Source organism: Bos taurus, chromosome 12 (assembly GCF_002263795.3).
Source record: "Bos taurus isolate L1 Dominette 01449 registration number 42190680 breed Hereford chromosome 12, ARS-UCD2.0, whole genome shotgun sequence".
NCBI lineage: Eukaryota > Metazoa > Chordata > Mammalia > Artiodactyla > Bovidae > Bos > Bos taurus.
Window position 1 is genome coordinate 17,895,584 of NC_037339.1, and position 72,089 is coordinate 17,967,672.

General features: G+C 42.7%; 1 protein-coding gene and 1 long non-coding RNA gene across 6 annotated transcripts; one reads left to right on the top strand and one right to left on the bottom strand.

The window, feature by feature from the left end:
- Nucleotides 1-1,168: 1,168 nt before the first annotated feature.
- On the bottom strand, nt 1,169-46,798 carry MED4 (mediator complex subunit 4). 5 transcript variants are annotated; one of them, XM_024999861.2, is made up of 10 exons: nt 46,626-46,798; nt 45,319-45,431; nt 44,721-44,777; nt 43,050-44,093; nt 10,083-10,149; nt 8,071-8,241; nt 6,628-6,685; nt 5,398-5,484; nt 4,213-4,344; nt 1,169-1,850 (listed from the first exon to the last, which is right to left on the bottom strand). In XM_024999861.2, exons 5-10 carry the CDS (start codon nt 10,134-10,136, stop codon nt 1,678-1,680), a joined length of 675 nt encoding a protein of 224 aa, XP_024855629.1. In that variant the 5' UTR covers nt 10,137-10,149; nt 43,050-44,093; nt 44,721-44,777; nt 45,319-45,431; nt 46,626-46,798; the 3' UTR covers nt 1,169-1,677.
- On the top strand, nt 15,690-33,785 carry LOC132346741 (uncharacterized). The gene is made up of 3 exons (XR_009496662.1): nt 15,690-15,799; nt 27,053-27,156; nt 28,847-33,785. It is a non-coding gene; the product is annotated as an uncharacterized lncRNA (long non-coding RNA).
- Nucleotides 46,799-72,089: the final 25,291 nt, after the last annotated feature.

A 72,089-nucleotide genomic window follows, 5' to 3' on the forward strand; every position in this document is an offset into this window, starting at 1 on the left:
GAATAATCCTGTGTTGGGGAAATTGCTAAATAACGTGTGTGTGTGTATGTGTAATGTGCCTAAAATGAAGGTTTAATATGCATAATTTATAAGATGCCTCTTCAGTTCTTGCTGGGGGTTTATTCTATAATATTCAATATTTAAGTCCTGCTAACTTTCTAGAATTTTTTTAAAAATCCAAGTTCTGAGATAAGGGTTTTGGGTGAGAGGTTGTAGAGCTGTACAGATAAACACCAAATGAGCATGTACACAGCAGTTTCATTTGAGGTACACGTGGAACGCCATTTTCCAATCCACTGGTCCACCAACACTCAAAGAATCTAGGTATTCCTTGAGTCCTATTTTTCCATTTTGGTTTATTTTTTGTTGTGTTGTTTGTGTTGGTTTGTAAGTGAAAACCCCTCAAGGGAAGAGGTGCTAAGATTCTTGGGTTGTGAATGGCAGGGACCTTAAGGGCTTTAGGGCTCCAGTACTTAGATTTGGATGTGAAGGCTTCACACAGATGCCGCTTCAGCAGGTTAAGAAGCAGATTCCTCAGTCTGCCTTCTAACAGCACCCGAGTGATTTTCATACGCTTGGCTTGTGGCCACACTTGAGAAATACCACTTTCGAGATAAAGTGTAACTAGTTGTTGTCCTCTGCACAAATCTAACATCCGTAATATGGGCTGCTGTTTTTTTTGTAAACAAAATATATATAGTGTGCCCTTTTTTTTTAAAAAAGATAAGAGTCTATACCAGGAAAAAGAGTAAACGATGCAGTACTGTCTAAAACTGAAAAATCAAAATGTAGTTAACCACCAGAAAAAAAAGTGATTCTAGGAGCTGCAGTAAGAGGGAAGGTGAAGCCTGAGAGTGTTTTCCATTCTAAAACACTTCTTATAATTTATGTTTGTTATGACATTTCTAAGTTGTCAGAAAAAAAACCTACTTCATTTTATTTCTTCTAAGAACGGCAGTCTATGCCTTTGAGAAACCTACCAAAGTTGGGATTACCAGTTCAGATTGGGTACATCATCATATTTGATATCATATATGAACATATATGATACTGCATCATATTTGTTCATCTTCCAGATTCTAAAGTATGTACAAAATGCAACTGGATTTACAGAAATATCTCACCTACACTGAAAGTACATTTAAAAATTTTTTAAAACATACAAGAATACAAACAAAAATAAGTTTATTTACAAAAAAATACAATAATTACAAACAGTATAAATTGAGATGATTTCTCCTCTTCCTGTGACAGAAAGTTAAATAGCCTTTACTTTCAAATGAAGGTTTCTGTTATATAATGCAGTGATCTGCTGCTCTTACTTATGCTTTTCTAAATAATTCCAGCCCTGTTAGTGATATGTACATGGGTCGTTTCCCTCAAATCTTACTTCCAGTACTGTGCACAAGTCCAACACAACTGGAACAGAATAAGGTAAGACAGCATTGAACTGAAAAAGCTTCACCCCAACAGTACAGTGTGATTCTTCTTTAAGTATTAACCTAGTGGTTTAGAACTGAAACATAATTTTTGGCTTAAAAAGAAAGTCCACTATGATTTTTAATGGGCAGAACAATTCTACTACAGCCAACATCACCTGGCTAGCTTTCCACTTTTGCCATTTAAGAAACAGATTTCTATAGTATTCAATTCTGTATGCTCTTTGTCTTACGGTCTCTAATCAGAGTCACTGCTGCTGCTTGAGGAGTCCGTTGACATAACCTCTACATCATCCTCGTTTTCTTTGTTGTGCCCTGGAGGTTCCAACAGAAAGTCATGACTGTGGTTTGGTGGTAACATGTTCATCGCCATGTCATTTGACTGCCATGGATACTGTGGAGCAAGGACATCTGGACAAAAAGACGCACACATGAGAACATTTCTACTAACGATTCATTCACTTCTTCTTCTTTCCTTCATGCAAATACTTTGAAAATTTTTTTAAAGGTTAGAAATCAAAATATACATTTGGCCAAATTAATGATCAAACTTATCAAGGAAAAATGTGATGTTTTAAAAAGTAACTAGAATCTATGATTTATTTTTTTAAATCATACTTTCCTACACTCACTATTCAAGACAGTCACAATTTCAAATCAAATGTCTCCTCTCTATATATATATAATGCACGTATATTAACAATATGTAACAGGTCATGTATAGTACTTTCTATACATTCTCTCTATATACACATTATAAATAGCTAATGTGTACTATACTAAGTATTGCAGTTTAGGCTGCCTCTAAGCCTCCACTCTTGTCCCTGAACCCTAAACACGGTTCTCCGCCAGCAGCTACAGTGTTCGGCTCTGCCCGTAGAGGGCGCTGCAGGGACTCCACAGGTGGTGGTGGTGGTGGTGTCACCAAGTCGTGTGCCCAACTCTTGAGACCCCATGGACTGTAGGCTACCATGCTCCTCCGTCCATGGGATTCTCCAGGCAAGAATACTGGAGCAGGTTGCCACTTCCTTCTCCAGAGCACTTCCCAACCCAGGGATCAAACCCAGGTCTCCTGCATTGCAGGCAGACTCTACTGACTAAGCTAGGAGGGAAGCCCACAAGAGGAAAAGGCTTCTTCCCCTACTGGGCCTGCACTCCCTCCTGTGGTGCCTGGTTGATGTGCAGGATGTCAGCGGCATCCCAGCTGGATGGGCTGGTGTAGTTTCAGTCTTCTGCTGGGACTGTACTGACACATGGTACAATCACAATGAGAAAAATGAGGTGATACTAAGGGAATCTAAGGCACAGTGAACTCCCAGTTTGTCTTAGTTAACAGTGTTCACAAAAGCATTTTTAGTAACACAGGGACAGCCTGACAACAAAACATTAAACACTGAAAAAGCATTATCTAGAGTACATTTTTAGCAATGTAAAAAATACAGGGTGGGGCTTCCCAGTGGCTAGGACTCTGCCTGCCAATGCCAGTAACGAGGGTTCAATCCCCGGTCCAGGAACTGGGATTCCACAGCGGGGCAGCTGGGCCCGTGCAGCCCAACTACTGAGGCTGCTCTGTGCTCTGCAACGAGAGAAGCCACCTCAATGAGAAGCCAGCTTGCCGTTAACTAAAGACAGCCCACGAACCACGACAAAGACCCAGTGGAGCTGAATAAATTTAGAATAGGTATTTTAAAAAATACACGGAAAATCATGAGATATGTAAAATATTAAGTGACTGCCCAAAAAATTTTTTCCTTTCTTATGCCTTTTAGAAAACTTTTAAAAAGTTCTACCAGATGAAAACAAGTAGACTTCTACGTGAAACCAGAGGGGGTCTGAAGCTCAGAATGAGCTCTCATAAAAAACATACTCTATTTAGTTAGTAAAAAGTCCATTAGAAGCTTTGTTATTCACTTAGTTAATTTGGGGGTTTTTAACAAGTATGTTCATGTGGTATCCTTTAAACTGAATACTTCTTACTCTGTTTATAAAGTATGGTTCATTAAAAAAAAAAAAACCATGTCTGGAGCTTAAGTTAATGAGAGGCCTAATGCCTGAGGAAAATGGCACAATATCACCTTATTCTAATTTCTTGGGGCTTCCCTTGTGGCTCAGCTGGTAAAGAATCCACCTGCAATGCGGGAGACCTGGGTTCAATCCCTGAGTTGGGAAGATCCCCTGGAGAAGGGCAAGACTACCCACTCCAGTATTCTCACCTGGAGAATTCCATGGACTCTCTAGTCCATGGGTCGCAAAGAGTCAGACATGACTGAGTGACTTTCACATCACATTCTAATTTCATAGCCTCCATCTAGAACGGTCTTAAAGGACAGGAAGCAGAGAGCAGCATAAACTGGTAGTTAACTAACTCTAGCAACTAAAATCGGAGAAGGCAATGGCACCCCACTCCAGTACTCTTGCCTGGAAAATCCCATGGATGGAAAAGCCTGGTAGGCTGCAGTCCATGGGGTCCCTAAGAGTCGGACACGACTGAGCGACTTCACTTTCACTTCTCACTTTCATGCATTGGAGAAGGCAATGGCAACCCACTCCAGTGTTCTTGCCTAGAGAATCCCAGGGACGGGGGAGCCTCTTGGGCTGCCGTCTATGGGGTCGCACAGAGTCGGACACGACTGAAGTGACTTAGCAGCAGAAGCAGCAACTAAAATAAGATGGGTCCAGACCCTCAAACTTGTTCAACAGCCAGGTCTTTGTCTTCATCATCATCTCTGAAAAAAAGCCTTCATCTCAAAGTACTGTTCTGATTAACACATACCTGGCAGTCTGCCTGCTGCAAGTGCGTCCCCTGGGAGATGACCGTTTACTCCATTAGTGGAAGGATTGTTCATCTGACCCAGTAATCCACTTCTCATCTCCAAATCAGTTGGGTATGGTCTCCGTGGGTCCCCTAAAAAATACAGCCTGCTTTTAATTCAATCACATATGGAAATATGCTTAAATACCTTCTTTGAAATATTGATTTTCCTTGGTTCACTTTGAAAAACTCAAGCCACATTTTAAATTTTGGAATATTAAAGTCATCGTATCAATTGCTATTAAGAACATGTTAAAATTTTAATTACATGTATTTTTATATCTTTAGATCTTCACAATAACACTATATGAAAATTGTCATTTCAGCAACCATTCCAAATGACAAAATTATAATCCTGATTCCTCTAAATTAAAACCTTTTCCTAATAACCTTTTTGTCATGTCATTTAAAGACTAATTCCTGGGGACTTCCCTGGTAGTGCACTGATTAAGACTCAGCTTTCACTGCAGGGGCCTCAGGTTCCATCCCTGGTCAGGGAAGTAAGAGCCCACATGCCACACAGTACGGCAAAAAAGACCAATTCCTATAACTTTCGGGCAGAGAATCAGAAGCCAATGATGTTCATTTCCAAACATGAAAGCACACTGTTTAGTTCTGGGCTGATGAAAAGTTGGCCAGATGTGAACCAATACTGGGGTATTTTCTCACCAACTCTAAATTATTTACCCTCCAAAACTGCAGCCACCCTTAATGTTTCAAGCTGTGGCAAAACACCACTGTCAGGAGTGACTAAAAATAACTACTCCCATCCTCCCAAAAGGCTGGAGCTCTACGCGAGGTCCCTGGCTGTCAATACACGTTGCAGTTTCTCTCTCCTGTTCCTTAGTTACTCCAGCTTTCTGCAGCCTGTGCACCTGCTGCCTGGTGTCCAGTGCTTCATCTTTATACCCTAAGAGGTGGGATTGTCTCTCAGGCTGGAGCCCTTGTGGAAATCCCTCGAAAAAGTTGGCTTCTGGCCAGCCAGGGTTTTCCAGGTATACAAATACAGCTTTAGAATCATCACATATTACCTTGTATTTTAAAATATATACATTCTATATTTAAATCTTTTTTCCTATTTTATGTATAGCTACCTAAGAATTTTCACAACCACCATGTATCTAGTAAAAAGAAAATCATTTTTACCTGGGACCCAGGTCAGTGGGGCGCACACAGCATTACTTGCACTAATCCTATGTGCATACTTAATTATTTCTTCAGAGGAAATAGCACCTAAGAGAGTCAAGAGGAGTTTTAACACTTCAGCCTACTAACATACAAGTTTGTCAGTGCATATGTCACAGTTACACTTCATATTTATTTAATACACTTAATTACACTTAATACATACACTTCATTTTTTATATTCATAAAAAAAGTGCACGTAAGTAGTAATATGTATAGCATGGCCTAGTTTTACTATTATTATTGTCACATATGTATTACACATCTAAGAAAAATCTCGAACACACATCAAACATTAACAGCAGTTAATCTAAAATAGGAAAAGAGGGAATTTAGATGTAAATCATACCTACAAATCATGAAAAGCAAATAGCCAAGGTTTTCATTACAATTCTGACTTTTAGTATCCAAACTAAAAGATCCAAAATGGAAGCCTTTTAAAGAGAAAAGCAAGACAGGACGAGAAGGCAGGCTGAGCGTCTCCCAGCACCACCAAATGGGCACACCTCAAAGCCTTACTCAGTTCTGACTTCATGGTGCTCTAGTCCTATTCGAATTGTCCACTGCATGCTCTCTCATCCTCCATCCCATCTTTCAAGGTCCACCTCAAATCACATTGTTTCCAGCCCATATTCTGTTCTCCCAACAATGTAAAAAACCCACTGTCTTTATTACACATTTAAGTAATAGCCATACTTCTTTATCTCATTTTGTAACCTGAAAAAGGACGTGACACCTCCCTAACAACGTCCAGCACAGGGCTGTAACATAGCAGACACTTCACAATGGAAATTCATTGGAAACTTTTTAACAGCATGACATGACTACCATTAATACTCTCATCAGTTTCTTGAATGGAGAAGGCAATGGGACCCCACTCCAGTACTCTTGCCTGGAAAATCCCATGGACAGAGGGGCCTGGTGGGCTGCAGTCCATGGGGTCGCTAGGAGTCGGACACAATTGAGCTTTTGACTTCACTTTCACTTTTCACTTTCATGCATCGGAGAAGGAAATGGCAACCCACTCCAGTGTTCTTGCCTGGAGAATCCCAGGGATGGGGGAGCCTGGTGGGCTGCCGTCTATGGGGTCGCACAGAGTTGGACACAACTGAAGTGACTTAGCAGCAGCAGTTTCTTGAAACCAAAACTTGAGTCTTTCAGAAAGTCATTTAATGTCCCCACATTACTAACCTTTCCTTGCTTTTTCTATTGACTTGAGTTTTTCTTTTGCTTGGTAAACAGCTGTTGCCTAATTTAAACAACATTTTAAAAAGAAATACAGATTATTCAGAACTATACCAAGTCCAGTTTTTGGCCTAATTCACAAAATCATTTATCCCATAGAAACAATATATAAAACTTGGAAATCCCCACAATTTATTTGTAATATTCTGAAATACCACTTGGGTATCATTTACATCAGCTATAATCAATGAGAAAAATACCATATTTATGTATTTATGAATTAGCCTCCATTCACAAATTAATTGTTGGAAACAAAACATATATTGGATTGTTCGCTACCATTTTTGCTTTATGTCTTCTATCATAAGAATGCAGAAAACAGACCAGGTACTACTCCCAAAACAATCCTTACATCTGGTTCAAGGATAAAACACCAAAACTATTTTTTTTCTAGTTTACAAGGTAAGTTTGTAGGTTGAGAGTGTCACTCATTTATACATTATCAATGCACAATGACTCTTATAATGAGCTCTTCCACATACCCCCCTGGGCACAGACAAACTCAGGGTAAAACGAGGCTGACCCTAGCGTGTGCATCCTTAGCCAGAACACAGCGGGTAAAAGCAGGCAGGCAGAGAGATCTAGGTTTAAGTTCCGTCTCTCTACTTTTACTCTCTTGGGCAAGATAGGTATTCATTTAAAATCATGGTTTCATCTGTAAAAATAGAAAAATGGTACTGACCTCATAAAACTGTTAAGATTAAGCTAATACACTAGTGTACCAGGGGGCACTAGTAAAACTGTCAGTTGCCATTGTCTAACTCACAAGATTTATTCTTTTTCTAGCCCTCATGTTCACTGTCTTTAGAGAAGAGCCTGCAAAGTCTGGTCCGAATGAGAATCAAACTCAGCTCTTCCTGCAATACCACCACATAACAATTACGTAGGTCAGCACTGAGAGAAATAACTGAACAAATAAATTGTCTCTTTGAAATAGTAGAACAAGAAAAACTAAGAGTCCTCGACATATCCAAATCCCACCTCATTTAAGATGGAAGATGACATAAATTAATGTAAATTTTAATCAATTTATAAAATTGGTATATATTTTTACTGATTGCAAAATTTCTAAAACTGAAGATTTAGACTATTAATAAATGAAACTTATATGAGGATAGGATAAAAGTAAAATGTCATACTTCGGTGAATTCAATCACGTGAAATCTTTAAATAATGAAAATATGGTTCTAAAGAAATGCAGAGTATCTGAAAATAATTAAAAAGTGAATGACATGGTCTTTCATCTAATGAAAGTGACAAGTTTGGTTAGATTTTAGACTGGAGATTCAAGTTTTCTGCCACTTCAAAATTCTGAAAATAGGTTTATTTTTTGTAAATAGAGTAAATAATAGCCCTTTTTACATTAAGAACCAGCCTCTATCAGCTTACCAGTATCTGTTCTGCTTCCTTTAGCTGTTTTTGTAGTTGCTGAATATCACTGTCTCTCTTTTCTACTTCTTTTTCTAAAACTTGCATTTCATGATGGATTTTTCCCTGATTAAGTGCCAATTTCATTAGTTCCTGAAATTCCCCATCTCTGTGAATTAACAACTCCAGGACCTGTGAGATAATAGTTGGTTAAAACAGACAAGAGAATACTGAAGAACTACATTTCCAATGAAACCAGCCACACGTGAACTGGCAAGTCCTCAAAATCTTAACACCTTCAAAGTATTATTTTCTAATCATTATTAGAAATAAAAATAGCGTATCTATGATTATTTTAGAAAGATTAATCAAGATTTTCTACTTTTTCTAATTATATGCTATTCTTTCATACAAAAGAAATCTTTCAGAACTAGCAATATGCCAAAATGAGCAGGCTTATTCATTTCTCAGGGAAGGCAAAATTTGAGATGATTTTAGTTGACAGCCCTGGCAACCCACTCCAGTAATCTTGCCTGGAAAATCCCATGGACAGAGGAGCCTGGCAGGTTGTCCATGGGGTTGCAAGAGTCAGACACGACTGAGCAACTAAGCATGTATGTATGTTAGCTGACACCGGGAACTGAACAGACATTTCTCCAAAGATACACAAATGAACAAAACCAGAAGCAAAGGCACCCAATATCACTAATCATCAGGGAAATGCAAATCAAAATCACAACTGGATATTGCCTTGCACCAGCTAGGTGGTATCGTCAGAAAGACAAACGATAACAAGAGTTGGCAAGAATGTGGAGAAAGAGGAACCCTTAGTACACTGTTGGCAGCGATCTAAATTAGTGCAACTACTGCGGAAAACATTCCACTAAGTGTGGAGGACACTTAAAAAGTTAAAAAAAAAAAAAGAACCACCATATGATCCAGCAATTGTTTCCGGGTATTTATCCAAAAGCAATGAAATCACTACTTGCAAAAAGATATTTGCACTCGTATGTTCACTGCAGCATTATTCACAATAGCCAATACATGGAAGTAATCTAAGTGTCCATGAATGGATGAATGGAAAAAGAAAATGTGATGTAGATCTATACACATGCACATACACACAAAGGAGTATCATTCATCCACAAAAAGGAAATCCTGGCATTTGGAATAACATGCATGGACCTTATAGAACATCACATTAAAGGAAGTAAAGTCAGACAGAAAGACATTGTATGATCTCAGTTACCCGAGGAATGTAAAAAAGCCAACACACAAGAAAAGAGCTCAGGTTGGTGGCTGCCAGAGGGAAGGGAGTCAAATGGGTGAAGGTGGTCAAAAGGTACAAACTTCCAGCTGTCAGACAAGTGAATTCTGGAACTGTAACGTACAGCATGGTGACTGTAAGTAAGAACACAGTACTGAAATCTGAAAGTTGCAAAGAGTACATCTCAGCAACATGAAGTTCTTAAAAATGTGCAGAATGCAACAGACATTTTTCCAAACACATACAAATTGCCAACAGGTACATGAAAAGGTGCCACCTCCACCTTCCTTGCAATTTTCTTAAATGGTCTTATCATAAAAAAGACTTCCTTGGAAATCCAGTGATTAAGACTCTGTACTTCCACTGTAGAAGGTGCAGGCTGGATCCCTGGTCAGGGAACTAAGATCTCACATGTTAACTAAACTTATAATGGTAACTTTGCAATGTGCACATATATCAAATCATAATGATATACATATTAAGCTAATCCAGTTTAATGTATTAAATATATTTGTATCAAATATATTATTTAACATATTAAATATATATAATTAAATATATTAAATAATGTATTAAATATCACATAATTATATGTCAACTATATCTCAATTACATCTCACCTAAATGATGCAAAAAAATCCATTTAAAAACTGCAATTAATAATTTAATAGTCTGATCTTCCTGTTCTCACACAAAGTAAACATAAACAGGAAACTGAGGAAATGACGCAGGTTTTTTGTTTTTAATTCAAAAAGAAACCACTTACCTGGTTCTCCTCTCCAGACTGTAGCAACTTTTGGTTTCTTGAAATTGCCAGCATTTCTATAAGTTCTCTATAAAACAAAAACAAAGTCTGCAAAGTAAACACAACAGAGGCTCTCTTATCTGACCTCCACCCAGCCGATGTGCGGGACTGATGGTCCTCACAGCAAGCAGACTCAGAGCTCCTGCCCCACAGGCCCTCTGACTGGACTTCAGCTCTCACCAGCACAGCGCATTCTCACCAAGACTCAGCTGTGCTCATTACCAGCCCCATTTATTCAAGTTTTACTATTACTATAATTATATAAATCAATATGGAGTAGATAAACACAAATCAAGTATGACTGTGAACAGGCAGAACTGTTTCCATAAAAACCTAAGCTGGGAAATACTCAACAGAGGTGTTACAAAGGAAAACTGTATCGAACCAAGAGAAGTCAAGTCATAAAAACTCAGCAAGAGCCTGCCCTAAGACTGCCTGATGAGTGGCCAAGGGCTCATTTCACTTTAAAGAAACTGAAGGAGAAAACGCAGATGATGAATTGCGGGTGGTTTATGCAAGAAAAACTCCTGCTCCATCAGGGGTCTACAAAACCAGCGCATCTGTGGTTTAGGTAAGTAGCTATTTTAGGAAGACAGCCACGCCTCTTCATTTATATATTGCCAAAAGTTGCTTCCCATGACAAAGGCAGAACAGAGTAGTTGTGACGGAGAACTTCTGGCCTGCACATTTTTTAATTAACCAAACAGGTATCAGCTAAGAGGGATTCTTACACATAATAAATCATACATTTCTAGAATGCTTCTCTGTTAAATATGTTAACTTTCCTATATGAAAAATAGTAGAATGATTGGGAGGAAATGTGCAGCAGGCATTTTCTATTTATACATTAATTTCAAAATCGATGACAGATGGGACAATTCAGGAAAGGACAGCTTCACAATTAGCCGCCTGACACTACTGGTCAGTCCGGTTTGCACCTTTTCATCTTCATTTTCCATTTTACCTTCATATTCCCACCATCCACCTTCCTCTCACTAGCCTCAGGCTATTTAGTGGATGGTACCGACTGGACTCAGTATTTCCCACTACTACCTCCCTCCCATACACTACTACGTATGAATTAATTAAAGCTAATTAATGAGAAAAGTGGATAAAGGGGTGAAAAGTTCATACATTCAAATATTTCCTGAGTGCCTATTATGGGTCAGGCACTTTCTAGATGATCTGAGTTATAAAAATGAATTAAAGTCTAATGCAGAAGTCAAGAAAATATATAAAACCAGAGTTGACAAGGATTAGGAAGAAAATTAAGCAGAGTGTTACAGCAGAAAGTGTCAGGGAGGTAGTCTGGCTACTTACACTGTGTGGTCAGGGGAGGTTTCTCTACAGGGTTATCTTTGGAGTAAAGCATGAACTAAACAAGAGAAGCCGGCCAGCAGATGTGGGAGGAAAGAATGCTTGTCAAAGACACAGCCAGTGCATCATCGCACAGACGGGCTTGAGGAAGCACACCGGAGGCGCCAGGGAGGGCACAGAGCAAGGACGCGAGGGCTGCACCGCGTGGGGCAGGAGCCCCAGCCCGGGGAGAACGCCGAGGTCATCACAAAACGGAAAGTAAAATGCACAGATGTGTAGTGCCCTCTAGTCATCCCGAAACCATACCCCTCTCCTTCCCCACCCTGTCCCTGGAAAACTCTTCCACGAAACAGGCCCCTGGTCCCGCAGAGGTTGGCGCCTGCTCGTGCAGGGCCTTGTCGGTCAGGTTAAAGGATCAGTATTTCACTCCAAGTGCAAAGACAAGTTACTAAATTGTTTTAAACAGGAAAAGGACAGGACCTGATTCATGTTTTTAGACAATTACTGAGCTATCTGGAGACAAGACTGTAAGAAAGCTAGAGTGCGAATCAGGTCAGGTGGTCTTTGTAGGAGCTCAGGCAAAAGAATGACACTGGCTTTGACTAGGTCCTGGGCATGAGGATTTAGTCATGGAAATGGGGAAACCTGGACAGATTTAGGGTACATTTTGGAGGCAGAGCTGACAGGACTTGCTAAGATGACCAACTATTTTAGCCCATTTCTGTACCCCTTAATGAGATGAAGAGTTGGGAACCCCTGCCCTAAATGCAAGCTGGCCGCTGGGGGTGGCGGTGGGGAGCATGGTGTGAGATGCTGAGAAAGGAAGTACACAGGGCTGACCAAGAACTCAGGCACAGACATCAGGGCGTGGATTCAAGTCCTCTACTCCTTTCTTCTTGTGCGACCTGGAAAAGATGTTGGGATTGTCTATACGGTGGATCCCTCATCAGCCAAATGTAAGTAATCACAGCGCTACCATAGAGAGTGATTTTAAGGAGGTGATGTCCGTATGTATCTGAAGGACTTAAAACCCTGGCACCCTTCTACACTGTTGGCTGGAATGTAAATCGATATAACCACTATGGAGAACAGTATCGAAGCCCCTTAAAAACTAAAAGGGGATTTCCCTGGTGGTCTAGTCTGCCTGCCAATGCAGAGGACGGATCTGATCCCTAGTCAGGGAACTAGGATCCTACATGTGTGTGTTAGTAGCTCAGTTGTATCCGACTCTTTGCGAACCCAGGGACTGTAGCCCACTAGGCTCCTCTGTCCATGGAATTCTCCAGGCAAGAATGCTGGAGTGGGTTGCCATTCCCTTCTGCAGGGGATCTTCCCAACCCAGGGATCAAACCCAGGTGTCCCACACTGCAGGCTGCATTATGCCAAAATAAATTTTCATCAGGAGTCAAAATAACCAGAGAGAATGTAGGGTGGGAAGCTGTAACCAATGGCGTTGGACTGGAATTGTTATAATAAATCATAGATAGCCATTTCAAGACCTTGGAGCCATACATGACTCCCTAAAGCTAAAAACAGGCCCTTGAAGGAAGAAAACATGATTAAAAATTAGAACTATGCATCCATATACACCTGAAATATGTAACAAGTATGCCAGTTCTATTTGATACAAATTATTTGGGTTTCCCTGGTGGCTCCAATGGTAAAAAATCTGCCTGCATTGCAGGAGACCGGGTTTCAATCCCTGGGTCAGAAAGATCCAAATTAATAGGAATCAGAATTTGGAGGCAAATTATTATAGCCCTTAGTTGAAATACTAACACATTCCTGATACTACATCTTAACCAAATTCCAATTGAATAATCCATGACGAATAGTATACTGGAAATAGTAGTGAACTGCGAGTACAGGACACCACAGTTCTCATCTCAACTCAGCCACTAACTAGTCACACATCCTGAACCAGGATCATAGTAAATACCCAGCAAATGGGATGTTAAATCCAGGAACCTAACTTCTTTGAATCTCTAGTTCATTTGTAATAGAGATCACTGGATTAAAAGATCCTACATGTCACAGGGCAACTAAAACCATGTACCACCTACTGAGCCCATAAGCACAGAACTCACCATGCTTTGCACACGAAACCACAGCAATTTGAAGCCTGTGACCCACAGCTAGAGAGTGATCCCCGCTCACCATAACTATTAATACAAATAAGTAAGTTAATTTTTTAATAAAACTAAAACTACCATGTGATGCAGCAATCCCACTCCTGGGCATATATCCAGAGAAAACTGTAATTCAAAAAGATACATGCACCCCAGTGTTCGCTGCAGCACTATTTACAACTGCCAAGGAAATGGAAGCAACCTGTCCACTGACAGAGGAATGGATAAAGATGTGATACACATACACAACTGAATATTACTCAGCCATAAAACAGAATGAAATAATGCCATTTACAGCAACAAGGATGGAACAAGGCATTATCATACTCAGGTGGACAGAAAAAGGTAAGTATCATATGATATCCCCTATATGTGGAATCTAAAAAAATGAAACAAATGAACTCATTTACAAAACAAAAACAGACTCAGAAAACAAATTTAGGGTTACTAAAGGGGGAAAGTGGGAAGGAGGAGGGATAAATCAGGAGGTTGGGATTAGCATATACACACTGCTCCATATAAAACAAATCAACAAGGATCTACTGTATAGAATAGGGGGCTCTACTCAATACTCTGTAATAACCTATATGGGAAAAGAATCTGAAAAAGAACAGATATGTAATAGATAAAAAAAAATCTTGGTATTCTTCTAAAAGTTACATCATTAAAGACACGTTGCCTGTAAGCTTAAATTATACAAAATGTCTCATCTTGGGGAAGCCTGCCTCCCAGGTTATGAGCATTAAGCTAAAATACCTTGTTTAACTCACAGGAAACATCCTGACCGGCGGCCCACCCTTGAAGGACTGCAGGAAGAAATTAACAATTCCCCTCCGGAAACTGTGGGAAACATTTGATTTGCCTCCCCTCCTAGTATAAAAGAAGACGGAATTCTAACTGAGACAGGTGGCTCTTTAGGGCACAACTCTACCATCTCGGTTTGCTGGCTTTCTGAATAAAGTCGCTATTCCCCTGCCCCAACAATTCATCTCTCTATTGGCCTGTCATAAAGCAAACAGTAGGAGCTAAGACTGGATAACTGATATATACACACACACACACACACAACTGAATCACTCTGCTGTACACGTGTGTGTGACTGTGTGTGTGTTTGTTGCTTAGTCGTGTCCGACTCTTTGCAACCCCATAGACTGTAGCCCACCAGGCCCCTCTGTCCATGGGACTCTCTAGGCAAGAACACTGGAGTGGGTTGCCATTTCCTTCTCCAAAAGGAACTATAGAAAGAAAGTGAAGTCGCCCAGTTGTGTCCGAATCTTTGTGACCCCATGGACTGTAGCCTACCAGGCTCCTCCATCTATGGAATTTTCCAGGGAAGAGTACTGGAATGGGTTGCCAGTTCCTTCTCCACTGTACACCTTAAACACAAGATCTGACTACACCGAGGACAGGCCTTAGGGAGGCTCCGCGCCACAATCACTGTTGACACAGACGTTCCTCTGGGTCAGTGGTCTCTCGCCAATTACACCAAGCTCCTCCTCGTAGTACTCCTGGGGACCGTTTCCCAGCGCGCAGCACCCACGGGAGTTCCTTATACGTCTGTCGAGTGTCGGTGGACGAAGGGACCCACACCCGGCGACCTCTGACGTCCGCTAAGATTCCCATATTCTGGAGATCAGGGTCACTATCAGTATTAAGATGGACGTGAGTCTGAGCAAGCTCCAGGAGATGGTGAAGGACGGGGAAGCCCGGCCTGCTGCAGTCCATGGGGCTGCAAAGAGTCGAACACGACTGAGCGACTGAGCAACAACAAAGAGGGCTCTTGACCCCGAGTCCCTGAGGGTTGCAGACCCACTTCCACCGCGCTCGGGCACTGTCCCTCGGGGCGCGGCCCTCCCCTTCGAGCCCCGGGGAACCAGCCCAAGGCAGGCCGGTGGTCCCGACTCAGTCCTTCCGGCCCAGCCGCAGCAATGGCCTGGGGCCGACGGCCTCACCTCGACAAGACCTCCAGATCTTCCAGCGCTGACAGCAGCCGCTCTCGCGTGCTGTTACCGCCAGCCGCTCCTAAGCCGCCGCCCGGCCGCTCCTTCTCCTTCTCGCCGCTCGACGCCGCCGCCATGGTGCCCACAGGCAGGCGTGCGCGCAGCTGCGCACTGGCGACGAGAGGCGGGCTCGGCCGGCGGAAGGAAGGATCGCCGAGGCAGGGAGGAGCGGCGGGCCAGAGCGCCCCCTGCGGGCCTGGCGGTACGCTGAGGGCATCAGCGCCCCCTGCTGGTCAGTGAGGGCTTCGCCTTCCACCCCCTGATTCAGTTCAGTTCAGTTCAGTTCAGTTCAGTCGCTCAATCGTGTCCGACTCGTTGTGACCCCATGGACTGCAGCACGCCAGGCCTCCCTGTCCATCGCCAGCTCCCGGAGCTTTTTCAAACTCGTGTCCATTGAGTCGGTGACGCCATCCAACCATCTCATCCTCTGTCGTCCCCTTCTCCCCCTGCCTTCAGTCTTTCCCAGCATCAGGGTCTTTTCCAATGAGTCAGTTCTTCCCATCAGGTGGCCAAAGTATTGGGGTTTCAGCTTCAGTTCCAGCCCCTGGAGGCAGAGCCAAACTGAGAACTGCGGGCCAACGCGGTCAGAGTCTCCTAGCCTGTGCTTAGTCGCTCAGCCCTGTCCAACTCAGCGTCTCCTAAGCCTTAAGTTATTCAAGCAGGAATGGGAAGCTTCTGCTCAACGGATTTTCAGCATTCGAAGGACTTACTTAATGGCCTGCCTCTGTTTCAGTTTCTTCGTGAAATGTGCAGGCGGGGGCGGCGGGGCGGGGGGGCGCTCCTCTTATTAACTTCTCTCCTAGTCTGCGTTTCCATAACGCTATTCCCATTCTCCTGTTTGGGCTCTCAGGAATGCTGTAAGAAGTTTAGGGCAAGAGCCAAAATCTATCATATTTTCTTCCTTTTTTTCTTGGTGGTAAAATACACTTAGCATAAAATGTACCATTTAACCGTGTTTAAGCGGTGACATCAAGTACCTTCATGTTGTGCTACCATCACCACCATCCTTCTCTCAGTTCAATTCAGTTCTGTCCCTCAGCCCTGTCTGACTGCTTGCGACCCCATGGACCTTTGTTGGCAAAGTAATGTCTCTGCTTTTTAATATGCTGTCTAGCTTTGTCATAGCTTTCTTCCAAGGAGTAAGCGTCTTTTAACTTCATGGCTGCAGTCACCATCTGCAGTGACTTAGGAGCCCAAGAAATAAAGTCTCTCACTGTTTCCATTTTTTCCCCATCTATTTGCCATGAAGTGATGGGACCAGATGCCATGATCTTCGTTTTCTGAATGTTGAGATTTAAGCCAGCTTTTTCACTCTCCTCTTTCACTTTCATCAAGAGGCTTTTTAGTTCCTCTTCACTTTCTGCCATAAGGGTGGTGTCATCTGCATATCTGAGGTTATTGATATTTCTCCCGGCAATCTTGATTCCAGCTTGTGCTTCTTCCAGTCCAGTGTTTCTCATGATGTACTTTGCATATAAGTTAAATAAACAGGGTGACAATAAACAGCCTTGAGGTACTCCTTTCCCAATTCAGAACCAGTCTGTTGTTCCATGTCCAGTTCTAACTGTTGCTTCCTGACCTGCAAACAGATTTCTCAAGAGGCAGGTCAGGTGGTCTGGTATTCCCACCTCTTGAACAATTTTCCACAATTTGTTGTGATTCACACAGTCAAAGGCTTTGGCGTAGTCAATAATGCAGAAATAGATGTTCTTCTGGAACGTTCTTGCTTTTCAATGATCCAGCGGATGTTGGCAATTTGATCTCTGGTTCTTCTGCCGTTTGTAAATCCAGCTTGAACATCTGAAAGTTCACAGTTCCCGTATTGCTGAAGCCTGGCTTGGAGAGTTTTGAGCATTACTTTGCTAGCTTGTGAGATGAGTGCAATTGTGTGGTAGTTTGAACATTTGGGGGCATTGCCTTTCTTTGGGATTGGAATGAAAGCTGACCTTTTCCAGTCCTATGGCCACTGCTGAGTTTTCCAAATTTGCAGGCATATTGAGTGCAGCACTTTCACAGCATCATCTTCAGGATTTGAAATAGCTCAACTGGAATTCCATCACCTCCATTAGCTTTGTTCATAGTGATGCTTCCTAAGGCCCATTTGACTTTGCATTCCAGGATGTCTGGCTCTAGGTGAGTGATCACACATCGTGATTATCTGGGTCATGAAGATCTTTTTTGTACAGTTCTTCTGTGTATTCTTGCTACCTCTTCTTAATATCTTCTGCTTCTGTTAGGTCCATACCATTTTTGTCCTTTACTAAGCCCATCTTTGCATGAAATATTCCCTTTGTATCTCTAATTTTCTTGAAGAGATCTCTAGTCTTCGCATTCTGTTGTTTTCCTCTATTTCTTTGCACTGATCTCTGAGAAAGGCTTTCTTATCTCTCCTTGCTATTCTTTGGAACTCTGCATTCAAATGAGTGTATCTTTCCATTTCTGCTTTGCCTTTAGCTTCTCTTCTTAGCTATTTGTAAGCTATTTGTAATCCCATTTGTAAGCTATTTGTAATCCTTCTCTAGAGCTCTTTGTATCTTGCAAAACTGAAACTCCATATCTATTAAATAATAGTTTCCCATTCCTCCCTCCCTTCTTGTTTATCTATTCATCTGTCAGAGACACTTGGGTTGCTTCCACAATTTTATAGTCCATCTTTTTAATCATATATCTCCCAGCAAAATGTTTTGTTCACTGTTCAAGATGACCAGTGAACTGAACCAATGAATGTGGTATGTAAGTGCTGTGTGTGTTGTTAGTTGGTCAGTCGTGTCAGACTCTTTGCAGCCCCATGCTTTGTAGACTGCCAGGCTCCTCTGTCATGGGATTCTTCAGGCAATAATACTGGAGTGGGTAGCCATTCCCTTTTCCAGAGGATCTTTGTGACCCAGGGATCAAACCTGCATCTCATGTATTGCAGGCAGATTCTTTACCGACTGAGCAACCATATAATTGGTAGTTGTTGAAAATAGTTCGTTTGGGCTTTTCTTTTCTTTTCTTTTTCTTTTTGGTCTGTTCTGTGAGGCATGTGCAATCTTAATTCCCTGAACACACACCCCCTGGGCTGGAAGTGTGAAGTCTTAACCACTGGACCATGAGGGACGCTCCTGAAAACAGTTTAAACAATTGATGTAGTTTAAATAATTTTAAAATTCAGTAATTTAAAGAACAATTCCAAATCAACCAAAAATGTGATTTAACCCACTTTTCAGCAGGGAAAACAATGTGGTAGAAGACCTTCCTTACTAGGGAAACCCAAGGTTAGACAGCCCGAAGAGTGGGAGCTCTGCATCTGACCGAAGCTGCTGTCACAGAGAGTGAGCCGCAAAGCTGTCACTCCCAGACAACAGCTGGAAGGGAGCCAGGAGCACCTGTGGTCCTGTCCTCTGGCCTGACCTTTCTAGAGGTGTCAAACCTGATTCCTGCTGGAGGATTTCCTCAGGACTCATGCTAAATAAATTCATTCATTGCAACTGCTGAATAATAATAACCCAGAATGCAATTTTATTATCTTAAAATGAGCACAATTATATGCATAGATAAACCCGCACTGAAAGCCACAAATATCACCAGAATGTTGACTGGTAAACCTGGATCAGAACAAATGAAGATAAATACAGATTTAATTGATGCAATCATTAGGACTGACACCATGGTGTAGGGATATCTGTGTTAAAGAGATTGGCGTGCTTGTGTTCATAGGTCAGAGTTGCCTTCTTCCCTACACAGGACAAGAGACTCATGGACACCTTTTATTGTCCTACCACCCCATACTTCTGCTGTGGGCTCACCTCTTCATTTAATACAGTCAGTTCTCAGGCAATGGACTTAATTAATTAAATTTAGGCTTTCTTAATTACAATTGCATTCTAAGCATGCCTCCCAGTAGCTCTAGTCAATAATTTCTTATATTAAGTTTCCAAGGGGCTAAACTCCTTCAATTTATGTGGATTTTGTTTGTCTTGGGCCAAGATTCTGGTGGGGGGATTAGGTAGATCATATTAGTGTAGCTTCCACATGAAAGTCCTGGGAGGATTCTAATTAGTTAAAAATGGCCAGTTATAAATCCTCCTTTACAGATAACCAGGGTCAACATGTGGACTGTCTGTGTGATGTGAGGGCTTCTCTGGTGGCTCAGTGGTAAAGAATCCGCCTGCAGTGTAGTAACTGCAGGAGACATGGCTTCGATCCTTGAGTTGGGAAGATCCTCTGGAGGAGGGCATGGCAACCCAATCCAGTATTCTTGTCCGGAGAATCCCATGGAGCTGGTGGGCTACAGTCCATAGAGTCGTACAGAGTCAGACACGACTAAAGTGACTTAGCATGCACTCATGCTCTTGTGTGTTGTAAACTCCGTACCTCCTCAGATTTGCACAAATTCACATGTACACGGAATATTCTCTATAGATAATAAGCAAGGGTACTTCCTACTGATACACTCTTTTGCAAACTGTAAAGATTCAAGTATGGTAAACAAACTATGAGCTATTTTATAATATATTTTAGAGTTGGCCACTGAGCAACATGGTGGGTAGGGGTGCCAACTGGAGTACTGCTACCTTTGCCTTGAAAACAAAGAAACTGATAAGTGAAACCCAAGGCAGAATCGAACAGAAAGTGAAAGTGAAGCCCCTCAGTCGTGTCCGCCTCTTTTCCCCGTGGACTGTAGCCCGCCAGGCTCCTCTGTCCATGGGATTCTCCAGGCAAGAATACTGGAATGGGTTGCCATTGCCTTCTCACCCAAGGCAGAATTGAACAGAATTGGGACTCAAATCCTAGGGTTTTTTTGTTCCATATGTTGTGACCAATAATCAAACACAAGCTTTTCCCCACACTCGTTTAACTTAAAGATCTGTAAAAGGAAAATGCAGTTTCTATATTTATTGAAAAAAATTCCACATGTAAGGGGACCCCTGCAGTTCAAATCTGTGTTCTTTAAGGGTCATTTGTAACTAAATATGAATGTTTTATATATTTACACTGTTCTTATGATAACTGTTCATGGGGTAGATAGCATATTGGAAAGCAGAGACATTACTTTGCCAACAAAGGTCCGTCTAGTCAAGGCTATGGTTTTTCCAGTGGTCATGTATGGATGTGACAGTTGGACTGTGAAGAAAGCTGAGTGCTGAAGAATTGATGCTTTTGAACTGTGGTGTTGGAGAAGACTCTTGAGAGTCCCTTGGACTGCAAGGACATCCAACCAGTCCATTTTCAAGGAGATCAGTCCTGGGTGTTCACTGGAAGGACTGATACTGAAGCTGAAACTCCAATACTTTGGCCACCTCATGTGAAGAGTTGACTCATTGGAAAAGACCCTGATGCTGGGAGGAATTGGGGGCAGGAGGAGAAGGGGACAACAGAGGATGAGATGTCTGGATGGCATCACCGACTCGATGGACATGAGTTTGAGTAGACTCCGGGAATTAGTGATGGACAGGGAGGCCTGGCGTGCTGCGATTCATGGGGTCGCAAAGAATCAGACACGACTGAGCGACTGGACTGGATTGAACTGAACTGAACTATGATAACTGAATTCATGGTAACTTTGAGTGTAAAGTATTTTCTCAATCTATTGATTCCAGAAGTATAAATACTACAGTGCTGTATTTTAAATGGATAGCCAACAAAGTTCTACTCTATAGCATAGGGAACTCTCCTCGATATTATGTGGCAGCCTGGATGGGAGGGGAGTTTGGGGGAGAATGCATTCATGTATTTGTATGACTGAGTCCCTTTGCCTTTAAAGGTAGGGCCTTTAATGAGGTACTTAAGTTAAAATGAAACTGTTAGGGTGAGCTCTAATCCCATCTGACTGGTGTTCTTATACGGAGAGGACGTGAGGACACGGTGAGACCAGGGATGTGCAAGCGCAGAGCAAAGATGGTGTTGAGGATGCTGCCGTCTCACACCTGGAAGGCACCTTCAGAGGAAGGTAGCCATCTGCGAGCCAAGAAGAGGCTGCCTAAAAAACTAACCTGCTGCCACATTGGTCTTGGACTTCCAGTGTGTGTGTGTGTGTGTGTGTGCGCGCGCGCGCGCGCACGCACAGCGCACACACACTCAGTCGTGTCCAACTCTTTTCAACTTCATGGACTGTAACCCACCAAGCTCCTCTGTCCATGGGATTTCCCAGGCAAGAATACTAGAATGGGTTGCCATTTCCTCCTCCAGGGACTTTTCCTGACCCAGGGATCAAACTGACATCTCCTGTATCTCCTGCATGGGCAGGTGGATTCTTTACTAGCTGAGCCACTGGAGAAGTCCCTTGGACTTCCAGTTTCCGTAACAGTGAAAAAATTTTCTATTCTTTAAGCAACCCAGTCTGTGGTAATTTCCATCCTCTACTCATCCTTCTTAGCGTACTTTTCCTGTCAAGAAAATCTTCTCTTGAGTGCACTTCCCTCACCAGCAACTGCTTGGCTTCTTTGCTCCCCTGAGCACAAAGAGATCAGGTTATTTTGTTACCAAGTTTAGTCCTTCCTCATGTCAATTTCAGTTCGTTTTTCAGCCCTAATTCCCCACCTAAACTCAGCTTGTAAAGGTCATCAAAGACCTCTGTGCTGCTGAATGTAAAGGTCAGTGCTCGCTGTGCTTGATCTCTCAGCCGCCTGGACACAGTCCATCACCCGCTTCTACTTGATACTTTCTTCACTTGATTTCTAAGATGCCAGACTCTCTTCATTTTTCTATTTCCTCACTGATCTCTCTTCTGCATCTCTCTGGCTGCTTCCTCCTGGTTCCTCCTGACTTCTATGAAAGTGAAAGAACGTGTCAGTCGCTCAGTTGTGTCCGACTCTTTGCGACCCCATGGACTGTAGCCCTCCGAGCTCCTCTGTCCATGGGATTCTCCAGGCAAGAATACTGGAGTAGGTTGCCATGCCCTCCTCCAGGGGATCTTCCCAACCCAGGGATGGAACCTGAGTCTCTTGCATTGGCAGGCAAGTTCTTTACCACCTGAGTCACTAGGGAGGCCCAACTGGCCTCTGTACAGAAGAGCATTTTAGGGCCACTTCTAGGTTCTCATCTCCATCTGGCTCACTTCAGATCACGTCATTCAGTCCAGTGGCTTTAAATGCTGCCTGTAAACTGACTCCCTAATTTTTATTTCCTGCCCAGATCTGTCCTCTACGCTCAGACTTGCAAATGCAGCTCCTCCTGGATACTTGAGAGTCCTCCACTTGGGTGTCTAAAAAGACATAAGCAAGCTGGGATTCCTCATCTACACCCCCACCCACCCAGCAACACTGCCTGCAGCTTCCCTCAACTCAGTTCAGTTCAGTTCAGTTACTCACTCGTGTCTGACTCTTTGCGACCCCAAGGACTGCAGCATGCCAGGCCTCCCTGTCCATCACCGACTCCTGGAGCTTACTCAAACTCATGTCCATTGAGTTGGTGATGCCATCCAACCATCTCATCCTCTGTAATCCCCTTCTCCTCTTGCCTTCAATCTTTCCCAGCATTAGGGTCTTTTCAAATGAGTCAGCTCTCCGCATCAGGTGGCCAAAGTATTGGAGTTTCAGCATCAGTCCTTCCAATGAATACTCCAATGAATAATCAGTCCTGAGTATTCCTTTAGGATGGACTGGTTGGACCTCCTTGCAATCCAAGGGACTCTCAAAAGTCTTCTCCAACATCACAGTTCAAAAGCATCAATTCTTCGGTGCTCAGCTTTGTTTATAGTCGAACTCTTACATCCATACATGACCACTGGAACCATAGATAGCTTTGATTAGACGGACCTTTGTTGGCAAAGTAAGGTCTCTGCTTTTTAATATGCTATCTAGGTTGGTCATAACTTTCCTTCCAAGGACTAAGCATCTTTTAATTTCATGCCTGCAGTCACCATTTGCAGTGATTTTGGAGCCCCCCAAAATAAAATCTGCCCCTGTTTCCATTGTTCCCCTATCTATTTGCTATGAAGTGATGGGACTGGATGCCATGATCTCAGTTTTCTGAAAGTTGAGCTTTAAGCCAACTTTTCACTCTCCTCTTTCATTTTCATCAAGAGGCTCTTTAGTTCCTCTTCACTTTCTGCCATAAGGGTGGTGTCATCTGCTTATCTGAGATTATTGATATTTCTCCCAGCAATCTTGATTTCAGCTTGCAATTCATATGGCCCAGCATTTCTCATGATGTACTCTGCATATAAGATAAATAAGCAGGGTGACAATATACAGCCTTGACGTACTCCTTTCCCAGTTCGGAACCAGTCTGTTGTTCCATGTCCAGTTCTAACTGTTGCTTCTTGACCTGCAGACAGATTTCTCAAGAGGCAGGTCAGATGGTCTGGTATTGCCACCTCTTGAACAATTTTCCACAGTTTGTTGTGATTCACACAGTCGAAGGCTTTAGCGTAGTCAATAAAGCAGAAATAGATGTTTTTCTGGAACTCTCTTGCTTTTTCCATGATCCAGCAGATGTTGGCGATTTGATCTCTGGTTCCTCTGCCTTTTCTAAATCCAGCTTGAACATCTGAAAGTTCACAGTTCAGTATTGCTGAAGCCTGGCTTGGAGAATTTTGAGAGTTACTTTGCTAGCATGTGTGGAGGTAATGAAGATAATGGCGACCTCCTTCCAAAGGTCCTCCTCACGCACTGCCGCACTCAGTGCTCCTGACCCCGCAGCAGTCTACCATCCACCCACGCCCCACCGGAGACACCTGCACACTCACACGCAAGTCTAGGTCAGTCTTGTGTGGGGTGATGCCAAAGAATCACAAAGAAAGGCAATGCCAAAGAATGCTCAAATTACTGCACAATTGCACTCATCTCACATGCTAGCTCAAAATTCTCCAAGCCAGGCTTCAGCAGTACGTGAACTGTGAACTTCCAGATGTTCAAGCTGGATTTAGAAAAGGCAGAAGAACCAGAAATCAAATTGCCAACAGCTGTTGGATCATCAAAAAAGCAAGAGAGTTCCAGAAAAACATCTACTTCTGCTTTATTGACTACACCAAAGCCTTTGACTGTGTGAATCACAACAAACTGTGGAAAATTGTTCAAGAGATGGGAATACCAGACCACCTGACCTGTATGCAGGTCAGGAAGCAACAGTTAGAACTGGACATGGAACAACAGACTGGTTCCAAATCGGGAAAGGAGTATGTCAAGGCTGTATACTGTCACCCTGCTTGTTTAACTTACATGCAGAAAACATCATGAGAAATGCTGGGCTGGAAGAAGCACAAGCTGGAATCAAGATTGACAGATCAGATCAGATCAGTCGCTCAGTCGTGTCCGACTCTTTGCGACCCCATGAATCACAGCACGCCAGGCCTCCCTGTCCATCACCAACTCCCGGAGTTCACTCAGACTCACGTCCATCGAGTCAGTGATGCCATCCAGCCATCTCATCCTCTGTCGTCCCCTTCTCCTCCTGCCCCCAATCCCTCCCAGCATCAGAGTCTTTTCCAATGAGTCAAATCTACGCATGAGGTGGCCAAAGTACTGGAGTTTCAGCTTTAGCATCATTCCTTCCAAAGAAATCCCAGGGCTGATCTCCTTCAGAATGGACTGGTTGGATCTCCTTGCAGTCCAAGGGACTCTCAAGAGTCTTATCCAACACCACAGTTCAAAGGCATCAATTCTTCGGCCCTCAGCCTTCTTCACGGTCCAACTCTCACATCCATACATGACCACAGGAAAAACCATAGCCTTGACTAGACGAACCTTTGTTGGCAAAGTAATGTCTCTGCTTTTGAATATGCTATCTAAGATTGACAGGAGAAATATCAATAACCTCAGATATGCAGATGACACCACCCTTATGGCAGAAAGTAAAGAGGAACTGAAGAGCCTTTTGATGAAAGTGAAAGAGGAGAGTGAAAAACCTGGCTTAAAACTCAACATTCAGAAAACGAAGATCATGGCATCCGGTCCCATCACTTCATGGCAAATAGATAGGGAAACAGTGGAAACAGTGGAAACTTTATTTTTTGAAGCTCCAAAATTACTGTAGATGGTGACTGCAGCTATGAAATTAAAAGACACCTTGCTCCTTGGAAGAAAATCTATGACTAACCTAAACAGCATAGTAAAAAGCAGAGATATCACTTTGCCCCAAAGGTCCATCTAGTCAAAGCTATGGTTTTTCCAGTGGTCATGTATGGATGTGAGAGTTGGACTATAAACAAAGCTGAGCACCGAAGAATTGATGCTTTTGAACTGTGGTGTTGGAGAAAACTCTTGAGAGTCCCTTGGACTGAAAGGAGATCCAACCAGTCAATCCTAAAGGAAATCAGTCCTGAATATTCATTGGAAGGACTGATGCTGAAGGTGAAACTCCAATACTTTGGCTACGTGATGCGAAGAACTGACTCATTGGAAAAGACCCTGGGAAAGATGCTGGGAAAGACTGAAGGTGGGAGGAGAAGGGGAAGACAGAGGATGAGATAGGATGGTATCACCAACTCGATTGACATGAGTTTGAGTAAGCTCCGGGAGTTGGTGATGGACAGGAAAGCCTGGCATGCTGCAGTCCTTAGGGTTGCAAAGAGTTGGACACGACTGAGTGACTGAACTGAACTGATAGTTGAGTTACAATGTTGTGTTAGCAACTTCAATTTTATTTATTAAAAAAAAGTCATGCATTTATTTATTTACTTTTTGGCAGCGCTGGGTCTTCTTGCCGCGTGGGTTTTTCTCTAGTTGTGGCAGGCAGGGGCTCCTCTCTAGTTGTGGTTCACAGCCTTCGCATTGCAGTGGCTTCTCTTTTTGCAGAGCATGGGCTCTAGGGCACGGGCTTCAGTAGTTGTTGCTCCTGAACTCTGGAGTGCAGGCTTAGTCGTTGTGGTGCACAGGCTTAGTTGCTCCACACAGGTGGGATCTTCTGGAACCAGGGATCAAACCCATGTCTTCTGCATTGGCAGGGGGATTCTCTACCACTAAGCCACCAGGGAAGCCCCTAGCAGGTGGATTCTTATCCACTGCGCCACCAGGAAAGTCCAGCAACTTCAATTTTTAAACCAATTACAAAGCCTCAGAATGTGCCATTTTAACTGCTTTTAATAAGCTGAGTTCTCTCTACTCAATCCAACTGGTGTTGCTCTACATCAGGAGAAGTTTTACAAGCTGAACAAGGCCCCTTATCTTCCTCGTCCTGGTTACAATGGGAAGCTTTCATCAGAAAAACCTTATCCTCCTCTTTCCAAAACACAACATGGCAAAAAACTCCCACTGTCCAGAATTGCTCAGTGTTAATTAAAGTCATTAGCCCAGTGGAAAGTAAAGCAATTTGTCTTTTAACTCCCTACATTCTTGGGCCTTGAGAATAAAAAGGAGTTTAGGTTAAACATCTGATTCTCTTTAAATATTCATGGTGTGGTTTCAATGGAAAGGTTTTCTAGAATTAACAAACCTAATAATAGTCTCATCTCCTGCTAGAAATTCTCCAGGCATCACTGAAAACTTATCACTTCTCAGTAACTCCAGAGAAGGTGGGCATCATCATTGGCCTGGTTTGATAGTTTCATTTATTCTCTCAACAGATATTTATTGAGCTCTTTATGTGCCAGGGATCGCACTGAATGCTGGGCCTGCAGTGGTCAGGGAAGGCTTCCTGGAAGAGATGCACTCAGAAGCTCCTAAGAAGGTAGAAATTGGCTGGGCTAAGTGTTGGACATGGGGCGGGAAGGTAGGCAGGGATAGAAGAAAGAAGAACTAGAGTAAGGAATCAATGTCAGAAAGAGAATGGTTCAGATATCTCACCATTCTGGATTCAAACATATAGTGAATTAAATGGAGAATTCAGTCTATTTATATGGAGGATTAAATAGTGAATTCACTACACATTTGAATCTCTTTGAACCTCCAAAGAGATATGTCCATGTCCGAATCTGTGAATGTGACTGTATTTGGAGATGTGTGATGTTCCAGTTAGCCCATAGCCTTGATGTCTTCAAGAATTTTCTGGGACACAGCAGCCATCAATTAATAAATCAGTGCTGTTGGGGTGTGAACTATTAACCATACAAATCCACCTACTCTACCATCACCCTGTCCATATTTCTTTGTTTTGTACTCAAGGAATTCATGATAGACTCTGCCAAATTCAAGAACTTCACTTATGATAATTTTTATTTTTTCTCCATTTAACATTCCTAAACAACAATAACAGCAACAAAACGAGGTTTGAGGAAAGGGAACATACTTTTGTATTATATCCATTTTTGACAGAATATGTTTAAATTTGTCCTTAAATTTAAGGACATGTATTTTTAATTTCATAAAACCAGTACCTACCACAGAGCAAATGTTCAGTATTTTTACTGAAGCTTTTTGACTTATCTAGCATCTGAATGTGAAGGTCAGTATTACATTCATTTTAACTTTTGTTTTCTCCCAGATAAAAATATTTGTTTTGGCTATACTGAGGGAGCTTTCCCAGAAAAAGTCTCCTTTTTGGCTGTTAGTAAGTTAGCTCACTTCCTGTCTCTAACTGTGGAGACAATTCAGAGAAGATTAACTATAATCTCCAGGCTGCCGGTTTGTTTTTCATTTCCTCGCGTTTCAAATCCTGTTCATTTTTGTGTATCAGCTTTTCACATGATAGGCAGATTCTCAATCAATGTTTACTAATTTAATTGAGGAAAACACCTCGTGAGCTAAACACTATAGTTCAATTGGCAAAATTGGCTTCAGATTGCTTTCATCCATCGTCGCTCTGAATGTTTCACAATCCGGAATGAACCACAGGACCATGTATGCAAATGAGTCTGTGTAACACCTCCCCGGAAAAGCAAAGAGATAAGCACTCCAGTGCGAGGAGATGAAGCATTGATGAAGAATGGAAGCCCCCTCAAAACCACCAAATTTCTAGGCCATTTAGCCGTCTCGATACAATAACATCGTCATCATTTCCCATTGTTCTGGTAACTTTCAAATACATCTGCATTTGTGTCATCTGCTTCTGACACTGGCCAGATTTTTACCCTTAAAGCCATACAGATGAGTTTGCTGCTAACTGAGTGAAAAGCATGAGGTCGAAGGCGGTTTCTTGGCCCTGGTCAGGGAGAACAGTGGCCCCTTTGTGTTTCCAGACTCTCTGGGGCTTGGCCCTTGCCTCTTCTTGGATAACTCGTTGCTCTTGGACATTCTGGGCTTCGGCCAGCTCTGGTCGCAACCCTCCCTGCGAGTCATTCCCCTGGGGCCGCCCGGCCAGCAGTGAACACACTGACTCGCTGTCCTCCAGGGCTGGGCTTCCAGAATGTGCCCTGCCCATTTTGTGAACCTAACACCTGATGTAAAATTTCTAATTACAGACCCCAAATTCTCTCTCTTAGGAGATCTGAAACTGCAAGCCGCTCTTCATTAAGAACTTGTTTTTCACTGGAAAGCCCATTCCAAACGTTGGCCACAGTTCACTCCATCTGATCCACGCTTTTTATCTCTTCTCAACCAGACAAATGCATAATAAAGCTTCATTTGCTGCATGATCAGGCAATCCATTTTCAAGACTGGATGTACACAAGGCCCCTGCCGGGCCAGTGGGCTGTACAAAGTGCCCCCAAGGTATTTCTCCGGTTTTGCCTCGGGTTATGGCAGAACAGCCATGACATTCCTCAACAAAGGCTTTACAGTTTCAAAGGGAGCTTAGATCCCTTGATTTTAGTAGTGTCAGTGGTTCTTTTCTGAGTCTTCAGACATCCAGCCTGCTGTGTGTTTAGCGCTGGATTTTGATGTGAAGTGGTGGAATTATGAAACACAAATATCACTTGGCAAGGGACCATTCTAACAGATTTTTGCATATTTCAATCTCTTCGCAACCCATGCCTTTTGGATTACTTGCAGCCTAGCGTATTGGTCAGTAAACTTTACATCCCTAGCGTGAGTGAAGGGCCCATCCCCAGTCTTGCACCAAGGACAGTGAAGTGGGGAGAAGTCCAGGGATATAAAGCTCCAATCAGTCCTCTTTCTTATTCTAAGTCACACTTGATGTACATGCATTTTCTATTTGGCACGCACCCCAGGGGTCCAGGCAGGCTCAGGGTGGCCCCAAATATTAGGGGAAAGAAAGGCTGCTGAGGTCTGGCACTGCCCTGAATTGCCAGAAGAAAAGGTCAAGTCAGAAATGGGGATGGGGGCAGGATGAGGGAGCCAGGGGACAGCAGATGATGCAGGGGCCTCAGTAGGGATAGTCAGCATATATTTGGTTAGACTGTCCCCTTTTTGCATTTCTCTCAGGAAACTGTATTGCAGTAAAAAATCTGAAGAGGGTCCAAATAGAAGAAATCTTGTGCCAACTTTGGGCGCAAGTCTTCCTGTTCATTCATTCATTCAGCAACTTATTGAACAGCCATGATCCTAAATACTGTTCTAGATTCTGATGACGCAGTAGAGGGTGATCCAGATGAATTCTCTGCCCTCCTAGAGCTTGCCTTCTAATGGGGAAGGCAGAGAATTAATCAGCAAATATATCTGATAATTTTGTTGTTGTTGTTTCTGTTTAGTCACTAAGTCATGTTCGACTCTTTGCAACCCCGTGGACTACAGCCCGCCGGGCTCCTCTGTCCATGAGATTTCCCAGGCAAGAATACAGATGTGGACTGCCATTTCCTCCCTCATGGGTCTTCCCGACCCAGGTATTGAACCACCCGAATCTCCTGCATCTCCTGCATTAGCAGGCAGATTCTTTACCACTCAGATTTTAATTTTAGTTTATGATAAATGTTATGAAGGGGTGGGTGACATGTTATACAGGGTGACCGAGGAGGGCGTCACTGAGGAGGGTGAGTTTTAGCTAAGAACCAAAAGATGAAAAGGAAGTTCTCACTGTTTGATGATCTAGGGATCATTCTGTTCATTCCAAGCAGAATGAACAGCAAATGCAAAGGCCCTGAGACAGGGAATACCTGGGAGTGTTTGAGGAAGCCTGCAGGCTGGAGCACAGTGAGTGAGGCAGAGCATGTGGGATGAGGTGTCAGACAGAGGCCCCATCCTGGGAAACCTTGTAGGTCACAGCAAGGAGTTGGTATTCTAATTTTGTTACAATGGGAGTGGAGAGGGTGATCAGTAGGTGGCTTTGGGTTGAACTTCATGGGGTACCTATCTGGTAAAGTCATGTAATATTCAGGGTCATTAAAAAGAGATCAGATTTTGGGTGTTTGCAATTGTTGTTTAGCCACTAAGTCATGTCCAACTTTTTTGGGGACCCCATGGACTGTAGCCCACCTGGCTCCTCTGTCCATGGTATTTTCCAGGCAAGAATACTGGACTGGGTTGCCATTCCCTTCTCCAGGGGATCTTCCCAACCCAAGGATTGAACCTGGGTCTCCTCCATTGCAGGCAGATTCTTTACTGCTGAGCCACCAGGGTGCTGAATACTTCAACTATGTTGTCTATCAGGACTATAGTCCCTACCAAGGGCAACTTTTCTTCTCACCAACCTACTTTCAGTTCAGTTCAGTCGCTCAGTCATGTCCGACTCTTTGCGACCCCATGAATCGCAGCACACCAGGCCTCCCTGTCCATCACCAACTCCCAGAGTTTACTCAGACTCATATCCATTGAGTCAGTGATGCCATCCAGCCATCTCATCCTCTATCATCCCCTTCTCCTCCTGCCCCCAATCCCTCCCAGCATCAGAGTCTTTTCCAATGAGTCAACTCTTCGCATGAGGTGGCCAAAGTACTGGAGTTTCAGCTTTAGTATCATTCCTTCCAAAGAAATCCCAGGGCTGATCTCCTTCAGAATGGACTGGTTGGATCTCCTTGCAGTCCAAGGGACTCTCAAGAGTCTTCTCCAACACCACACTTCAAAAGCATCAATTCTTCAGCTCTCAGCCTTCTTCACAGTCCAACTCTCACATCCATACATGACCACAGGAAAAACCATAGCCTTGACTAGACAGACCTTTGTTGGCAAAGTAATGTCTCTGCTTTTGAATATGCTATCTAGGTTGGTCATAACTTTCCTTCCAAGGACTAAGCGTCTTTTAATTTCATGGCTGCAGTCACCATCTGCAATGATTTTGGAGCCCAAAAAAATAAAGTCTGACACTGTTTCCACTGTTTCCCCATCTATTTCCCATGAAGTGATGGGACCAGATGCCATGATCTTCGTTTTCTGAACCTACTTAAGATCTGTCAATTAGAATTAAGGTGCATCTGGTTGTCACAAACTGTTCCCATCCCCCGATGCCTAATAGCACCAGTGACCTATGGTGGGGCCCTCACTCATTTATTAAGTATTTATTAAGTGCCTGTTATGCCCTAGGGATACAGTGGTGAGCAAAATACACATGTTCCTTGCTTATTATGGGACTTAATGATAGGGAAAGTGCAGTGCTAGGCGAGCATACAGAAGTGTAGTCAAGTGACCTGGTCAAGGAAGACTTCCTGGAGGAAGCGATTGGCTGAGAGCTGAAGATTAAGTAGGAGAAGACTAGTTGTGAAAGTTTTCCAGTTGGAAGGAATGGCATATAGCCAGAGGTAAGAGAGAATGTGGTGCATTTTAAGAAATATTTTCAAAAAGATGAGAGGCAGAGTACAACATTGAGAAGTGGGAAGAACTGAGGCTGAAATGTACTCAAGGATCCAGGCCATGAGGATAAATCATGAAGAGTCACATAAGGGTGTTAAAGCATCTGTACTTTATCATGAAGGTGATGGGAATTCTCTGAAGGGTATGGAAGATGGATTGGGAATGAGGGAAGACGGTGGTAGGAAAAGTCATTGTACTAATTCAGGGGGGATATTTGTGATTTGACCAAAATAGTAGCCATGGAAATGGAGCAAATTTGACTGATTACAGATACATTCATCCACAGCTTAAAAAGATAACTTGGAGCCAACTCTCTCTAAGGAAATGAAGCCAAAAAAAATATGGGGAGAATGAAATTGATGCAGAGAAAGAATGAAGAGAACATGATGGGTTATGTAAGCTGAATTTATAAAGGAACAAAACCCAAGCATATGTTCATCTTCTTCATATGCTATGAAGAAGATGAACGATATGCAGGGACAGGGAGCGAAAAGGATAGTGGGAAGAAAGAGATGATATGGCCCCTGAGAAAGGAAGGGGGGCAAGTGGTAGTCCCTGGGGCCAGCCCACTTCCTGGAAACTTTCTAGGTTCAGTTCCCATAAGCTTCAGCTTTATCACGTGTTCCAGTCATGAATTCTCATGACCCCTGTCTCTCATATTGCTCCATATGAAGGAGCTTCTCCCCCTCCACATGCAGGCTAGCTTGACTGAGTTTTGCTCCTTGCAACTTAAAAGAATCTGAATCAACCATTATGTTATACAAATTAACTCTTCAAGAAAGTCATTAATTAAAAGCAAGGCAAACTGATGCAGTTATAATGAGAACTATAACTTCTGAGTGTTCGTAGATGTCCCTGTCCACGGATCAACTGTTTTTCAATTCAATGAGTCCAACTGCGAACTAGAAGTGCCTTGGAGAACAAAAAGCACTGAACGGTTGTGATGTCTGATCTCTCTCCAACTCCTTCTCCAGGGGTTGAATCACAAGAAACCACTTCTGAGGCCAGAGACCACAAATCCGGAGGCGGTGGCCCAAGGAAGGATGAGGAAATAGAACAGGGGAGAGAAGCTGACTCTTGCCAAGAAGCACTCACGAATATTCTGGAGAAGTCAGGTCAGACAGCAAAAGGGAGTGAAGGGTCGATGGAAACCCAGGATGATAATCATATTGGACATGATGAGGAGGGGATAGGATGAGATAAGGCTCAGACTGAGCTGGCGCATGGAAATTGTTTGGTGAGGTACAGCGTGAGAAAGCTGAGCAACCTACCAAGTTTCAGGCCTTGTGAGGGGACAAAAAGAGAGGAGGGTCAGCTCCATGTTCTTAAGGACTTACAGTCTGGTGGGAAACCCAGACATATACACAGATTACATAATGTGGTGAGAAGCAGGTTAGCACGGGTGCTAGGAGTTTCCAAAGCGCAATTAGATTAAGCTAGGGGCTCAAGGTATCCCAGCTGGGCACAGTTCTGTTCCATTATAACAGTTACACCAGATATAAACCTGAAACATAGTTATGCAGGGAATTTCAGGACCAGCAAAATTTTAGGTGTATCTGAAAAGTTCTGAAGGACTTATAGCAGGTTGTACAATTAATATCAGAATATCAAGTGGGAACAGCAGAAGAGAAGGCTGGGAATTTAAAGAAAAGCCATTCCATGAAGGGCATTTTTATTTCCAAGATGAAAATCTTAAAAAAAAAAATCTGCAAAACTAATACAATTATGTAAAGTTTAAAAATAAAATAAAATTAATTAAAAAAAATCTTAGACTTATTCTTTTTTACAGATAAATTTTGGTCAAAGTTTTAGTCACAAGAAGATGCAAAAGTTATGCAACAATGTATCTTCCAACTTTAAAAAAAACCAGAAATGGAAATTTTTACAAAGCACTGTTAAACTGTAGCTGTAAATACTGCGCTTTTAAAATTCCAAATATCGAACAAACAATGACCAACCAGATATTGAAGAATATAATCATGAAATCAATTTAGCAGAAACAGGGTTAGGATATGGACACTGTAAATAGTGAATATATACCTTTCTTTCTGTAAATCAGAAACAGAAAATACACATCCTTTCCTATGTTGTTGGAGCATCTTCTAATATAGATCATGCATTTAGGTATAAAGAGAATCTTAACAGAACATCCTAAAAGAGATTTTATAGATCATTGTTTTCTGATTAGAGTCTAAGCTAGAAATCCGCAATAAAATTGGACGTGGTTTTATAAGTCACTGAAAGATGTTTAGCAAGAGGGTGACACAACCATGTGAGGAATGGGTTTGGAACAAGAGTTGGGAGACACAGGAGGAGGGAAACCAGTTAAAGAGATATTGCAACAGTCTAAGAAAGCAAGACAGTAAGTCCCCTACCAGTGAACCTTCAAGTTGCAAACTTTCAAAAATGCGAACGTATGTTCACATGTCCAGTCGTGTAAGTCAGTTCACATGGTCCCACATGCACGCACCCTCTACAGGCAGTTGTGCTTTTGTGTACTCTACTCTGCAGTAGTGTATAGAGCCCAGTAGTGCAGGAGCTTTATTTCAAGGCCAGGATGTCCAGAAGCAAGCGTAAACGCAGCATGATGTAGTGGGTACTGCTAAGAAGGTCTTTTACAGTTGTACTGTACTACTGTACTTTTCCAGGTTCTATACTGTAAGATTCAGAATATTTTCTTTATTGTTTTTGCGTTTGTTTTTTACGTATTATTTGTGTGAAAAGTATTATAAACCTAAAATTACATTACAGTACAATACAGCCCATTGTGTTAGCTGGGTTCCTAGACTAACTTTGTTGGACTTAATGAAAAAAACTTAGACTTATGAACATGCTCTTGCAACAGAACTCATCCATATGTAGGGGACTTAGTGTAATGTGAGTCTGAATCAAGACAGGAGATGTAGGGAATAAAAAGGAATAGAAAATTTAAGAAGTATTTAGTAGATAAAATAAAAAAGGACTGGCTGACTGAATTTAGGGGAGAGAGAGAGACAGAGAGGGAAAGGAGAGGAGGAGGGAAAGAGAGAGAAAAGAGAGAGGTGAGGGGATGGAGAAAAGGTGAATGATGAGGTTGGGTGGTGATTCAATGGAGGCAGTGTCATTAACTCAGGCGAGCGACACAGGAGGAGGGAGAGGTCTTGGGGAAACAGGCAGCGCTCATCTTTGGGCTGGTTTGGTTTGGGGAACACAGGCTGTAGTGCAGTTTGTGGAAAGAAAGCTGTAAACATTGCCGTTGGCAGCAAGATTCTTCTTTTGTGCAGGGGAGATTCAGAACTCAGGCCATGAAAGGGGAGAGCATGTCAGGGTTCTTCTTTTATTTGGTGCTTGGTTGCGGACGGGTGTGCTTATCAGAAGTACTTAATAGGACTTTATACAACCTGCCTCTTACGCCCACCACTTACCTGACATGTTTAGGAGAATGAGGGGGTGATAACTGTCCAAGCCAGCTGGAAGACAAGATGAAGGACTCTACGACATGTGCCACAAGGGCTGACTAATGCTATAGTGAATCCAGAAAAGGAGACAGGACTGTGAGTGAAATCAAGAGCATGGCCTTGCTTTTTTTCATAAGTCCAGAGGAGGCACACAAGTCTTTTCGGTGCTGGGATGGATCACAGGCAGTGACTCACAGATAGGAATAAGCTTTGGGTGGAAGGATCAGGACCCAGAGGGTGCACTGGGAGGGAGAGGGAAGGGAGATGGGTCCTGAAGCCCGGACAGGGGTTAGGACTCGGCAGGGCAGACCAACGGCGATGTGGTGAGATTTGGGGTCTGTAAACAACAGTTATTTCATGAGCTCTTATGTAAATGGACTTCCCTGGTGGCTCAGACGGTAAAACGTCTGTCTACAATGCGGGAGACCTGGGTTCAATCCCTGGGTCGGGAAGATTCCCTGGAGAAGGAAACAGCAACCCACTCCAGTACTCTTGCCTAGAAAATCCCATGGACGGAGGAGCTTGGTGCAGGCTACTGTCCATGGGGTCGCAAAGAGTCGGGCATGACTGAGCGACTTCGCTTCACTTCACTTCTATGTAAATCAAAGTCATTAAAATTAATTTTGCCCTGTGAATTTTCTGAAGAGTTTCTCTACATTTCTTTGGATGGTTGATATCCAAGACCAAGGAGATTCAGCAGAGACTTTTATCTAACAAAGATAAAGCCTTGCTTTATGCGTTCACAGTTGAGGATTAAAGGACTTTTGACTACTTGAGGGGGCTTAGTAAATGTTGATTACAATGACTTAGAAAATCCTTAGGCCATCAGATGGTGAAGCAGCCTAAGTCTTCCAGAACACAATCCACTTTGAAGCACGCGGTCCAGGGGGCCTAGAGAACGAGGAGGCAGTGATCTCAAGCAAAGGGCGTGACCTTTTCTATCTGCAGTTTTCTAGTCTGTAAAATGGGAACTGTAATTTCTTCCTTCACTCAGTGAATGTTTTATGGGCATCGTCTGTGTGCCAAGCAAGATTCTACCCACGTTACAGAGTTATTTTGAGAATTAAATGAAGAAACGTAAGTGAAAGTGCTTAGTATAGGGTCTAGAATCTACCAGGCGTGAACTGTATTCACTTTTTTATCCAAAAGAATTTTTTTTTTTTTACTACAATATGAATGGACATTTGAGCCAATATTGGGTCAGGCCAACAATGGGCCAAGCATAATCAGAGAGCTTGTTATAAATATCAGGATGTCTTGCAGGGGGAAAGGATTAACTGCACTGGGGATCCAAGAAGGAGATGACTTTTAATTTAAAGGTACATTTTAGAAGCAGTAGGATGAAGCGCAAAATGTTGCTCTTGGGAAAGCGAACCCTATGTCACGGTTATTCTGGGAAGTCTGCATAGGGTGTAATGAAGCAGCACAGATGTTCCGAGTTAAGACCCGTTGGAAATATGACTGTGCTGCTGGGTCTAGAACATTGAGAAAGAACTATCAGATAGCTTGCTTCATCAGCATGTTTAGAGTTAAGGTGCATGACCAAATAATTGTTCTTCTGAGACATCTTAACTATAAACACTGCAATGCACTCACTGAAGCCTGGGAAGTGAATTTGCAATTCAGAATAAATATTTGGAATTAACTGGTAAGGATCCTGATAATTTCCCAGTGCTCTGGGTAATTCATTTTAAAGAGTAAAGGAAGAAAACCTGACTCAAGCTGGAAAACATGTTTTCTCTCAGTATTACTTTCGCTTCCAAAATGAGTTGATTCATTATCAAAGGGTGTGGGGTTTTCCATTTTCCTTTTATAAACTGGACTTTAGCCCAGACTGTGAAGAGCCTAATGAGGTTGGTCAGAAGTCACAATGAGATCCTGGAATATACCTGATACTCAAAGACAGAAGGGGAAGATCAAGGCTGCTTGCATGTGTCCCCCTGGTACTCTGAAAGACAGTAACACCACTTACTACATTATGATAACTGTAACTGCCAGATTATTTTTCAATCTTTCCAATAGACTTTTAGCTCCTCAAGGACAAGGACTGTGTATTATTTTTAAAAAATTTTTTTTAATTTATTTATTTTTGGCTGTGCTGGGTCTTCTTTGCTGCAAGCAGGCTTTCTCTAGTTGTGGGGAGTGGGGGTTACTCTCTAGTTGCCATGCACCGGCTTCTCATTGAGGTGGCTTCTCTTATTGCAGAGCACTAGCCAGGCTCTAGCCACATGGGCTTCAGTACTTGTGGTGCATGGGCTTAGTTGCCCCGTGGCATGTGGGATCTTCCTGGACCGGGGATCAATCCCACATCCCCTGCATTGGCAGGTGGATTCTCACCCACTGGACCACCAGGGAAGTCCAAGGACTGTGCATTATTAATCACTGTAATTCCAGTTGCTTGAATACCCCTCATAGGAGAGACTCAGTAAATTCCTTACAGTGAGCAAGGGGTTCGGTGAATAGAGGGGTGGACGGACAGACAGAGGGGTAGTCAGATGAATCTTGGGTTCCTGACATTAAAGAAATAAATGCCATAACAATACAGAAATGGTGCTCAGGTTAAAGGGGAAAACAGACTGAATGATTGGGGCCCAAAAGAGTTGCTGAGGAAGGATATGATTTTAGAGTCATTTAAGAAAAAGCAAACATGGATTGGTTTCACCAGTTTCTCCTAATCCATCCTGCTGGGACTCCAGAAAGAAAGCTGCTACGGGGTAAATGAGGCTGCCTTGTGCCGATCAAGAACTAGGAAGGACTCCAGGGCTTTCCAGAGGGACAGAAGGCCCTTCTCCTTGACTTTGGATTTGTAATCCTGAGAGGCAAGTCTCCATCAGCCTGTGGTGGGAGGGTTACAGGGTTCTAGCGCCCACTGAACAGTCATCGTGATGACAGCCTCCAAATCGTCACTTCTCATAATGGATGGACAATGGTGGAGTAAGGAGTGGAGGAGCTTTGGGAGTGGAGGCCATGGGGGTTGGCTTGAAGACTTCAGGGTGGCAGTGTGAGTGCCAGGGGACCGCATTTCATAGGGATTTGGTCCGGTCAGCAGCTGCAGGGCACCGGAAGCATAAACCTTTCACCTCCAGGGCATCTCAGACTGAGCCTGTCCACATAGAGTAATAAAAAAACCCGCAATCGGCCAGACCTGGAAACAGCCAGGAGAGGGCGCCTCCAGGGACAACTCACTGGTCTGCAGAGCAGCGAAAGGTGAAAATGTTAATTGGGACCCAATGGACTGTAGCCCACCAGGCTCCTCTGTCCATGGAATTCTCCAGGCAAGAATACTGAAGTGGGTTGCCATTCCCTTCTCCAGGGGATCTTCCCAACCCAGGGATTGAACACAGGTCTCCTGCATTGTAGGCAGATTCTTTTCCATCTGAACTGCCAGGAGCTAAAAAGCTGTGGGGAGGGACGGACTGCAGGGTCCCCTCCCTGGGCAACACTGACCCAAGGCCCTTTGAAAGAAGGTTGTGCCACAAGAATGGGTCATTGGAGAATGTAGTCTCTGCCTTTCTACTGGCCAGTGGAACGTGAAAAAATAGATCAGCTCTCAACTAACTGCATGGAAAGCAGCAGATACAAATACATCTGTACAAGGGAAACCTCTCCACTCCCCAACGCTTTACATGGTTCACATGAAGATCTGAAATTTCAAATTTATAATCTACACATTCAACAGGGTGGGGGATATTGGAGGGGCGGGGTGAAACATACTATACAAAGCGAAAGCTTGAATTTATAGATTATTCTACTGCTGTCACCTCTAACCATTAAGGATGTAGCAGATCACCATTTTTAAGAGCATGTGAGCCAAATGCTAGGGTTTCAATCCAGGCTTAGATGCCTTTTACTCTGAGACTGTGAGCAAGTCTCTTCACCTCCTAAGTTTCTGCTTCTTCTGTAGAAGGGGATAATAAGAACACCAATCATAGAATTGTTAAGATTAATGAAAGTAATCCAAGTAAATGCTGGCGCATAATAAGAACTCAGACTTCCCTGGGGGCTCAGATGGTAAAGAATTCCCCTGCAATGAGGGAGACCTGGGTTCGATCCCTGGGCTGGGAAGATCCCCTGAAGAAGGGAATGGCTACCCACTCCAGTATTCTGGCCTGGAGAATCCATGGACTGTATAGTCCATGGGGTCACAAAGAGTTGGACACAACTGAGTGACTTTCACTTTCACAATAAGAACTCAGGAAATTAGCATTCATATAAAATATGACTTGAATGATAAAATTTGAATTGCATCGCATTTGGCCAAACAATCCCAAGTTTCCTGGGCTTCCCTGGTGACTCAGTGGTAAAGAATCCATCTGCCAATGCAGGAAGCCTCCTGCAATGCTGGAGACCAAGGTTTGATCCCTGGGTCATGGAAAGGGCATGGAAATCCACTCCAATATTCTTGCCTGGAGAATCCCCATGGACAGAGGAGCCTGACGGGCTACAGTCCATGGAGTCACAAAGAGTCACACACACCTTAGTGACTCAACCAGCACCACCACCATCACCACCAGCTATTTTTCCTACGTAATTACCGGTAGCGTGAACTCGTGAGACAAATCAAAAACATATATTCAGATACACTCTTTTCCTTCTAAGATACTTAAGAATCTCTTGTTGAGCCTCCAAAGTTTTTACAGAGTGTAGTTCGGAAACAATTGCTTTATTCAGCCAAAACTAAAAGCCATACGTCCTAACCTGATTATAGTGAGTTCAATACTTCTGGCCCACTCATGCTTTAATAACAATAGACAACATCTGAAGTTGGCTCTGTTGAAGCTCCTTCTAATATTTGGTGTTTATCTGAGCTGGTATGATCCTGAACCTATGTGAAGGGTACATAATTGACACTGCCAAGGAAAACAGCTTAGGAGGAGACCTTAGGTTAGAGGAAATAAAAATCTGTTATTTGGAGTCACTGTGAATAGACACAGAAGCTTTTAAAACATATAGAGTAGGATGTGAGAGTCGCACCGTGAAGAAGGCTGAGCGCCAAAGAATTGATGCTTCCAAATTGTGGAGTTGGAGAAGACTCTTGAGAGTCCCTTGGACAGCACGGAGATTGAACCAGTCCCTCCTAAAGGAGATCGACCCTGAATATTCATGGGAAGGACTGATGCTGAAGCTGAAGCTCCAATCCTTTGGCCACCTGATGTGAAGAGCTGACTCTTTGAAAAAGACTCTGATGCTGGGAAAGATTTAAGGCAAAAGGAGAGAAGGTGGCAGAGGATGAGATGGTTAGGTAGCATCACCAACTCAGTGGACATGAATTTGGGCAAACTCAGGGAGACAGTGAAAGACAGGGAAACCTAGTGTGCTGCAGTCCATGTGGTCGCAAAGAGTCAGACACAATTTAGCGAATGAACAACAACAATGGAATGTTGGTAAGATGCTCAGTAAAACATCTGGGTGCCTGTGACCTTCACAGAAAAAATACACTGGCACAACATTGTAAAGCAATTATACTCCAACAAAATTTAAACAAATACAAATAATGGGGCTTTAACAAAGGACATAGAAAGATAGAGTGATGAGCAGATACGAAAACAGACTGAGATTAACAACCTTGTCAAATTTGCTCAGAGGTCTAAGAAAAATTAGTTTTTTTACTAATTTTTAAATAGTAAAAATTAGTAAAATTAAAAAAAATTTTTAATTTTAAAATTACTGTTTCTGTTAGGTTATTTATGTCATTTAAAACTGTGACATGAAGTGTAATCTCTATTTGTGTTAAAAAAGAAAAAGGCTTTGGAATTAGATGGTCACTTAAAGATGACTGGAACTTAAGTCTGTGACTCACTGACTTCTTTTAAACCTTGTGTTTTAAAAATATTAACTCTGGGTGGTGAAGTTAAGGGGAAAATTTTGTTTCATACCCTCCCCTCTGTTCTCTTCTCCTTTCCATTCCTTACCCTATGTCTCTTCCATGTAGCAAATAGCTGGGAGTTGAATTTCATGTGCTTAATTACATGAAATAATTACCTAAATTTTGTGTTTTGCCAGGCACAATGAACCAGGCTATAATCAAATGATAAGGTTATGACAGCAACTAATTAGGAAAGCCCAATATATGTGAACAGAGTTTTGCCATTTCCAAATAAAGACTAATGAAGTTAATGTTATTAGGACTTAATAATACAGAGCTACATTACTATGCTGGTAGACAATTAGGCATAACTGGTAAGTAATCATATAGGTAGCCTGTGTTACTTTTATGTGTGCAAATTATACTTCTACAGGTTAAGTCTTCTCATTTTAGGTCCACACAACAGTATTATCTCAGCAAAGCAGGGCTGGGGTGAAGAAAATTAGACCAGAAATAACTGACAAAGCAGAGGACCCATGAAAACAGACCCTGCATTCCTGGCAATTGAAGGTCTTGGATAAAATACTAGGGTGAGTGAAGGGAAAGTGATTCATGATAAGGCAGGAAGGAACACGATAAGGATGGAAAAGGGATTTAGGGTTTTTTTTTTTTTTTAAAGGAGGGGGTTTTGGTCAAGGGTAATTGAGATTTTTCCTGTTCTCATCACCCACCTTTCACCACTCCCTCAAAACATTTATGGTAGCCAGAAAGCCATAAACAGTAATTATCTCCACAATTAGAGACAACGTTTGATAAGCAAGCCAGCTGGCAGAGGTAACATGAAACTCTTTCTCACTAAAATGTTAATGGCTGATACTGGATCCTCTGCTATTTCCATAGGAAGAAAAAGTAAGAGTACGAGAGGGCTCTGGCACCAGAGGACTTCCCAAGGAAGGAAAGCATATTAAATGATAACAAGAGAGATAACTAACATTTACTGAGTACCTGTGGCCAGGTTCTATTCTAAATGCTCTCATGGATTAACTCATTCCCTCCCAAAGTGCTTTGTCTGAGGAAGGTACTCTTACTAATCCCTATTTTTCAGATGAGAAAGCTGAGTCCCAGAGAGAGTAGGCACTTGCTCAGGGCAACGGCACCCCACTCCAGCGCTCTTGCCTGGAAAATCCCATGGACCGAGGAGCCTGGTAGGCTGCAGTCCATGGGGTTGCTAAGAGTCGGACACAACTGAGCGACTTCACTTTCCCTTTTCACTTTCATGCATTGGAGAAGGAAATGGCAACCCACTCCAGTGTTCTTGCCTGGAGAATCCCAGGGACGGGGGAGCCTGGTGGGCTGCCGTCTATGGGGTCGCACAGAGTCGGACATGACTGAAGTGACTTAGCAGCAGCAGCAGAGTCATGGGGGTGAGACCAAGACTTGAATTCTGGCATTTCTAGTCCTAGAGTCCATACTCCTGGCCATTGTTGCTGTTCAGTCACTAAATCGGGTCCGACTCCCTGTGACCCCATGGACTGCAGCATGCCAGGCTTTCCCTGTCCTTCACCATCTCCCAGGGCTTGCTCAAACTCTTGGCCATAGTTGAAAGGAAACTGATTTGGAGAGAAGATGACCCAGGAGACAAAACTCCCTTACCTGGATGATGTTGCCTAAAGTCAGCCTGTTTACTTCTGAGTGCTGGAATGAGAAGGAGTCCATGTAGAGGTGTTGTATCTTGTCACAGAGTGTGTCTTTGCTACTTACCAGAACACCAGTGCTGGGAGGACATTACATTGGGTCCTACGGAACGTTTTGATACCGCCTTGGTTCCCATGTGTGTATGGCTTTGCTGCCTGAATTAGTGATCCTGTTGCAGTTGCCTCTGAGTGCACATTTGGAAACTGGGTTAGTTCCACTTGTCAGCTTCCTGACTCAGAGGAATGCCAAGGGCTAATGGACTGATCCATGCAAAGTGCGTTGAGCCATAAACCAGGACTAACTGAGAGAACAGTGTGACTTGGCAGCTGTATTTGGATTAAGAGAAGTGGTAGAATAGTCTCACAGTAGCTGCTGGATGTTCTTGGTTTGGCCGCCTGGTCTGCTAGGGCTGCCTGAATTCTCCTCTAGGCTTTCAAGCAGCACCGCTATAATGAAGGGCAGCTGTCTAGTAGACTTGGGCCATGTCCATATAGTCTGGGATTGTTCAAATTATGTAGAGATAAGAATTCCTAATTCAAAACAAAAATCTTCAAGCCAGAACTTTGAAAGCTATTACTTATCAAAAAAGGTTAAAAAGAACTGGATCTACTCCAAGGAAACTTTTAACCTAATAGCAGACACCATACCTTAGGACTCAATTCAAATGATAGTGATCTAATTGACATCACAAGGGCAGAACCATTGGAAAGCTGTTTAAATAATAATAATAATAATGATTTATAAAGAGATGTGGATAGGAAGATGCCCAAGACAAAGAGGATGGGGAGAGAAGATGTCTCAGTTGTAGCTACGATTAAGAAACAGCAAACCTAAAAGAAGTATAAAGCTACTTTTTTTAAAAAAAGAAAAATGTGTCTGATTAATGCACACTATCTTGTGGAATTTCTCTTCCATTTTTTAAAGCATAGAAATATTAATTACCAACCTATGTCTTCAAATAAAACAGATGAAAGCAGGAGGTGAAAACGATATTTTTAATAGATGCAGTTATTAACTCAATGATTTACCCTCAGATTTTTGGTCTTCTAAGGACAGAGTTATATCTTGGGGCAGTCAGGGCTCTCTCAACCCAAGAAAGGATCACGTGAACTAAAAAATAAACACAAGCAGTGGGAACCAAGGTGGGAATTCAGGATCGGAAATAGGACAGATTAAAATAGTTTACGGAAAGAGTTTGAAGCAAGGGAAGGAAATTGAATGACAGAGGGAAGATCATATAGCATTAAGGAGCAACAAACCCAAAACAAGAAAAATAAGAGAGAGTTTTTCTGAGTGCTGCTGTCATTCAAACCATTTCGAATAAAAGCTATGACAAATTTCAGAAAACTTGAGATACAGATTTGGTTTTAAGAGGCTAAGACTTCCTTGTGGGAGCTGCCTAGGCTCGCCAGTGTTTTGTTAGTGTTAGTGGCAGCTCGTTAGTGTTAAACTTGGCAGTGTTTTTTCGTATCTATGGATTCTTCTCTTTAAACACTCAAGGCCCTGTCTATTCCTCACAAAAGGAAAATAGTGATACAGACTTTTTAGTGTGAAAGTAAGGCAAGGTATAATCTTCCCAGGAGTATTTGGGAGACTAAAGCATCATGAGCAGGAATTTTTCAGGTCAAAAGCTGGTGGACAAGGTACAAAAACCTTCCTGGTATCCCGTCTCCCAAATCTCATGGAAGGCACTTTCTGCTTTTGCCTCTGTCTCCCACAATTTATAACGGTGGTTACCTGGTTCACAGACACATCTTCACAGGGTCTTTGCTGGATTGAAAGAGGTTCCCTTCACTAAAGAACAATGGGATTTGTGGGAAAAAAAGGTCATTTAGGTAAATTCACAGCATTGAGACAGGAGGTAAGGGGGCGGATCACAACCTTAAAAGAATGGCGTAGCCATTGAGGATACAACAAAAACTGGTTACACCTGCTAGGCCCCAAATGGTGGGAGATTCCACTTCTAGTACACCCTGAACCTCATTATACACCTACTGTAATATATTAACATCTAAATGACAAGCCCACAGGCACTATGACAGTTGTGAGGACAAGCATTCAAAGCCAAAATTGGGCTGTGGACCGATTCCTGATAATCCCCTCCCCTTCCCCAAAATAGTTGGAATAAGTCTCCCACTCGTTAGCCTATGAAATCACCCAGCCCATAAAAACTAACCATCCCTTACTCCGGGCCCTCTCGCCTTCTGAGGTGGCCCACACTCCGGGTACAGAGTGTCTGTCTCCCTGAATAAATCTGCTTTCGCTCTGCCTGCTCTTGAATTCTTTCCTGCAGGAAGCCAAGGACCCTCCCTTGGCGGCCATCCAGGGGACTCACCCGAGACTGGGGACGTGACCATCCTCTCTTGTCCCCATATTCCTGCAAGACTATGATTCTTCATTATGTTCAATCTGTGATAAGGTCTTTGAAGGTCCACTACCGAGCAGTTCCTGTTTTATGTGTCAGGGAGACAGATAGTCATTAATTGGCCCATTTCACATAAAAAACGTTCATTGTGTTTGCTGAGGATGGGGTTGCCAGGGCTGATGCTCTGCGTCTCTGTGTCTAAGCCTGTTTACAGGGAGGTGAAGGATAGCTTCCTTGCCCACACTCTGCGGGCTGCCCCACCCTGCGCTGGCCTCAATGGAAGGAAGGGTGGAGCAGGCACATAGAGTTTTGACAATGCTCCAGGACTTTGCACCCCAAATATTTACTGAGACAGTCAGGTAATTCTTTAGAGAGTCTGGGCCTAACCTATAAAAGCTGGCAGAGGGACAGGAGAAGAAAGAAGTACTCCGTGTGCCTGTAATAAATGCAAAAGCCGTGATACAGAAACACAGGGAAGGTCTTCCACACCCTCTTGGAACTAATCACCCATCTGACAGCTCAGCTTCAGGGCAAGGAGCCTAGGCAGCTCCCACACACTGCTCTCCTGGGTCTACGGGCAGCTGTTTCCTCTGCCTGGAAGCGGCTCTTCTCACTTAAAGCTACCTTTTCTTCACAGAGTCCTCTCCACCCCTCTCCACATCCCACTTCCTGTATTAAGCTTCTCCCAGCTGTCTCAGCCCACAGTCATCACTTTGCTCTTCGGCCTCCCACACCACTCGCCCAGCACTTCGTAATTTCTGTGGTTGATCTGTTTATCCCTTCAACTCCCCTCGCCCTACCACCGGACTTTGTCTGAAACCGTCAGCCTTGACAACATGCTTATAAATGATGATAAATCATTGCAGTCGAGGGGTTTAGGCATGCCTGACACAAGTTCATGTTTGTGTAACTTTTAACTCAATGACAAGTTTCTCATGGCTAGCACTTTCAAAAGGCAGTAAATCCTTAGTGTGCGATTGTTTTCAAACATTGTGGATTTTTCAGGGAGGCATAAGGAACAGGCCTCATCAGATCTGGGGAAAGAGAGGAACAAACAGCAGGTTCACAGAGTCCTAAAGGCACACTGGTGTGACCCATCCGTCCTGCTCACCTGGAACTTTGCCAGTTTCCACACCAAAAGTCCTGTGTCCTGGGCAGCCTCTCAGCCCCAGGCAGACCTGGACAGCTGGTCACTTACCAGGTGGCCAATGCGCGTTTTGACAAGAAGCAAATGCAAGTCTTAACTAATGGACTGCACCTACTTTATCTTCTCTCACCTCAAATCCTGGGGCCCCAGCCTCTCCAAGGACACTCCACTCTCCGGTGACAAGTGGAGAAGCAGGCAATGATGCCCAGTTCTCGAGAAGGAACCTTGAGTTTATTCAGCTCTGCTCACTACAGAAGCCATCTCAGGCCTGGGAGGACAGGCGGTCAAGGGAAAACGCTTTGTACAGAGTTCTCACAAAACAGAAACTAAAAGGAATACTTGGAACAGGAAACAGTGACCTTGATGGCACGATTCCCAAAGGGAGAGGCCAAAGGCGGAGATTCAGGAAGGCAAAAGTCCAGGGTCCACGGGAACTCCGTCTCACGCTGAGCATTCCACACCAGGCTTGCTCCGTGCCCCTCCAGAGCATCTGCTTTGATAACGCTCCTGGGTAATCAGGCCAACTGACAGTTCAAGTGGCTTGGGCTAGCGGTAAAGAATCTGCCTGCCACTGCAGGAGACGCAAGAGACATGGGTTCAATCCCTGGGTCGGGAAGATCCCCTGGATAAGGGAATGGCAACCCACTCCAGTATTCTTGCTTGGAGAATCCCATGGACAGAGAAGCCTGGCGGGCTACAGTCCGTGGGGTTGCAAAGAGTCGGACACGACTGAAGTGAATTAGCACACACAGAACAGATAAACAAGAAGACTGGAATCTACGACCACAAATACCTCTGAATGTCATAGCAATCAGCAGGACTAGTAATACTTTCTGAGTACCCAAAATGTCTTATAAGACTAGATGCATTTGGAAAACCCAGATGGCCCTGAAATGAGCGTAACAATAGATAGATACATCATTAATAATGATACACACAAAAATCCAGTCCAGGTCGATAGTTTGTATAATGATGAGAAATTTTTCCGTAATAAAATAACAAAATGAATCATTTTAATCTGTACAACATATAACCCAGTAACTCACAACAACAACAAAAAGTATAATTGAGAAATAGAAATATTACTTCCTGTATCTGTTTATATCACTGAAGATTTAGGTGGAGCTGATTTCTCTAAGTGTGCTTTCCTTTGACTGACAATGCTCATGTGTCCCAGAACCAAGCTGGCCAGGGGTGGGGGTGGGGGGCTGAAATTTAGGGTGTCCAGGGTATCTAGTGCAGGAATGTGCTCTAACCACCAGAGGGTATTCTTTCCTCCTCTGGACTCTAGGCAAGTTTCTGGAACCACAAACTAACCCCAAACCAGCTCCCTACTAAAAATGGGCCAGGCCAGATCACAGGAAAGTGCACTGATTCATAATATTCACACAAATTCCCCCTTGCCTTCCCATTTGAGAGAGGGTTCAGTTTTCTTCAGCGAAGAGAATTGTGCTGGCAGCAAGCCAACCTACACACACAGTAGAAAACAAATGACTTCTCTCCTGCTGGTCAAAACAAGAGAGGAGTCATTTCAGAAATAAGCCCAGGTGGTTATTTCAGATCATCCAACCCACACGCCCCACCCCCCGCCGACAACTGCCCACCCCAGCCCCCACTCCTCATGGGTAGAGCAGGATTTTCAAGAAAATGAAGATGCCCTGGTCAGAAAGAAAGAGCGGAGGGATTTCAGGGGCTGTGGGGCCTCCTGCCTGAATTTTGATCTAGGCTAATTTACAACTGAAAAAGGCCGAGGTCTCATTGGAGACCAGAAAGCCTAGGAAAGTTACCAGAGAGATTTGACAACGTCCAGAGTCAGCCCGGGAGTCTGTCCCAGTGCATTAATATACCAAGTTTAGAAAGCAAGGTCCTGGAAAGATGCCCCAGGGAGATGCCCAAGGGAGTCAGTTTGAATCCTGCCAAATGCTTACTCTGGAAAAAGGAAGACTTTGTCCCTTCCAGCTTGTTCAGTGCCAGAAGCTCTTTCAGGGAGAAAGGCCATGAAATTGAGAAATATGGGATATTGGGTCATCTGCCCAACTGAAGGCAGCTTCAGCAAATCCAAACTTCAAGTTGATATTTTCCTCTTGTTTTTCAAATGACTTCAAATAATACTTATTCACTGCTAAAAATTCAAACAGTACAGAAATAAAAGTAAGAAGTGAAGCACTTTTATCTCACAGCCAGCCTACTCCCTACAGCCCCACTCAGCAGAAATACTGTGGATAATTGACTTATGCTTTTCAGGGCTTCTGATTTCTATGAATTACAAAAAAACTGATCTCTCTACTCATCTAGTTCTCCATCTCTTCATCTCATATATCTCACAATCATCCGCTAGGGGATTTTTGTTGTCGTTTTGTTTTGTAAAAAGTGGAGATCCTGAAACAGATAGATATTATTTGACTTGAGATGTTCGTTGCACAAATCATTGCATTTTTCCAGGTCCTCATTCCATTTAGTTGTGACACTGGGTCGTTCCATTGTGCAGACGTGCCAAAAGCCAGTGCACTATGGATGGACGTTTATGTTGTTTCCGATTTCTCTTTCGATTACAAAATGCTATAATGCAATTCTTAATTAAAAGAAGTAACTATTAATGGGAATAAATGGATATTAATTAACCCATTAATAACTATTAATAGGTTGTATTATGGTTCAGCCCCTGTCTGTGCTAAGCCCTCTAGAGGATGTTCAGGTGAACAAAATAGATTTTTTTTTTTTGCCTTCTTGGAGTTTGCTCTCTAGTGGGGAAGATCTATAAGCATCTAACTGACGCAAGAAAAAATGGCTTAAATACTAATAACTTGGACAAGTAAGATATTCAAACATACAACATATTCCCTGCCTAGGGAGCATACAGAAAGGAGTTATCCAATACTGACAGCTGGGGTGAGAGAAGGTTTGATAAGCAGGCTTCATCTATGGAGAGATTTACTGTAGTGTGTTTGATGTAGGGAAACTGATATGGGAGCTTGCAAAACTTAAAAAAAATTTTTTTTTTAATTTATTTGGCTGCACTGGGTCTTAGTTGTGTCTTATGGGATCTAATTCCCTGAGCAGGGGTTGAATCTGGGTGCCCTGCATTGGGAGTGTGGAGTCTTAGCCACTGGGCCACCAGGCAAATCCCCATAGAAGCCTTAAAAATTATCCTGTTGACTGGGACCAAGGACTCTAGGATTTTTGCTTTTGAATTTTCTTTAACAAACACAATCTCATAGAGGACTAGGAATGCTCTGTCCTTCTTGTAAGCGTGCTTGACTGAGTTTAGTCTATAACTTTGTCTGGCAACCTGAAAAATCCATTTACAAATACCCAACATGCTTATTGCTTTTGCTGTAGCTCCAGATTTTCTGGGCAACAGTGTGATCTCCACATAAGCGCATCACAGTTGAATTACCTGTTACATCTGGTGTGACTGTCCAGAGAAAGAGGTTTTACTGGTACTCCAAATCCAATGGTATGTTATAAAAAGAAAACATGAAATAACTTGCCTGTGATAACGAATCTCTGTAAGTCAGAATCTTCCCAGCCATCACGTACATATGCTGAAAGGAGAAGTTTTCTTTTCAAGCAATCTTAATGAGCAGGTCTTTTTCTTATTAACATCTTCAAAGTGCTTTGAGCTCCTCCCCAGACGAAAGGTCCTGTGTGAGTACAAATTATTATTATGCTCACAAAATGCGTATACGCTAACTGCAGGAAAAGTGCAAATGATTTACCTCCATGGCCTGCAATGCCCTTGAGACCCTTTGATCTGCCAATATAACCACCAATTACTCTATATCCTTTTCTCTCTAAATGCATGCATCAAAGCATTCTCATGCACACCCTTGTAAATCCAGCTGTTTATTCCACAATAGCTCCTCTTAATTAACCCTGTTTCCTTTCTCTTTAGTTGGCAGCTGCTGATTCAGCCTTTCTTCGGCTAAAGAGAAGGTATATGCAACCCTGGGTATGAAATGGAAAATAACTCCATTTCTTTTTCTCTACAAAGAGGGCCATGACATAGAAGATGTGTATTAGTAAAGATTCTTTGATTACCTAGAAAAATGCATATGATACAGTAAGCGAAAAAAAAGATACAAAAATGTAGAGAGTGAATGACATGTACACAGTGCTTTTTTTTCTATGCATCTTGAGATTTATTGTTAGCACACTGCTACATTTAAAACAGACCTACTGTAAAAAAAATAAATAAAAAATAAGTTAAAAAACAAAGTAGAGAGTGTTATCTCAACTGTAATATGAGTAATTGGTCACATGAATTGAATAAAACCATGCCAGTCACTGAACTGAATGTTTTGCCTAGTGATAGACTTTCATTTTCAGTATGAGCTAAGTGCTAGCATCCCTCTTTTCAAGATAAAGACACTGAGACTTAGATAGGTTAAGTGATGGGGTTCTCTCTGGCATTGTCTGGCTCCAAAATTTGTCCCTTTAATGAAAGTCATGCTGCCTTTTAACAATGATTGTCTTTAGATAGAGAAACGTGGGTTTTTTCCCCCCAACATTTCATACCTACACAGTTTTAAAAAGAAACAAAACTAAAATATTAATGACATGAGTTAATCAAATAAAAATGAAGAGGACTAAGTCACTCTTTTATTGATGGCTGTGATGACTTAGGCTAAATACAGGTAATGTGTCATTAAGCTCAGAGTTCTCTAGATCTCTGCTTTCTTATCTTTAAAGTAATGGGTTAAACCAAGGTACCTTAAAGCACGTTTCAGTTCTAACATTGCTTTAGTCCCTTCGTTTCTGTTTATGCTTCAGAGATGGCACTTTTCTTGAACAATAAGTAGATTCCAGTTCCTTAAGTCTGCTCAAAGAGCTCTGTTAAGTACCAAAGAAAGAACCATGGAGCTGAGTGTTAAGTGAATTCAGTTTGTGAGTCATCTTTGAACACCAGGAAAGAATAAAGACTCTTTATGTTAATGATAAATGTTGAAAAGTACTAATTAATGTAAAATTATTACACTATTATAAAATTATCATTGTGAACCAAGAATAACATACTTTTCTGATCTGACTCTAGAGTAAAAGACAAGTTACCCTGGAAATCAGAGCCAGGTCTCTTTCTGACCGGGGTTTAGTTTGGACATGTCTAGAATGCAGGAGTAAGAAACCCTTGGAAAGAACATGAAGAGTGGGTGTCTCTAGCTGAGAGGAGCATTTGATCTTTTCTTGGAAAATAACTACCTGCAACACAGAGGAAAGTTGCTTGTCCCCACGGAAGGATGAGTTCCTCAAACAGGAAGCATGTGGCACCAACCATGAAGAACCATCTGTAACGCTATAAATATTAAGATGTCTGGGAAGTATGAAGAATTTTTATTTCTGCCCACTAAGCATTACATTTATTTATTTATTTTCTATTTCTGAGAGTAGTCTTTATTTAGAACTCTTTCATGCCCAGTATTGTATTTTTCAACACAGAGAAATGCAACGATTCAGCACATAATATTAGCTCAATGAAGGAAGCGTATTAATATTTAAGCTTTAATTAGTACAGTGTTTTTTAGGTAAGCCTTAGGAACAGTACCCTTTCCATAATTAATACTTAGAATTCAATCTTCTACAGAACCTAGAATCTTTTTTTTTAATCATCAATTAAAAAAATCCTTCCAGGGATCAAAGATTCGGGAATGAAAAATAAAATCATTTTTATATTTGAAGAAAACGTGGAAGAATTTCTTTATAATCTTAAAGTGGGGAAGATCTTTCTATTACAACTAAAATCCAGAAATCAGCAAAGAGAAATAATAATGTTAGATAAGGTTAACAATATAACAGTTAAAAACAATAAAAACATACACACATTTTTTTTTTAAATGAAAGATTAACTACCAACAGATAAAAAAGTTTGAAATTCATATCAAGACAAAAAGCAAATGTACCACTGTAAGAGTTCTCAGCAATCAATAAGAAATGGATCAACAACCCAGTAGGAAAAAAGGCAAAGAAAATGAACTGAGAGTTCACAGATAAAGAAACACGTATGGGAGATACTTTAACTCGAGCATCTTCAAGAAGTGTAAGATATAACTATTCCAAGTTATTTTGCCCTACCCATCAGATGGGCAAAAACCTACACATTTGATAACATGTTCCATAGCTAAGACTTTGAGAAGGAAAGCATTATGTGTAGAAGAATAAAATTGGACAGCCATTTAAAAATATCTATCAAAATTACAAAGGCACACAACCGAAGGCAAGTTTTAGGACCCCTTGCTTGCACAGATCTGTTTCCAGGGCCTGGAAAGAGTCTCAGTAATTCTTCAACGTATTATGTTGTTTTCAAAAACTTTCCAAAAATTAGATATTTTCATCACGATTGTTTAAGACCACTGTTCCCTTTCCACCGAGACTCCCTCTCTATTCCACTTTCCCTTGTGAAGTGTGGCACCAAAATGGCATCAGGAGCTTTTGGCGTCAGGCTAAAGGAAAGCTGATGTGTAGATACATTTAGCCTGGATTTAGTAGCATACCCATCTGTGGTATGCAGTCACTTCCATTATAGCCAAGTTATTGCCTGATGTCCTGCTGTAAGAACGGTTTCCAGAAATATTCCTATCACCCACTTTGCCAATTACCTGCTATCCTGACTAGAAGTTACAGGGCCAAAAGTTCTACTGAAATACAAACATGTTTTATGGTGCCTGATACCAGAATTATGTGAGTGGAAAAAAAACAAGGTTTAAAATATATGAAGCCTGAAGCCAATCTATGGAAAATTACTTTACTTGTTAGATATGTAAAATTATAAGTGGACTCTAGCTTTTAACCAGTATCTAGTCAAAATGGATGTACTTCACAATGTAGCAATTATAAATGGCCCATGTTTTATAATCATTTTTGAAATGAGAATCATGTGAAACAGACTTTATCAGAATGTCTGGACTGCAGGGCGCAAATCTATAGCAGCAGTACAAATGGCAAATGTTTGCAAGATTTGAATGCTTCACGCACGCCAACTGTCAAAAAATAATTTTTAAAATGTAAATTAACCACACTAAAGCAGAGCCTAAATTATCTTTCTGCTTTCTCTCTTTAAAATATCACAACATTGTAGCTACATGAAGAGGTAATCAAAGTGTATGCAGCCAATTAAAAAAAAGAAAGAGAGAAAGAAAGCCTTATGGAGATGTCTCAGGTAGTTAATTAGTAAAACTATTATGTTACTTTTCAGAATATTCATGGTATTTTTTTTAGCTTTTCAAAATTAGTAGTCTATTGTGATTTTCTTTCTATATAAATATTCATTTTCATCCAATTTTGAATTGGATAATTTTGTATTCTTTTTCTTAACGAAGATCCACAGAATTATAATCCTCAGGGTACATACAACATGAAGCTTTCTTTGTAATCATCCAATGCACTAGAAAACCTCAAGTGTGGGAATTTATCTTAGAGTTGTTCTTGTACAGGCCTGTGCAAGTTTCAGTTCAGTTCAGTTCAGTCGCTCAGTCGTGTCCGACTCTTTGCGACCCCATGAATTGCAGCACACCAGGCCTCCCTGTCCATCACCAATTCCCAGAGTTCACTCAGACTCACGTCCATCGAGTCAGTGATGCCATCCAGCCATCTCATCCTCTGTCATCCCTTTCTCCTCCTGCCCCCAATCCCTCCCAGCATCAGTCTTTTCCAATGAGTCTACTCTTAGCATGAGGTGGCCAAAGTACTGGAGTTTCAGCTTTAGCATCATTCCTTCCAAAGAAATCCCAGGGCTGATCTCCAGAATGGACTGGTTGGATCTCCTTGCAGTCCAAGGGACTCTCAAGAGTCTTCTCCAACACCACACTTCAAAAGCATCAATTCTTTGGCACTCAGCCTTCTTCACAGTCCAACTCTCACATCCATACATGACCACAGGAAAAACCATAGCCTTGACTAGACGAACCTTTGTTGGCAAAGTAATGTCTCTGCTTTTGAACATGCTATCTAGGTTGGTCATAACTTTCCTTCCAAGGAGTAAGCGTCTTTTAATTTTATGGCTGCAGTCAACATCTGTAGTGATTTTGGAGCCCAGAAAAATAGAGTCTGACACTGTTTCCACTGTTTCCCCATCTATTTCCCATGAAGTGATGGGACCGGATGCCATGGTCTTCGTTTTCTGAATATTGAGCTTTAAGCCAACTTTTTCACTCTCCACTTTCACTTTCATCAAGAGGCTTTTTAGTTCTTCTTCACTTTCTGCCATAAGGGTGGTGTCATCTGCATAACTGAGGTTATTGATATTTCTCCCGGCAATCTTGATTCCAGCTTGGGCTTCTTCCATCCCAGCGTTTCTCATGATGTACCCTGCATAGAAATTAAATAAGCAGGGTGACAATATACAGCCTTGACATACTCCTTTTCCTATTTGGAACCAGTCTGTTGTTCCATGTCCAGTTCTAACTGTTGCTTCCTGACCTGCATACAGATTTCTCAAGAGGCAGGTCAGGTGGTCTGGGATTCCCATTTCTTTCAGAATTTCCCACAGTTTATTGTGATCCACATAGTCAAAGGCTTTGGCATAGTCAATAAAGCAGAAATGGATGTTTTTCTGGAACTCTCTTGCTTTTTCAGTGATCCAGTGGATGTTGGCAATTTGGTCTCTGGTTCCTCTGCCTTTTCTAAAACCAGCTTGAACATCTGGAAGTTCACGGTTCACGTATTGCTGAAGCCTGGCTTGGAGAATTTTGAGCATTACTTTACTAGCGTGTGAGATGAGTGCAATTGTGCGGTAGTTTGAGCATTCTTTGGCATTGCCTTTCTTAGGGATTGGAATGAAAACTGACCTTTTCCAGTCCTATGGCCACTGCTGAGTTTTCCAAATTTGCTGGCATATTGAGTGCAGCACTTTCACAGCATCATCTTCCAGGATTTGAAATAGCTCAACTGGAATGCCATCACCTCCACTAGCTTTGTTCGTAGTGAGGCTTTCTAAGGCCCACTTGACTTCACATTCCAGGATATCTGGCTCTAGGTGAGTGACCATACCATCGTGATTATCTTGGTCGTGAAGATCTCTTTTGTACAGTTCTTCTGTGTATTCTTACCACCTCTTCTTAATATCTTCTGCTTCTGTTAGGTCCATACCATTTCTGTCCTTTATCGAGCCCATCTTTGCATGAAATGTTCCCTTGGTATCTCTAATTTTCTTGAAGAGATCTCTAGTCTTCCCATTCTGTTGTTTTCCTCTATTTCTTTGCATTGATTGTACAGGAGACAGGGATCAAGGCCATCCCCATGGAAAAGAAATGTGAAAAAGCAAAATGGCTGTCTGAGGAGGCCTTACAAATAGGTGTGGAAAGAAGAGAAGTGAAAAGCAAAGGAGAAAAAGAAAGATATAAGTGTGCAAGTTTGTTCAGTCCTAAATTGTTTTGAAAAAAGATTGAATTCAGTAGGCTGAACAGATTATGGGCATATCCATATAATGGAATATTATACAGCTCTAAAACTGGGGGCATGCTTAATATTCTGGTATGGAAATGGCCACAAGATGTATTTTTCAGTGAATATACCTTGGTGCAGAACACTGTGTACAGAATACTTTTTATTTTAAAAAGAAGCAGGAAGAAAAGGAACATACATTATCATTTGTTTTGCTTATTTTTGCATAAATAGGTTCTGAAAATGAATGAAAGTGATTGTAGGGAGGAGGCCCTGAGTGGACTCAGAGGTGGGACTGAGATTGTCTGTTTTTGGCTGCCCCATGCAGTTTCCAGGATCTTAATTCCCTGATGGGGAATTGAACCTGGGCCCTCTACAGTGAAAGGGTGGAATCCTAACCACCAGACTGTCAGGAAATTCCCTGACACCTTTTTAAAATGCCAGTGTATTTACTTATTAGCTATGAGTCTTAAACTCATGTGTATTCATTTCAGAACCATTTATAATAGTCTTCAATCAAAAGAATTTTGAAAACCTGAGTGAATTTTAAATAAGGCTATAAGAAAACATAACACCATTGAAAATATTTAATTGTATGAAAACTTTTTAATTTCTGCACTTGGAAAGAAATAAAGGCAAACAAACAGGATTTATTGTCTTTAACATCCAATTCATATAAAAGGAAACTCTTAAAACTACTCAATAAATAGTGAGCAATGAATATGAATAGTCTAGCAAAAAATTTAAAAAGCAGATAAAAATATTAAACTTGGAAAGCATTGTTAGCTTCTCCTCTGCTATACCCCCAAGTCCAATATACTACAAAGCAGTGTCATTTTCTCTCCATTGTCAATATAATCACCATTGTCACTGTCACGATTCTAGCCCAAGCCACCACTTTCTCTCGTTAAGATCAGTGCAGGACTTTCCAGGTGGTCTAGTAGCTGAGACTCCACGCTCTCTCCCAATGCAGAGGCCTGGGTTCCATCCCTGGCTGGGAAAGTAGATTCCATATGCCACAACTCAGAGTTTTCATGCCGCAACTAAAGATCCTGAATGCTGCAACTAAGACTCAGTGCATTGGATATAGTCCCAGAAGTAGCATTGCTGAGTACTCTTTTATAAATGAAATTTACAGACCATCAAAGTGAACCATTTCCTTTAACCATTTCAAAGTAAGCAAGTCGGTGGCATTTAGTATGTTCACGACACTATGCCACCACCTCCATCTAGTTCCAACACATTTTCATCACTTCAAAAAGAAAGGCCATACTCGTTAAGCAATTGCTCCCCATTCTCTTCCCCACTCAGCCCCTCACAGCTAACAATCTGCTTTCTGTCTCTGTGGATTTACCTATTCTAGGTATTTCATGTAAATGGAATCACACAATATGTAGTTGGTGTCTGACTTCTTTCACTTTAGCATAATCTTTTCAAGGTCAATCTACAATGTAGCTTGTATCAATACATGATTTGTTTTAATGAATAAATACTGTTTGGCTACCTGCGTATGCCACACCTTGACTAAACTGGTCATCTGTTGATGGGCACTTGGGTTGTTTTTCTCTTTTGGCTATTGTGAAATGTGCTGCTATGATCAGCCACCTTTTTGATGGGCATATGAACTGGTACTGAGCAGACTGACCAACGAGCCTGCTGGACTCCTATCCAGAGATGGAGTCTGGCAGGGACACTCCACCATGGCACATCAGCTAGGGCCTCTGCCATTAGTGGTTAAGTATTTTGAATAATTACATGCAGATTACCATAATTTGAACATATTAACAACTCATCTATTTCATCATCTGCTCACATTACCAATTTATCTACTTCCTTTCATACTTTCTTGCTTCTCATTTTTTTTTTTCTTGCTTCTCTTAAACCCACAAAAGATTGAGACAGACTTGGGCATTTAACCCAGAGCAGCCAAGGATAATCTGTTCGAGTGACCAAGGATGTAGCCTGAAGTAAAAATTCAACCTAATAGGCATGATGACTATCAGTTGAGTCAGTCATGGGGAAAATGAATTGAAAATATGAAAGGAAGTAGATAAATGGGTACTGTGAGCAGATGATGAAATAGATGAGTTGTTAATGGCATCTCGAGGGCAGAGCTTCCTGGGCGGCAACTGCTGACCGGTGACAAGGGGACAGGCTGGTCCCCAGAGCTCTCCTACATCCTGAATGACCTTCACCTGCAGCCTGTGTGGTTCAGCTAGCTCTTGTTCACTCTGTGATGTTACAGGAGCTCTGGCTTTACGGCTTGGATTCCTGCCCTGAATGTTTCTACAGCTTTCATTCCTACAAACTTCCCAATGACTGAGGGAACTTGAGTAATTCCTTGCATGCAGGAACGTACTTCAGGAAAACACCTCTGAAAAGAAGTTAGGTTGCAGATATCTAGAGCTTTACAATCATTTCCACTCTCTGATTCCTCAGCTTCTCTCTGGAACTGCAATCTAAGGCAATAATCCCTATGTTAGGAAAATTCACATGGCACAAAGAAGTTAATCTCAATTTTAGTTTAATGCAAGAAATTGCAAATCTGTGTCAAATTTAGGAGAATTTGAAAAAGAAAAAAAGAAGTGTCATAATTTTATTTAATAACTTATTTGTTTTATTTTAAATTAGATGAAATACTTTAATCTAATACCCTATGCAGAATTATATAACTATATTAACATTGATATATTGTTATATTAGAATCTTAACTGAAAAAAAAGAAATATATATTCATGTGAAAAATATTCATAGAAAGAAATGGCAAAATAGGAACAGCGATTATCTTTGGGGGATATTTTTCCCCTACATTAAAAAATTTCTAATGATGATGTACGGCAGAAACCAACACAATATTGTAAAGCAATTATCCTTCAATTAAAAATAAGTAAATTAAACAAAAAATTCTAGTGAAATGTGCATGTGTTGTTCTTATAATGGAAAAATGCTTACAAAAAATTAAAGCAGAGGGACTTCCCTAATGGTCCAGTGGTTAAGACTCCATGCTTCCATTGCAGAGGGCACCAGTTCAACCCCTGTTTAGGGACCTAAGATCCCACATCATGCATGACATTCAGCGTGGCACACACCCCTACTCCCCACCAAAAAAAAAAAAGTGGAATACAACATGGTTTTAAACAAAGCTTAATCATCCTAAAGTGATGTTTATTTATTAGGAAAGAGGGAGTGACAAAGCCTTCGGAGTGAGTAGAAACTAAGAGAAAAAGATGATGGAGATTTAAAGGATTTCATCTCCACTGTACTCCTCAAGGAACCTGATGGGACCCGGCTTTTCCAGAAGGGACAGGATACTGCCACAGGATACTGTGGCAAGGACAAAGAAAGGTTGGGGTAGCTAAGACACTACAAGACTTTCTGACAAGTTTAAGCCCTCCATGGCCGAGAAGGGCCAAGACACAGAGCTTCTTAGAGAAAACCTGTGCCAGAGAGGCAGTTCCAAATGGCCAGACTTGTGACTTCTCCTTGCGGGTCAGAAATATACGCCCATGATACAGCAGGGTAGTGAGACTGCAAGAATGGAAGGCTCTGGAAACTATTTGAACATTTATTTCATGTGAATTTTTTATTGACTCTTCAGACATGCTAGTGAAGAGTGCCCCTCAGTTCTGAGGAAGGCTTTGTAGCTGTGCAACAGCAGAATGGGCCAAAAGCTGGGGGCTGTGACCTCTTTTCAAATAAAATGTCTTGAAATAATTTTTTTTAAATGATGTCAGGGAGAGATCTGGTGGTTAATTAATTCATTAAGCACACACTCGTTGAATGTTTACTATGAGCCAGACACTTCTGTGAGCCTTAGGGAGAGAATTTCTTGTCGCCATGGTACACACATTCGCTGGTGGCGGACTACAAGGTGCAGAGAGGGGGATACAATAAATAAAAAGAATAGGTAAATAATACAGTATGTTGGACAGCTATGGAGAAAATAGAACAATGGAAGGAGGTAAGGAGAGTCAGTTGTCAGGTTTTAGCATTTAATAAGGAGGAGGCAATGGCATCCCAATCCAGTGCTCTTGTCTATGAAATCCCATGGACGGGGGAGCCTGGTGGGCTGCAGTCCATGGGGTCGCTAAGAGTCAGGCACAACTGAGCGACTTCACTTTCACTTTTTACTTTCATGCATTGGAGAAGGAAATGGCAACCCACTCCAGTGTTCTTGCCTGGAGAATCCCAGGGACGGGGAGCCTGGTGGGCTGCCATCTATGGGGTCGCACAGAGTCGGACACGACTGAAGCGACTTAGCAGCAGCAGCATTTAATAGGGTGAATCAGGAAAAATAGGGCAGAGATTTTCCCGGTGGTCCAGTGGCTAATACTCTGTGCTCCCAAGACAGGGGCCCTGGGTTGGATCCCTGCTCAGGGAACTAGATCCCACGTGCTGAAACTTCAACGAAGATGGAAGATCCTGCATGCCACAAGTAAGACCCAACACAGCCAAATAAATAATTGAAAATAAATATTTTTTAAAAAGGAAAGGTAGGGCAGGGACATTGAAGCAAAGATGTGAAGAAGATGGGAAATACACCTCAAAAAAAGCATTCTGGGCAAAACCCTGGGCAGGGCTGCCTCTGGCCTGGTCAAGGAACAGCAAGGTCAGGGAGGCTAGGAGCAGAGTGATCAAAGGGAGAGCAGTGAGAGAGGTGAGGTGACCAGGGAGGGTCAGGGAGGCTAGGAGCAGAGTGATCAAAGGGGGAACAGTGAGAGGGGTGAGGTGACCAGGGAGGGTCAGGGAGGCTAGGAGCAGTGATCAAAGGGAGAGCAGTGAGAGGGGTGAGGTGACCAGTGGGGGTCAGGGCACATACAGTCTTGAAGGCTGTTGTCAGGAGAATAAAGGGGACAAATTCACCAGCAGAGGCCAACAAGCTGTGGGAGCTGATAAACAGAGACAGGGCAAAGGTCACTCTTAAGAGTGATTAGGTCTCAGTGGTGTCATTAGTGAGATAGGAAACACAAGACGAGGAATATATTTGTGCCAGGGAGGAAAGGGGAGAAGTCATTTGTTTGGAAGGTAGTTCTTTTGAGGTGCAAAGAGGGCCCCAGAAGTTAGAGCTGGTACCTCAGGAAACAGGTCAGGATGGAGATGCAAGTGGTGAATTATGAGGAAAGACTGCATTTCCCAGCCTTTCTTGCAGTTAAGTTTGGCCATATGACTAATTTCTGGACAATGGGATATAAGTAGAAGTTTTCTGAAGAAACTGGAAAAGTTCCTTCAAGAAAATGGACTCAGCTGGGTCAATTTGTCATCTCTCTTTTCTCTTTTCTGCAGTCTGGAATGTGGATGATTTAGCTGGAGTTCCAGCAGCCATTCTGAAATAAGGAGGTGCCCTTGAGGATGGAAGCCAAGGGTTAGGATAATAAAACAAATAAAGAGAAGTTCCCTGGGTTTCTGATGACTATTAAGCCACTGTATCCCATACAAGTCTAGTTTGCTCTCCTTAAAAATGTTCATATATTGAATAAAAACAAACATATTTTAAGCCACTATTTTTTTTTTCTGATACACTCAAACTAAACTAACCCTAAGGGTTATAACTGGAAATACAGATTTGAGAGTCAATTTCATATAGATAAGGGCTTCCCAGGTGACTCAGTGGTAAAGAATTCACCTGCCAATGCAGGAGATGCAAGTGATGCAGGTTCGATCCCTGGGTCAGGAAGATCCCCTGGAGTAGGAAGTGGAAAGCCCACTCCAGTATTCTTGCCTGGACATCTCCATGGGCAGAGGAGCCTGTTGGGCTACAGTCCATGGGATGGCAAAGAGTCAGACACAACTGTGTGACTGAGCATGCATGCATGCTATCATATAGATGGTATTTAAAACTACGGGACTGGTGAAATTGCCAAATAAAGACTGTAGAGATGATCAGGCTTGAGATCAAGCCCTGGAATTAGGGCTCAGAAATTACACGTGGAAGGTGGGACCAGCAAAGAAGACGGAAAAGGAAAAAATGAAGTAAGTGGAAAACCAGGAGAGTGTGTTGCCAACAGAGGCTAAGAGTAGAAATTATTTCTGGAAGGATAGCGGAATGAACTACGTCAAATACTACTGGGAAGGGAAAATGAGGACAGAGAACTGACTGATTTAGCAAAATTGGACTTCCCTGGTGGTCCAGTGGTTAAGAATCTGTGCTTCCAGTGCAGAAGGTGTGGGTTCAATCAATCCCCGGTTGGCAAACTAAGATCCCACATGCCATGTGGTACAGACAAAAAATAGAGAAAAAAAGATTTAGCAAGATGGACGTCATTTATGAGCCACCACTTCAGTAGAGTGATGAAGACATGAAGACAAGCCCTACGGGAGCAAATTCAAAAGAACGGGAGGTGAGAATGTGGAAAAGGCAGATGTAGACAACTTTTGAGATGTTTTACCATAAAGGGGAACAAAGAAGAGGTAACGGGGTTAAGAAAGAGATTAAGATGAGCAATATTAAGTCAGCTTAACAGATTGATGGGGGTGATTCAATAAAGGGGAGAAACTGATAATGCAGAAAAAAGTAAACAACTGCAGAGGCAGAGTCTTTGAGACAGAAGACGAGATAGAACCCAGAGCACACTGGGAAGGTTGCCTCCGATAGACACCGACCTTTGGGAGAAGAGTTCTAGGGAAATGGAGGAGGCAAAATCCAACTGTGCTTGGTTCAGGAGTGAACACAGAGTGAGATAAAAATGACACAAGTGAAATAATATTAGTGGTTGCTTCCAGGTTCCGTCTATGGGGTCACACAGAGTCGGACACGACTGAAGCGACTTAGCAGCAGTAGCAGCTGGGTAATATAGGACTCGGATTATTTTTTTCCTGTGCTTCTTTTTGCATTTCTGTGACTTGCAAATTTTCTAGAGGAGTACCTACTACTATCATAATTAGAAAAAACTTGACAAAAGTGGAAGGAAAGGAAAGTCAGTCAGTGTGCTCATTTCTGTCTATCTTGGAACTAGGCCCATCCCTGGGAATAGAGGAAGTACAAGCTAGTATCTTATTTATGATGAAACCATTTCTTTCTCAATCTCTCGTCCCCTCTCTGTTGGGAGCTACTAACCCAAAGTGCTCCAATAAAGGAGGAAGTCCAGTGTAGCAGACAAAAACGCAGTGGCTAGAGCCATGGTGGGCTTCCCTGGTGGCTCAGTGGTAAAAAATCTGCCTGCAATGCAGGAGACCCAGGTTCAATCCCTGGGTCGGGAAGATCCCCTGGAGGCGGGCATGGCAATCCACTCCAGTACTCTTGTCTAGAGAATCCCATGGACAGAGGAGCCTGGCGGGCTATAGTCTATAGGGTCGCACAGAGTTGGACACGACTGAAGTGACTAAGCAGCAACAGCAGCAGCAGCAGAACCATGGTAGTTGATCCGAGTTGGTGGCCCAGGCAGATTCCTGGGGGTTCGATAGGAGGATAGGAATAAGGTGAGGCTTGGAAGTCTAGGTAAGTAGGCAGTAGCACTAGAAAAGTCTACCTGTAGGCAGCCACTCAACTCAGGTTGAAGAGCAGAACTGGCAGAGTCAGAGACGCGCTTGGAAGAACAAAGCTAAGGTCAAACGGGGCCCACCACGGGGCTCCACTTAACAAGCCGCACGCGTATGAAGGGCTCCGCACTAGCTGTTGGCAAGTCTCACACACATTACAGAGACGCGCTGAGAGGACTGAAGCTTGAAACCTGCCTCATACAGTTTGGAACATGTCTCTTATTACTAGATCATTCGTCAGTCATGAATTAAGATATTTATAATCCCACAATTACCTTATGGGAGCACAATTATTTATTTTCATTTGTTTCAAAATCTTTGCATTTTTAAATGGAGATATTTAAAATAAACCACATTTTTGTGGTATGAATCCTATTTTAGAATTTGTTTTTATCTAATTAATAGCCTTTATTTTTTAGAACAGTGTCAGATTTACGGAAAAATTGAGCAGATGGTCCAGAGTTCCCATAGCCTCGCCTCCCCTCCTCTACTTTCACACACAGCTCCTTCTTTTATTAACATTTTGTGTTAGTGTGGTATATTTGTTACAGTTGATGAACCAACTGTACAGTTTTGATACACAATTAACTAAAGTCCATAGCGCTCCAGTACTCTTGCCTGGAAAATCCCATGGATGGAGGAGCCTGGTGGGTTACAGTCCATGGGGTCGCTAGGAGTCAGACATGACTGAGCGACTTCACTTTCACTTTTCACTTTCATGCATTGGAGAAGGAAATGACAACCCACTCCAGTGTTCTTGCCTGGAGAATCCCAGGGACGGGGGAGCCTGGTGGGCTGCCTTCTATGGGGTCGTACAGAGTCAGACACAACTGAAGCGACTTAGCAGCATAGCGCTGGTGGTAAAGAACCCATTTACCAGTGCAGGAGATGTAGGAGACTCAGGGTCGATGCCTGGGTTGGGAAGATCCCGCTGGAGGAAGGCATGGCAAGCCCACTCCAGTATTCTTGCCTGGAGAATCCAGGACAGAGGTGGATGGCGGGCTACAGTCCATGGAGTCACAAAGAGTTGGACACTACTGAAGTGACTTAGCTATCAGCTATAGTTTACATTAAGGTTCATGTTGTACAAATCTAAGAGTTCACAAGTGCACGAAGTCATATATCCACAGTGACAGTATCACGCAGACTAGTTTTGTTGCACTAAAAATCCCCTGTGTTTTACCTATTCATCCCTCACCTTTGGACTCACCCATCCCCCTGGACCCACCCATCCCCCTGGACTCTGGGAAGCTATTGATTATTTAGTGTCTCCACAGTTCTGCCTTTTCCAGAATATTGTAGAGTTGGAATCTTACAGTGTGTAGCCTTTTCATATTTGATTCTTTCACTTAGCAATATGGATTTAAAGTTCCTTCATGTCTTTTCATAACTCGATGGCTCATTTCTTTCCTTTTCTTTTAATCACTGGATGGTATGCCATTGTTAGATATACCACAGGTTATTTATCCATCCATCTAATCAAGGATACCTTGGTTGCTTCTAAGTTTGGGCAATTATGAACAAAGCTGCTACACATGTAGGTTTGTGTATGAACATAAGTTCCCATTTATTTGGTTACAATTTTTTTAGTTTCCATACTGCCACTAAAGATCCTGTGTGCCGAAACTAAGACACAGTGCAGTCAAATAAACTAATTAATGGTGTTTTGTTTTGTTTTGTTTTTAAAGAGTCTATAATGAGTAGTGAGGGTACTATAATGGCCAGGCCATCACAGCCTCCATTCATAGGCCCCTGGTGGGTGAGTCTGGGTCTGTCCTGTCAGGGAAAAGCTCTGTGTCTGCACATGGTTCAGGTTTCAAGTTAAATACCCTCAGAGTTTGCCACTGAGAGGAGCAGTAAGAAGGCTCCAAGGGAGGCAGAAAACCCAAGCAAAACTCAAACTGTAGACCTGGGGAAGAAAACAGAGAGCCCAGTCATCAGAAGGGAGGACCACAGGGCGATTGGGTGCTTGTTTTCAGTGCTGAGCTAGGGATCCTGAGATGCCTGTGACCTAATATCATCCCAGGGCTGAGCCTTGAGGTAGGGTCAGGGAGCGGGACTACAGAAACAAGCCAACGGAGCGCAGCTGTGTGAGACCGGCACGTGGGCACTATGGGGCGAAGACTTGGGCAGCAGACCCTGCGGAGCCATTGCATCCTACACCTCGAAAGAGCCACTCCTTCAGGACTCAGCTCCTGAAAAGCAATAAGCAGTTTGTAAGCTGACTGACACGTAAAGAGACCTAGAGAGATTTGTTGTTTAAAGGAAATAACACAGTCAATGCTTTTTGTAATGTTAGTTATTACTCCCTAATTGTTACTACTCGTTGGAAGGACGGGTGCTGAAGCTGAAGCTCCAGTATTCTGGTCATGTGATTCGAAGAGCCGACTCATTGGAAAAGTCCCTGATGCTGGGAAAGATTGAGGGCAGCAGGAGAAGAGGGTGTCAGAGGATGAGATGGCTGGATGCCATCACCGATGCAATGGACACGAACTTGGGCAAACATAGGGGGATGGTGAGGAACAGGGAGGCCTGGTGTGCTGCAGTCCATGCGGTCACATGACCAGGCAACTGAACAACAATAACTATTGCTATTGTCGCTATTTTTGAAAATTTGATTTTAATCCCTTGATTTTCTTAAATAGAGCATCCTTTTAATCTGGTTTCCTTCTATTAGATATAGATATATAGATCTGACATTTCCAAAAACAGAAACAGATGCTACTAATACATCCTAATTGGTAAGGTTTAAATTTGAATCTTTGCAATATATTCATGAAGCTAAAAAAAATTTAGTCTAAACAAGAATTTCCCAAAACTGACTACAGATAGATAGTAGATAGTAAAGTCGCTCAGTCATGTCTGACTCTTTGCAACCCCATGGACAGTAGCCAACCAGGCTTCTCCATCCATGGGATTTTCCAGACAAGAATACTGGAGTGGGTTGCCATTTCCTTCTTCAGGGGATCTTCCCAACCCAAAGGGAAACTGACTATACATAGAATTAAACTGGGAGTGTTAAAAACAGATTCCTGGGTCCCACCTCTTGAGCTTCTGAGTCAAAAGGAAACATGGGAAGGCTGGGGACTCCTGATGATGGCTTGTGGCTTAGAAACTTCTGTGCAGCCATGGAAATTGAGCACGTGGACATTAACACAGAAACGATCTTATTGTTCCTGTCCCTGGCTGTCCCTCACCCAGTGCACGAAGGAAGTATTTCCAGCTTACGCTGAACACAGTGATCCTACGGGTGGCCGGGGGAGGGGAGGGATGGGGTGGGCTACTGGCCTAATAAGGAGGTCTCAGCACCAAGCGAGGGGCCACTGCTGTGCAGTCCGGTGTAGAGGCAGACCTTGGTGGCAGTAGGTTCCTCAGCTCCTGGAGAAGACCTCTAAATACAAGGCCAGGGCTGTGACTGTGCTCAAGAGGCTGTGCACTTGATCTAGAATTCAAAGAAATGGGTTTTGTATTCGCTCCCATGTTCCCTAAAAATCATTAGGGGAAAACTGAATTTGCCCCCGTGGCAAGCAGAACAATGACTCCACCTCCGATGATGTCCACGTCCTACTCCCTGAAAGTGGGCCTGTGTCAGGTCACAAGGCAGAAATAGATGGTTGTTAATCAGCTGACCTTGAGATGGGGAGATTATCCTGACTATCTGCGTGGGCCTAATGTCATCACAAGGGCTCTTAAAAAAATGCAAGAGGGAGGTAGAAGAGAGCCAGAGAGATAACTGTGAGGAGGACTCCATGTTGCTGGAGAAATGGGGCCACAGGCTGTGAAATGTGGGTAACCTCTGGAAGCCTAAAGAATCTGCTTATAATACAGGAGAGCTGACTGTGTGAGGAGGACTCCATGTTGCTGGAGGAATGGGACCACAGGCTGTGAAATGTGGGTAACCTCTGGAAGCCTAAAGAATCTACTTATAATACAGGAGACCTGGGTTCCATCCCTGGGTCAGGAAGTTGCTTTGGAGAAGGGAATGGCAACCCACTCCAGTCTTCTTGCCTGGAGAATTCCATGGACAGAGAAGCCTGGCGGGCTACAGTCCATGGGGTCACAAAGAGTCAGACACAACTGAGCGAGTAACACCCTCACACTTTTCTGGAAGCCAGAGGAGGTTAGAAAGTGAACCGGAAGGACCACAGCTGACCCGTTGATGTCAGCTGAGAGAGACCTATGTCAGACTCTGACCTCCAGAATAATAAATTTCAAGCCACTAAATCTAGGCTTTAAACAACACAGATTTTATTTTTACAGCAAGAATAGGAAACTAATAGAACACCTATGACCAAGTTCTTTATTTTTTTTCTTTAGAACTCAAGAAAAGAAAAACTAGAACTTCACATCTGACAGTCTGTCGTGTCTTCTTATCACAAGTCCCTGCAAGCCATCTCGAACATTTCACTTTTCTTCTCTTTGAAGAGACAGAGAAGATTCTATATCTAAGATAACCAGGCTTGCTTACTGGGCCAAGATCCAGGATCCATATTTTAAAAATCTCCCTTGGTGTCTCTAAGTTGACAGCCAGGTTTGCAAACCACCGGGCTGAAATGTTAAATTCTAAACCACGTAATTAGGAGTGACTGCATGCCTGGAGAATGAGCACACTGGATTATTATTAACCTGAGAGGGCATAACAGTGTGGCGTCCACAGAGACTGGCCTGGTGATGTAACATTTCATCAATGACCTGAATAATGAAATGGTGAGCATGCTCATTAAATGTGAATGTGGTACCAAAATGGAAAACAGGCGGACGGAGGAAGGCATTTTAATTAATTAATGAGGCTTGTTTGGATGGAGAGCATATTGATTCAAAGGACAGGTAACAGCGGGGTGAGGAAGTGCTGGAGGAGTTGCTAGGAACAGAATGAAGGTCAGGGAAGGCAAGCACAGAACAATACACATTCTGTGGAAGGGAAGGAAGTGGCACAGCAACAGGCAGGGTGGGAGCAGACTGTGACATTAGAGAAGGATCCTGTAGTAAGGCTGATCACAGAGTTGGTGGTGCTGGGGGCGGGTGCTGGAAGGCCACTTGGCTTGGGCCTGAAATTTAGAATTCTGACATCATGCTGGTATCTGATAAAGGCGTTCCTTTGTTAATGTAAAGCCCAGTTTTATGATCCCATTATTTTGCAACTTTTCCTTTCTTAATGTATTGGGAGCCTCAGAAAACGAAAGTAGCCTAGACGTGTCAGCTTCAAGAGTCCTGGCTAGAGATCACAGAGGATCACAAGACTCACTATTGCAAGCACAGGTGTGCCTCCATTGGGTATTTTGAGGATTCACAAGGAGCAGTGAGGGGTCTCTAGCCAGCAAGGCTGGGGGGATTCGAATCCCAAGAGGACAGGAGATTTACTTTGATTTTTCCTGAAGAAAGTATCAATAGATTCTGTTTTGATTTTTCTGTTCCCCCCACTCCCAGAGTTATATATTTGTATGATCTATTATTTGTTTGTTTATTCATTTTTTGCAATGCACCAGGTGGCAGTTGAGATCTTAATTCTCCAACCAGGAACTGAACCCATGCCCCTGCAGTGGAAGCATGGAGACTTAACCACTGGACCACCAGGGAAGTCCCCACGTGTATAATCTAAAAATTATACACGTGTAGAATACAGTTCTACAAGGTGTATTGTGAAAAACACAAATCCTCTAGAAATCCCTCCTCACCATTTTCCACACTCTCACCTCTTCTAGATGATTCTCTAGTCTTCAGATCTCTAAATTCACATGCTTGAAATACTTTTCCTTGCTCTTTCAATGGTGGCTATTGTCTGAGTTGTCCCCACCACAGAAACAAGGATTTGGTGTCTTTCCTCTTGTGCCCCGCACGTATGCGCCTGCTCCCCATCACCCACTCTTCCAACATAGCAACCCTGTAATCTCTGTTAGGTGAATATTCAGTGTGTTACTATTAACAGACGAACTATAGTAAATTATGATACATCCTCCCTTCTCGTATACTTTTTTTTTTTTTTTCGGTCCCTGGAACTAGTAACTGTCTTGTTTCTTCTTTTTTTATTTTCTACACTTTTATTTATTTTCAATTTTTTGGGGGGAGGGGCAGAACCATGTAGCTTGCAGGATCTTAGTTCCCTGAGCAGCGATTGAACATAGGCCCTTGGCAGAGAAAACACTGAGTCCTAACCACAGGACTTCCAGGGACTTCCCTTTCTACATATTTATATTTGCTGTTGGTCTGTATTTGCTCTCAAGGTTATAGAAAACATTCAGATACTCTCTTAATTTCAGCAGTGTCTCCCAAAGCCTCCGAAAATGCTACCACCTGGACCTGAGACAGGGCTCTCATCTTAAGCCCTCTTTTCCCCTCATCCCAGGGACACCTCCCTCCTGGGTAAATTCTGGGTCCTCTTTCTTTATTTGTTCCATCTCCTGACTTGTGTTCTAGAGACTTCCTGAGGCAGGGGCACAAGATATGAATTTTCAAGAACTTGTATGTCTGAAACGTGTTTAATCTATCTCGACAACGTGATAGATGGTTGGGGTTGGGTACATATAGAATTCTATATTGGAAATCATTTTCTTTGAGGACTTTGAAGGCTGCGGCCATCTGTCCTTCAGGGTTGCTGCCGAAGAGTCTGAATCTGTTCTGATTCACCACCCTTTATTTCCTCTTCTTTGAAGGCTTGTAGCATCTTTCCTTTGTCCTCATTGTTTCAAGATCTCACCTTGGTGTGCTTTGGCATGAGCCTATTTTCAATTCTATGTGGGTATTTGGTGGCCCTTTCATTCTAGAAACATGCTCCTCTGTTCTAGGAAATAGTTTTGAATTACATTTTTAATGACTTCCTCTATTCTGATTTCTCTGTTCTCACTTTTTGGAAATCTATTTTCATATATTAGATCTCCTGTTCTGGAGACTCAGTTTTCTTATCTTTCATTTGTCTATTTCTTTTTCTTTTGCTCTAATTTCAGGAAAATTTACTCTCCTTTCTTTTCTAACTCCTTTATTGAATTTTTATGAGTATGTATTAACTCATGTCTGACTCTTTGCAACCCTACAGACTGTAGCCCGCCAGGCTCTACTGTCCATGGGATTTCCATGGGATTTCCCAGGCAAGAACACTGGAGTGGATTGCCATTCCTCCTCCAGGGCATCTTCCCGACCCTGGGATCAAACCCAGGTCTCTTGTGTCTCCTGCATTGCAGGCGATTCTTTACTGCTTGAGCTATTAGGGAAGCTCCCAATTTTTATTTATATTATCCTATTTCTGATTTCCAAGAGGTCTTATCTGCTCCCCGAATGCTCCTTTTTCTGATGCCATATTCTTTTTGATGGTTATACATCTTAGTTCTGAGGTTATTAATCAGAGGATATTTGATATTTTATTCAACCTGCACTGTCTCTCTTTTCTCCAAGTTGCCTTCTTCTATTCATTTTGGTCTATGTAACTCATGTGAGAGGCATCCACAGTGTCTGGGAAATGTGGATTGTCTGCTCATTTAAAATGGGGGGCGGCGGGGGTGGGTGCGGTAGCTGAAGAGCTGAGTGGAAAGTCTGAACCTGTAAGGGCTTTGTGACCAGAAGATCCACTGTGTGTTCCAGTGGGGCTGTTTGGTTGGAAGATGCCCACATCAGTTCAGTTCAGTCGCTCAGTCGTGTCCGACTCTTTGCAACCCCATGGACTGCAGCATGCCAGGCTTCTCTGTCCATCACCAATTCCTGTTTTTCCTTAAAAAACTTAAAGATTTTGGGAGTCCAAATTCCCCAGACAGGACTCTTAATTTCTGACCGCAGGCACAACAGGGAAAGAGCCCTGGGTCTTCATTTATTCACTCAACCCCTCTGTTTTTGCTACAGCACCCAGTCCTCAACTCTGCCTGGTGTCCTCCAATCTGCAGACCTCTGTTTTTGTTTCTCTGCAGTGGGGAAGGGGCACTGACCAGGCTCTGAAGAAACAGGAGGAGATCTGGGAGTCTTGTTCAGTTGCTCAGTTGTGTCTGACTCTTTGTGACTCCGTGGACTGAAGCAGGCCAGGCTTCCCTGCCCTTCACCATCTCCCAGAGCTTGCTTAAACTCATGTTCATTGAATCAGTGATGTCATCCAACTATCTCATCCTCTGTCATCCCCTTCTCCTTCTACCCTGTCTTTCCCAGCATCAGGGTCTTTTCAAATGAGTCAATTATTCACATCATGTGACCAAAGTATTGGAGCTTCAGCTTCAGCATCAGTCCTTCCAGTGAGTACTTAGGGTTGATTTCTTTTAGGATTGACTGGTTTGAGCTCCTTGCTGTCCACGGGACTCTCGAGAGTCTTCTCCAGCACCACAGTTTGAAAGCATCAGTTCTTCGGTGCTCAGCCTTCTTTACTGTCCAACTGTCACATCCTCACATGAAAGAGGTGAAAGTGAAAGTGTTAGTCGCTCAGTCCTCTAACAACTGACTCTTTTTGACCCCTTGGACTGTAGCCTGCCAGGCTACTCTGTTCATGGAATTCTCCAGTCGAGAATACTGGAGTGGGTTGCCATTCCCTTCTCCAGGGGATTGTCCCAACCCAGAGATCAAACCCAGGTCTCCTGCATCACAGGCAGATTCTTTACCATCTGAGTCGCCAGGGAAGCCCAAGTCCATACATGACTACTTGAAAAACCATAGCTTTGACTATACGGACCTTTGTTGGCAAAGTAACGTCTCCGCTTTTTAATGCGCTAATTGCTGCCTAAATGAACTTTGAACTGATGCTCTGGTTTTCTCATGCCGCCACTTCTTTACCGAA

Bases quoted from the DNA above. Each gene is read 5' to 3' on its own strand.
- MED4 (XM_059892032.1), bottom strand. From the start codon at position 45,356: ATGGGGACAAGAGAGGATGGTCACGTCCCCAGTCTCGG. The intron at 10,150-45,318 runs GTGAGTCCCCTG...TTTGTTTTATAG, and splicing joins GGTCACGTCCCCAGTCTCGG to AGAACTTATAGAAATGCTGG. The intron at 4,345-5,397 runs GTAAAAATGATT...TGTATTTTTTAG, and splicing joins CCCACTGACCTGGGTCCCAG to GGGACCCACGGAGACCATAC.